This window comes from Rhinoderma darwinii, chromosome 2 (assembly GCF_050947455.1).
Source record: "Rhinoderma darwinii isolate aRhiDar2 chromosome 2, aRhiDar2.hap1, whole genome shotgun sequence".
Lineage (NCBI taxonomy): Eukaryota > Metazoa > Chordata > Amphibia > Anura > Rhinodermatidae > Rhinoderma > Rhinoderma darwinii.
Window position 1 is genome coordinate 431,938,857 of NC_134688.1, and position 72,089 is coordinate 432,010,945.

The following is a 72,089-nucleotide window of genomic DNA, read 5'->3' on the forward strand; positions in this document are numbered from 1 at the left end:
AACGTCATCCTGGGAAGCCGGACTGGAGAAAGAAGCAGGGAGTTCTCGGTAAGTATGAACTTCTATTTTTTTTACAGGTTGCTGTATATTGGGATCGGTAGTCACTGTCCAGGGTGCTGAAACAGTTACTGCCGATCGCTTAACTCTTTCAGCACCCCGGACAGTGACTATTTACTGACGTCGCCTAGCAACGCTCCCGTAATTACGGGTGCACACACGTAGTCACCTGTAATTACGGGAGCCACATTGACTTCCTCAGTCTGGCTGTAGACCTAGAAATACATAGGTCCAGCCAGAATGAAGAAATGTCATGTTAAAAAAGCAATACGCATCCGCAGCACACATAACATGTACATGACATCTGCGGACTTCATTGCGGAATTTAGAATCTCCATTGAAGTCAATGGAGAACTTCCGCAATGAGTCCGCAACCAGTCCGCCACTGGTCCGCAACATCCATTGTATGCTGCGGAAACCAAATTCCGCACCGCAGCCTATGCTCTGCAGCGGAATTTTCCGCCTTGTCTAAACTAAGCCTACTAAAAAGAAGTGGAAGGCAATGGAGAAACGGGTCCGCTGCGGATTAACGCTGTGGAGTGTCCGCAGCGGAATTCCAGAGCAATTCCGCCACGTGGAGCTTTGCCCTAAATAAAAAAACTGCATCAAAATAACCAGAAAACGTGTTTTTTTTTTACAATAAGCAAAAGTTATTTAATTGAATACACTTCATTGTGTTTTCGTTCTGTAGCATTTGTTTAATCCCATACTGCAGTACTGTATATAAAAACTTCTGAAATCTGCAGCTGGTTCCTCATCACTCTTTTGGTCACATATTTATTTATGTATTTCATATTGCTTATATAGCCCCAAAAATATTCTGCAGCGTTGTACAGAGGATGTTTTTAGAGTGTGGGAGGAAACTCATGCAAACACAGGAAGAATAACTCTATGCAGATGTTGTCTGTGGTTGGATTCAAGCTCACGACCTCAGTGCTGCAAGGACACAGTGCCACCATGCTGCCCCACATGTTACCCATGTCCACTTTATCCATTTATTCCTCCATTGTTTTTTGCGCGTCGTTTTTACGGAATTCACTGTGCAGTTAAAACAACTTGTTAGCTTTATTCTGTGGGTCAATACGATTATGCGATACCAAATATATATAGTTTTTTCTATAAGTGTAAAAAATTTATTTTGTGTCGCCAAATTCCGAGAGCCATAACTTTTTTATTTTTCCATCGATTAAGTGGTATGAGGGCTTATTGTTTGCGGGATAAGCTGTCGTTTTTAATAATACCATTTTGGTGGTTTTTTTTTACGGCGTTCGCCGTGCGGGTTAAATAATGATATATTGTAATAGTTCAGACTTTTACGGATGCAGCGATACCAATTATGTTTGTTTTATTATTTTTTTACTATGCTCTAGGGGGAAAATAGGAAAAGGTTTTTTTTTTTTACTTTTAATTAAAATTGTATTTATTTAATTTTTTTTATTTAACAAATTTTTACTTTTTTTTTAGTCCCCCTAGGGGACTTCAACCAGCGATCGTTATATATATTGCAGTATATTGTGATTCTGACAGGCTTCTATTAAGTCCTGCCGGAGGCAGGGCTTGATAGGAGCACAAAGATGGTGGACCTGGGGACCTTCATTAAACCCCCAGGCAGCCATAGCAACCATCGCCCCTCCCCCCCACGATTGCGCTGCTGGGGGCGCGATGAGCTGTTAGTGGGGGGCGCCCCCTCTTTCTAACGATTTAAATGCTGCGGTCGGTATTGACCACAACATTTAACGAGTTAAACGAGCGGGATCGCGCTCGAGCGCGATGCCGCTCATTACTCTGAAGTGCCGACACCAGCATCGTATGGAGTGGGTTCACTCCGTGAGCCCGTTCCATACTTCCCCTACCCGACTTTGGCGTATGGATACGTCAAATATCGGGAAGGGGTTAAGTACATAACATGAGAAAATAAAAACTTGTACAATAACATGGTCTTAATAAATGACAGACTGGTACAGAGGGAGAGATGACATTGCCCATGAGGGCTTACAATCTACAAGGGAAGGACGGAGAAGACAGTAGGTGATGGTAGAAGTTCTTCATCCGATAGAGTAGTGGCAGCAGGGTTATTGTAGGTTGTAAGCTTTTCTAAATAGATGGGTTTTCAAGTTTTTGAAGGTTTGGATGGTGGTAAAGAGTCTGATGTGTTGGAGTAGCGAATTTATAGGAGTTTCCTCTATATTATAAATATACAGCAACAGCAGTAAGTTTCCAATATAAGCTTAAACCATTATGGGACTTTATTTTTTAGGTCATGTCCCCATTCTGTTCCTGACTGGGATCATCGACACTGCGGAAGTGCTGTGTTATATACACATATATACCCATACAGAACCGTGTACAATATAATCAGCGCTTCCATAAACTGTGTGTGTGTATGAATAGATGTGGTACATCCATACATCTGTGGACCCCAAGATTATAAACCACATTGGGACATTATGTAAATGACATTACCAGTTTACAGTACAGTACCATAACATGTTGTGCTCAAATGTGACCAAAAAAATCTCTAGAAACCCTTTTGTAAATTTCCTACACGTCCGTCTCATGTAATTCTGTATGTATGGATGCTGTCAGGATGGCAGTGTACTTTTTGTATTAAGCCGCAGAGTTAAGCATGTTTTTTTACCTCCTGTCTAAGTTCCTCAGGCGTTTTTATTTTCTGCTGAAGTTGCCTAACTGGATTACTGTGTCTCACCCCCTCCCTCTTCTCTCACACTTTTTTTTTGCAAAGATATATTTTTCATTGAAAGCGAGTGCATGCCAGTTATATTCTCCGGATGATTGGCCGTGGTTTTGTAAAGGATGTGACATCAATGCAGCTTTTTGTGTGTGAACTGCCTGGATTTCCATAAAGTTTGGGACTGATTGATAGAGGGATGATTTTCTTATTGCGGAGTGTCTGCTCTCAGGTTACACAGGTATTACTGAGCTCTGCACACAGCTATGATCTGCATCTTCCCACAGGACTCCACTAATGTCATACTGTACATCACTCATGTAACCAGGCGCTTATATTCTCAGGGGAACCTGGACTCGCAAGGTGGGTGTCACAAAGATCTTATTCTAAACTGAGGATGGAGTCTGAAGGTGGTGGACGCTCTCGGGATGACAGAGGTCACTCACCGGTAACGTACGTCTCAAACCCTCTGATGAGTGGTAAGTATATTTTACATCAGGTGTATAATTGATGGGAATATAATAAACCGGCAGTTCATATAGTCATATTGTCCCATTAACTTTTATCAATTACAACTGCGTGGACCGTTTTCTACTGTAAAGCTGCTTCGTAGTAATGCAGAAACTATTGTCCAAAAAAAAATAGCGATCGGGGTGTTTTTATTTTTAATTTGTTTCTACAGCACGCTGCGTGTGTGGTTTTCCATGTGGATGTTTGTATTGTTGTTTTGTTAAGAATATATACTATGACTGACATGAAAAAAAGTAAAATAACTTCTTGATCTGTTCAATAATTCTACAGTGTATCGACTCGGCCCTATTATGGATCCATAATATGGTATCTATAGAAAACTATGGGACCATACTGAGTCTCCATATGTCTCTGATTTCTCAAATCGCATGTCACGTTATTTCGATAATTCTCCCCTAGAAGCATTACTTTCAGGGGGGAATAATTTGTATATTGCGGTACGTGGAGTCCCTACAGAACTATAGGGACTCTGTGCGCCACAGGCGTTGTCGTGTGTATAATGCCTAAGAGAATAGAATCATGATACTCTACATGCCCCACATATAATACTATGGTACTGAGCTTTACATCTTTAATTCCGCAGAACACTCCTATAAATTCTTACTACTCCTGATGGCAGGAGCCTGGCATGGGCATTTTTCTGCATAGTGCTCAGACAAGCTAAAATTGCTCATGTCGTTAAAACATACTAGTAAGGCCACGTTCAGACGTGGCAGAATTTTCCCGCTGCAAATGTTGCTGCAGATTCGCGGCAATTACGGAACTAATCTGCAGCAACATTTGCATATTCGACTTGAAATTCAGACATTGGTATCACAGCGAACTTGCCGCAGATTTCAGTTTTTGCATTGCAAAGGCTGAAATCCGCAGTAAAATTACACTGCTTCTCCGCAACAAAATTTGCGGGCTGCGGAGTGAAAATTCTGCACCGCAGCCTAAATTCCACATAGTTATTTTGCGCAATGTCTGAATTAAGTTACCTAAAAATGTATAGGAACCAATGTAAAAAATGACTGCTGCAGATTTCCATTGCGGACTGTCCGCAGCGTAATTCAACAGCAATTCCGCCATTTCTGAATCTGCCCTTAAGATGCTCTTGGTGATTCAGCCTGCCTGGGTACAGTGGTGTGCGCTGTCAATACCCCGGGCAAAACGATGTTCTTCAGTTTGTAGTTTGAAGCTCCTTTAAAAGAAAACACAAGGCACAACTGGTACACCGGAGCAAATGTATTACATTGAAACGTATGACATTTTGATGTGTCGGGGGGTGGGGGGGGGGGGGGGGTTTGCTACTTATTTGTTAACCTAAAGTGCTTAATGTCAGAAGATTTTAAAATAAAAAATGAAAAACGAAACCAATTAAAAAATATAATATTTTTTTTTTTAAGATGTCAATGAATATATGAATGACGTGCAGCAGTTTTAATAAATATGGAGGCTTGTGGCAGACCCCCAAAAGGGATTGTCAAAACCAGACAACCACTATAATAACAGTAATATTAACAACTATAATAATAATCTAATAAAAATCATATCATAAGCCTTTTTAAATATATATATATATATATATATATATATATATATATATATATTTAAAAAATACAATTTCGAAGTAACTTTTTTTGTGCCAATTGGTCTGTTTCCCCCTAAATCCTGTGACAGCAGGCAGAAAGGAGCATTGAAGCTCAGTGCATTCATGAGGGTATTGGAGCCAGATTCTCACTGAGCGGTTTGTACACAAGCCAAAACACCTCTGGGACAGAAAACATTCAACGCTAGCTCATCCGACAGGAAAACTACTGGTTATCGGGAGCCCTGAGTGACAGAAAATAGCTGTTGTTTTAGTCAGAGCTGGAAACTTTGGACTCAATTCTTGAGTCATCTGCGTTTTTCATTAACTTGAAAACTGGAATTAAAACCAAGTCTTTTCAGGTCAGGGAAATGTAAAATAGGGAATAGGACATTAACAGTAAATCATAAGTACCACAAAAACATATTGTAGCAATCTACAATATGCACACAAAGAAAAAGAGATAATCAAATAAATTTCATATGTAGAACATATTTAAGGTTTAAACAGGACACACATTTTAGTTATAAACGGTAGCACCGCAAAATCATCTCTACTTTTACGGTTCCTTAACCCTTTCAGGACGCAGCCTGTTTTGGCCTTGTGGACCCAGCCGATTTTTTTAAATTTGACATATGTTACTTTATGTGGTAATAACTTTGGAATGCTTTTACCTATCCAAGCAATTCTGAGACTGTTTTCTTGTGACATATTGTACTTTATGATAGTGGAAAAATTTGGTCGCTAAATTCAGTATTTATTTGTGAAAAACACCAAGATTTAGAGAAAATTTTCAAAAATTAGCTTTTTCTAAATTTAAATGTATCTGCTTGTAAAACAGATAGTAATACCACACTAAATAGTTACTAGTTAACATTTCCCATATGTCTTCTTTATGTTGTATTGTATTTTTGAACATCCTTTTATTTTTCTAGGCCGTTACAAGGATTATAAGTTTATCAGCAATTTCTCAAATTTTCAAGAAAATGTACAAAACCTAAGTTTTTTTTATGGACCAGTTTAGTTTTGAAATGACTTTGAGGGCCTTATATATTAGAAACCCCCATTAAAAAAAACCATTTTAAAAACTGCACCCCTCAAAACAGCATTCAGAAATTTTCTTAACCCTTTAGGTGTTTCACAGGAATTAAAGTAATGTAGAGGTGAAATTTACAAATTTCATTTTTTTTTGCAGAAATTAATTTGTAATAAAATAATTTTTGTACCACAGAAGGTTTTACTCGAGAAATGCAGCTCAATATTTATTGCCCAGATTCTGCACTTTTTATAAATATCCCACACGTAGCCCTAGTGTGATAATTGACTGAAACACCGGCCTCAGACGCAAAGGAGCACCTAGTGGATTTTTTTGTCCTGTTATAAAATGTAAATGTAAAATGTCATAATATGCTGTTATTAAAAATATTACAACATACTGTACATGCTTTTATATGGGCAGTAGCACACCACGGTCTGTGTCTGCATAATGATATAGCCCATAGATGCATCCTGTTCTGCAGCATCTATGAGCTAACCATGCAAAAAATCTGGTGCTGGGCCACTTGGTTCCATCTCCCACAGCACATGACCCAGCAAATGCTCTTCATCAGATCCTATCTCCAGTGTATAAAGACTGCAAGGTCATATCACATGCGGGTGCAGGGCTGTGTGCAAAGACATTAGGAAGAAAACCACTTTAAACTGGAGCTCTTGTTTCGATTCACTATAAAATAAAAATTCTATGTATGAATTACCATTTCCTTACATGTTTATATGGTTATAATTGCTCCTTTAATAGCAGGATCATTTTGATAATAAGCTACAGAGCTGCAGCAAAGTTTAAATACCTCGCCAGCAAAATGTCAGCCTTTTGTTACGGGCCTTAATTTTCTAAATACACTGCAGACATAGGTGACTCTGCTGATGTGTTGTACTTTATCTGCAGAGTTACTAGAGAACAGCCTGCCATAAGACACTGGCATTTCGCTGATGGATCCTGAAGGACCAGGGACATACAGCTCCGTCATAGGAAAGTTGCCGCCAATAAAACCCCAGAAAAGCAAATTTTTTAATTCGATCATCTCTACTTTTTGTTTGTATATAGTTTGAAGTTGGGTGAACAATATGTTTGTTTTTTCATGAGACTTTTATTTAACAATATATCATGTAAAATGTAAAATGTGTAACATACTGAAATAACATTCAAATAAAACCATACATGTGTCAAGTAGGAAAACAAACACCAAAGCAACTCTGCAGCCACAGACCTTGGCTAGTAGGGTCTTTCCATACACTTAGGCCCCATGCACACGACTGTAAAATCGCCCGTAATTACGGACCGTAATCACGGTCCGTAATTACGGGCCCATTCATTTCTATGTCCGACGGACACCTTCCCGTATGTCTACGGGAGGGTGTCCGTGCTGTAGAAACCTTCTGAAAAAGTATGACATGTCTTATTTTTTTATTTTACGGACCGTCCTCCTATACTTTATAATGGAAGCATGGCCCATAAAAATGGCCGGCTGTCCGCGGCCGGCCGTGGCTGTAATTACGGGCACGGTCGTGTGCATGTAGCCTTAGGGCTTATTTACATGACTGTAGTATCCGTCACACGGACGCATATATTTTAGTGGGGCCGTTCATACGACTGCTCTTTTAACAGATCGTGTGAATGGTCCGTACAAAAATAAGACGATTCCTATTTTCTTCCATTTTCATAGCCCCCTTAATAGACTAAAGTCTATGAGGGATCCATGAAAACGGATCCCGCACGGGTGTAACTCGGACGTGAAAAACTGCCTTTTTTGATGTCCAAGTTTGCACTCGGTCGTGTGAATCTAGAATCAGATCAATGTAGATAAGTAATTTAGCGTCATGTCATAGGCATGTGTTGGCGTGATCAAAAGTTTATTAATCTAATTTTATTTTAAGAACATTTTATAAAAAATAACATGACAGTTGGCAAGAAACGTTCTCCTTCTCTGCTCCCAACGCAGTGCCAATCCAGCATTTGGCACAAACTTTGTTGCCTTGGATACATAGCCTAATAGCTACAAAAATGCAAATAGAGTTGCCATACAGTGGCATAACTATAGGCGTCGCAGTTGCGACCTGGCCCCGAAGCCAGGGGGGCCCGCACCTCCCCGCACCACATCTATATAAAGTTACTATAGTAACTGGGGCCCATGTAATAAACTACATGGGACCAATTACTATAGTAACTGACAGTAAACTTACCCTCCTCGTTTCGGAGCGCAGCGGAGGTCCTGACGTCTCTTTGCATCATGACGTTGCAATGTTGTCCATCTCGCATGACAACGCAACGCTGGGGGGGGGTTAGTGTTAGCCTTTTTACTGGCTAACATTAAAGCCCCGCCTTAGTAATGGCTGCTGTCAATTGGCCATTACTAAGGCGGTAGTAATAAAGTTTAAAAAAATACAAAGACATAGAAAAATATTTTATTGAAATAAAAAGAAACACATAACCCTCATTAACCATTTTATTGACAATATAAAAAATGCCGCCATCAAAGTAACCCTCGAATCCGAAGTAGTCCAACATCCGAACCTGTAAAAAAACACAAACACAAAAAAAAATGAGTAACACATAAAAAAAGCAAAACAATTATTATTCTTACCTTTCCTGGGTCCAGCGCTGGAGCCGCAATGTCAGCGAGCTGGGCCCTATATCTAATCCTATCTGATACTCACACATATACATACACCCACACACATTTTTTTTGGGGGGACATATGTATTGCGGCTATGTCCCACAGTTCCTTCACCGGAGCGACGGGAGAATGACCAGACATCGGCTCCAGCCATGCCAGTACTCAGCAGCAGTCCTGGCACGGCTGGAGGCGATGTCTGGTCATTCTCCCGTCGCTCCGGTGAAGGAACTGCGGAAGTAAGTGAATAATGCTGTGAATAAAGCTGGGCATGAATGAAGAGAATTGTATGACGCTGATTGGTCAGCGTCATACACTTTTCTTTACAAGGCCCACTTGGTGAAACGGAAAAAAAAACGCCCAGTTGGGTATTTTAGAAAAAATGTGCATAAATTTAAAGATGATCAGAACTTTGTCACTAATAAACGTTTTTTTTTTTTAAAACAAACCAAACAGTAGTTACCTACAACAAAGCGAAAAAGAGAAGTATAACTGGTGACAGAGCCTCTTTAAGCAGGATTTTGTGAATAGAAGTTTAGGTGAAGAACTTCTTCAAGTGCGATGCTTATCCTTGGACACAGTATTACATGCTAGTTATATCTGTCAGTGTTAACATCCAATCGCTAACACCGTGACTGCTGTTAGACGTGCTAATAGTATATGTGCTTTAGGTCTCATTGACATGAGCCTATTGCTGCCTGTTTGAAAGTTCTGAAAATGAAGTCAATGTGATGGTATGTTCACACGGGCTATTTTCGACCTGTAAACGGCCGAAAAACTGCCGAAAAATCGGAAGCAGAACGCCTCCAAACATCTGCCCATTGATTGCAATGGGAAAAACGGCATTCTATTCTGATGGGCCGTTTTTTTACGCAGCCGTTTTGAAAAACGGGCGCGTAAAAAAACAGCCACCAAAAAGAAGTGCAGGACACTTCTTGGGACGTTTTTGGAGCCGTTTTTCATTGACTCTATTGAAAACAGCTCCAAAAACGGCCGTAAAAAACGCCACAAAAATCGCGAGTGGCTTAAAAAACATGTGAAAATCAGGAGCTGTTTTCCCTTGAAAACAGCTCCGTATTTTCAGACGTTTTTGACTCAGCGTGTATCAGTTAGCATGGCTGTATACTTGTATATCCATGTACTACGACAGGTGCCAGAATATTTAATGTTTAAACATTACGGAGCTGAACTTTTTTCTCACTCGAGCTGATTATTCCATGCCAGAACAAGTCTGAACTCGTTACTCTATAATAAGCTTGAAGTAGTGCAAATTCAAGGACATAAAAAAATCCATATCAAGTTCTCTGCTTAAAATCACAATTAGGGCCTGTTCACATCCTCGTCGGGCTTCCAATCATGGGTTCTGTTCGACCTTTCCGTTGGAGGAACTAATGAACACAAACCATGGCTTCAGTTTGCATTACCATTGATTTCAGTGGTAATGCTGCCGTTGCAATTGGTTTCCGTTTGTTTCATTTCCGTTTGTTTCATTTCCGTAAGATTTCTGTATTTTTAGCAGAAACAATAGCATAGTCTCCTAGTTGAATTCAATGATAATGCAAACGGAAGCGATGGTTTTCGTTTGGCTTTCCGTTCATTGGTTCCCTCGACAGAAAGGTCGAACAGAACCCATGAACGGAAGCCCAGTGCTGATGTGAACACAGCCTAACAATATTTTTTCACCTCAAGCAGCTATACCCACCCATGTGTGCAGGGTCTGGATTATAGGGAGGGCACCTGCCCGAGGTCTCCACCAAGCACCCTCTATCTATCTTGCATTTTCTAGTTTCAACCCTGGTAGTGCCTGTTTTAATGGGTAGTGTATACACTGCTCGTGTCTGGGCCCTCCATCCTTCATCAAAACAAGGAATGCCTTATGACTATATGGTGATCTTATCAAAGTGGTAGACATATCCGTGAAGCTCTCTCTTTGAAGTTTAAAGGGATTCATTGACTTGACTAACTCCCATAGAATTTAGTGGAGGAGGCCAGCCGTAACTGAGGCAACCTCTTCTATATGTAGCTGCAATAAGGGGTCTAGCGGTCCCGTTCTAGAAGGGGGATAAGAGCCCCCATCAAAGTTTTTGACCAGATGCCTCCACCAACCTTAATCCAGCCCTGCTCATGTTGCAACCCTTCATGGCACATCCACTGTACTGACTACCACTGATCATTCTCCAATCCCCCATCCACAGAAATTGTAATGCTGCTGAGATTGCTTTTACCATATACATCATAGCAGTGTTTCACTTTGGTGAAAAAAACTGATTCTAGAAGGTACCGTACCCCACTCCAAGAATCGATTTATAAAATTGTGGTTGAAAGAATAGTGGATTAGCATACATATCCCCCATAGCCATATTGTAGGTTAGACGCTCTTCAAATAATATAAATCCTTTTGACATCTTGATAGAATGGATTTTCATCTTTTATGCAATAAACCAAATCTGAAAATGCAAATAGATATAACCTTTCAATCAACTATCCAGCCACCATGTTTTGTGCCAGTCAGCTGAGAAGGGATAGTTCTGAAGTAGCACATGAATATGCACCTCCAGTCCTTCACCGCTATGTGAGTGACAATGGCCGAAAGGCACAAGAGCTGCAGGTCCAGAGTTATTTGGACTCATACACATATGGGTTAGGTCTAATGCACACGACTGTAGGGATTTTGCAGTCCGCAAAAACCCTTCCATAGTGCATCCGTGTGTCATCAGTATTCACAGATCCGCCCAAAAAAATGCAGGGACAGTTATGCACAATGGGCGAGTCCGTGCCGCAAATACAGACTGTAAAATGAAATGTCCTGAGTTTTTATGGCCCGGACTCGTGGCCCCCACATGGATCAGGAAGCATTGCGGTCTTGTACATTAGGACAAATAAATTAATGGGTCCATGCAAAATTGCGGATAGCACGTGGACAAAAAAAACAAGGCCTTACTGCAGAGCAAACAGCACAGCTTTAAAATGTATAAACCAAAAAAGCGAAGAAAGGATGCAAATAGCAATTTAGGAGTATCAAAAAGTATGACAAAATCTTTATTTGACAAAAATACAAGAACACATATATAATTAAAAAGGTCCACGGACTCACTAAAACAGGCAAATCACAAGCTCAGATACATATACAAATAACCAGTAGTACGACATAGAAATATTTTTTATATAACACATAATGGAATGGTTACAATACATTATACAGGCCCATAACATGAATTATATATAAACAATCATACTGACCCATAATAAAATGCAAATGTAGAGCAATAGGTTGCACCCCGATGCGCGTTTCGGCACACTTGCTTTTGTCTGATTTATTAGGAAGTACGATTTTAACTGATGTTTCTTTGTACTTTTTGTGCCAGGGTGGCTTTTCACTTCCTGTCTGTCTCTGATAGGACTACTTTTGGACCAATTTACTTAGAACAAAAGTAATAGAAAAAAAAATGAAGAAACACAACATTTTACCTGCTTTTAGAATAGGCAGATGTTCATAAAACACTTGTACTGGTGATGTTTTTATATTATTTCAACTCTTAAAATAGAACCAAGTGTTCTATACACAAAGGATGAACATTTCTTAAAATCAGAACCAATGTCTGTAAGCAGTAAGGGTATGTTCACACGATGTGTTTTCAGATGTAATTCGGGCCATTTACGCCTCGAATTACGCCTGAAAAAACGGCTCCATTACGCCTCCAAACATCTGCCCATTGCATGCAATGGGATTTACGGTGTTCTGTTCCCACGAGGCGTAATTTTACGCGTCGTTTTCAAAATACGGTGCGTAAAAAGACGCCACGTAAAAAGAAGTGCAGGTCATTTCTTGGGACGTTTTTGGAGGCGTTTTTCATTGACTCCATTGAAAAACAGCTCCAAAAACGGCCATAATATACGGCACGAAAAACGCGAGTTGCTACAAAAGCGTCTGAAAATCAGAAGCTGTTTTCGCTTGAAAACAGCTCCGTATTTTCAGACATTTTTGAGTCAGCGTGTGAACATACCCTTACTGTAAGTATTATACTACTAGTCATGGGGTGGTACACTACACTACAATATAATAAGATTATAAGAATATTCAACAACTACTACTAAAGTGATCTGCATATATGTCTCCAAACCATTAGAAAACCTAAAGGAAAGGTATCAACTTATTGTTTTAATAATGAAAATATACACTGAAACTTTTTTCTAATCTGATTTTTGTTTCTGATTGTATAAACTGTATACGGTATACTATTTTCATTTTTTTTTATATGATTATGTGGGCAGACATTTTTCTCTGAGTAGTGAGCTGCAACTCCAGGGATTTAGTTTACAGCAGGCACCTAGACAGAAAAATCAAAAAGGGTCAACGTCTCATTGTGGGCATGCACTGTATCATGGGCATGCACTGTATCATGTGCATGCAAGAGGTCAATATGTACGGAGGGGGAGGTGAGATGTTCCAAGTACTTATTGTCAATGCTGTGATTCTGTGTTATTTGCCTCCAGATGTATAATAAATGTGTTATCTTACATTGTAATTCTGCCCTCTGATCATAATGAGATGACCGCGTACCCTGTCCGCCATGTATACAGCACAAACTGAAGTCATCTTTACAAGACCGGAAGTGTCAGCCTATTTTTAACTGTGTCAGCGGCCACTGTCAAAAATGCAAACCCCATTCACATGCATTGTATTGTATTTTGTGTACTCAACAGTGTTGTGGTTAAGACTATCTGTCCCTGATCTAACACTTATAAATAAGGTTGTAATATAATAAATTACTTTATATAGCATGAAGAAAAACCCAGTTCAGGTTTGATATCTCAATTTCATATTAATAAGCTTAAAGGTTGAACATAATAAGTCAAAATAAATTTACAGGACTTTCCTCCTCACATTTAATCCATTCTCAAATCCTGTTGCCTTCAGCTAAAACGACAACTTTTGTATCCATCCCGACCTCATCACCCGGACTGGCAAAACACTAATCGAGGTCCTAAAAATTTCTCGCCTGGACTACTGTAACTCACTATTAAGTGCCATTCCAGTAAACAGACCTGCTCCACTTTTATCTATCATGAACGCAGTGTGATCTCTGTCTAGTGGTTATAATGACGCCGCTGCTCTCTGTTGATGATTACACTGGTTACCGCTTTCTTGCAGAATTGAATTCAAAACCCCTCTCCTAGTCTACAAAGCTCTCCACAATGCAGCACATTCATACATGTCCATACATGTCCACTCTCATCGCTCTTTACCAACCTACTCGTGCTAATCGCACATGAACAACGACTCTCATCCTCCCATATTACATCCTTTCACTCCCATCTGCAGGACCTCTTCTGTGCTGCACTCATTCTGTGAAATTCAGTGCCCCCCGCACCATCAGAATTGCTCCTAACATTCGCAGTTTTAAGCATGCCTTGAAAATGAATTTCTTTAAGGAGGCCTATGTTGTATAATTATAATCCATGGTCTATATAAAACCTGACCATGTCACAAATATCTCCCCTCCACTCTGCTATAATTAGGGAACGTTATAGGCCCGGCTAAAAATATGTGTTTTCCGGGCATGGTTAAACCTGCAGATATTGAGAATTAATCTGATTGTTTAGGGTAGCGTATTGCAGAGAACTGGTGCAGCACGAGAGAAGTCCTCAAGACGGGGGTGGTAGATTCAGGTTATGGAGGATGCTAGTCTTACATCTTTGGCAGAACGTAGAGCACAGGTAGAGAGGTAGACAGAGATGAGGGAGGAGATGTAAGAAGGAGCAGCACTGTGGAGAGCTTTGTGAATGAGAATTATACATTTGAATTGCATTCTAAAGTGAATGAGCAACCAGTGCAGTAATTAGCCCAGGTTGAGGCGTTGGTGTAGCGGTTGGACAGAAAGATGAGCCTAATGTAAAGGATCTGCCAGACGCAACTTCTGTGTCGACGCCCATAGGTAATCAGTCTGCACCTGCTTCTATGTTTGTGAGACTGACTCCATCTTCCACCACCCAGGATGGCAGGCTTAGGAGTGGGAGAGCCTATCACAGCCTGGCCAGACGGAGCTAGCTCCCGCCCTCTGTCTATTTATACCTGCCTTTCCTGTTCCTCCTTTGCTTGTGATTCTTCTCTGTTTGTTTCCTGGCCCTGCTGCAGCTTCTTGAACTACTTATCCTCTGCTTGTGATTGACCTTGGCTTTTCTGACCACTCTTCTGCTCTGCGTTTTTGTACCTCGCTCATCTCCTGTTTTTGACTCGGCTCATTCACCTCGCTTGTTGCTCACGGTGTTCCCGTGGGCAACTTCCCCATTTCCCTGGCTTCTTTGTGCCCTTGTCTGTTTGTCTGTCGTGCACCTATTGAGTGTAGGGACCGTCGCCCAGTTGTACCCCATCGCCTAGGGCGGGTCGTTGCAAGTAGGCAGGGACTGAGTTGCGGGTAGATTAGGGCTCACTTGTCTGTTTCCCTACCCCGACATTACATAATCACAAGCCCATATACCTAGTCTACCCTGGTCCCTGACACTACTATGGACCCCCTTGAGACCCTGGCTCAGCAAATGCAGGGCCTCTCCCTACAGGTCCAGGCCCTGGCTCAGAGGGACAACCAGCCTGATGCTACCCTGGTAGTGCCCCTCACCTCACCTCTTGAACCCCACCTCAAGTTGCCTGACCGGTTCTCAGGGGACCGGAAGACTTTTTTCTCCTTTCGGGAGAGTTGTAGGCTCTATTTTCGCTTAAAGCCCCACTCCTCTGGTTCTGAGAGCCAGCGGGTGGGTATAATTATGTCCCGGCTCCAGGACGGGCCCCAAGAATGGGCCTTCTCCTTGGCTCCTGACGCCCCTGAACTTTCCTCCGTTGATCTTTTCTTTTCTGCTCTCGGGCTCATTTATGACGAGACTGACAAGACTGCCTTTGCCGAGAGTCAGCTGGTGACCTTACGTCAGGGTAAGAGACCTGTTGAGGAGTATTGTTCTGACTTTAGGAAGTGGTGCGTAGCTTCTCGGTGGAATGACCCTGCCTTAAGGTGCCAGTTTAGATTGGGTCTGTCGAACGCCCTGAAAGACCTGCTAGTTAGCTATCCCTCTTCTGACTCCCTAGATCAGGTTATGGCTTTAGCGGTACGACTTGACCGACGTCTCAGGGAACGACGACTTGAACGTGTTTGTGTTTTCTCTTCTGACTCCCGAGGTTCCGTTGCTTCGTTCTTCCACGGAAGACTCGGAGGTAACTATGCAACTCGGGGCCTCCGTGTCCCCGCAACAGCGTAGAGAGTTCCGCAGGAAGAATGGTCTCTGCTTCTACTGTAGAGATGACAAGCATCAAGTGAACAACTGTCCTAGGCGTAAGAATAAGCAGCCGGAAGAACTTCCGCGCCTAAGTGACCATCGGGGAGGTCACTTGGGCGCACAGGTATTTCCCGTAAATATCAAACGTAATAAAATCTTGCTTCCCTTTCAGGTCTCTTTTGGTGGTAGGTCTGCTACCGGCAGTGCCTTCGTGGATTCAGGGTCTTCTGCTAATATTATGTCTGTGGAATTTGCTATGTCTCTAGCTATGCCATTGATTGATTTGCCTAAACCTGTCCCGGTAGTGGGTATCGACTCCACTCCTCTTGCTAATGGTTATTTTACACAGTATACCTCTGTTTTTGAATTCCTTGTGGAATCCATGCATTTGGAGCAGTGCTCTGTACTGGTGATGCAGGGATTATCGTCCGATTTGGTTTTAGGCCTTCCCTGGTTGCAGTTGCATAATCCCACTTTTGACTGGAATACTGGGGATCTTACCAAATGGGGTAATGAATGCATGACGTCATGTTTTCCTGTTAATTCTATTTCTCTCCCTGAGGAGGTGAACACTCTACCTGAATTTGTTCAGGACTTCGCTGATGTTTTCTCTAAAGAGGCCTTCGAAGTGTTACCACCTCATAGAGAATATGATTGCGCAATTGAATTGGTACCAGGAGCTAAGCTCCCTAAGGGTAGGATATTTAATCTCTCTTGTCCCGAACGTGAAGCCATGAGAGAGTATATCCAGGAATGCCTGGCCAAGGGTTACATTCGCCCCTCTACTTCTCCGGTAGGTGCTGGCTTCTTCTTCGTAGGGAAGAAGGATGGTGGTCTTAGGCCATGCATTGACTACCGAAACTTGAATAAGGTCACTTTTAAGGAACCAGTATCCCCTTCCTTTGATTCCTGATCACTTCAATCAGGTTCAGGGGGCCCAATGGTTCTCTAAGTTTGATCTACGGGGGGCTTATAACCTTATCCGCATCAAAGAGGGGGATGAGTGGAAGACTGCGTTTAACACGCCCGAAGGTCATTTTGAATACCTCGTCATGCCCTTTGGGTTGTGTAATGCTCCCGCGGTCTTCCAGAATTTCATAAATGAGGTTTTAAGAGACTACCAGGGGGTATTTCTTGTAGTGTACCTTGATGACATACTTGTGTTTTCCAAGGACTGGTCCTCCCACATTGAGCATGTCAGGAAGGTGCTCCAGGCCCTTCAGGAAAACAAACTGTTTGCTAAGACCGAAAAATGTGTGTTTGGGGTGCAGGAGATACAGTTTTTAGGTCAAATCCTCACTCCTCATGAATTCTGCATGGACCCCGCCAAGGTCCAGGCTGTGGCGGAATGGGTCCAACCCGCCTCCCTGAAGGCGTTACAGTGCTTCCTGGGGTTAGCTAATTATTACAGGAGATTTATTGCTCACTTCTCGGTCATCGCTAAGCCTCTTACGGATCTCACTCGCAAAGGTGCTGATCTCCTCCACTGGCCTCCTGAGGCTGTCCAGGCTTTTGAGGTCCTTAAGAAGTGCTTTATCTCGGCCCCAGTGCTGGTTCAGCCCAACCAAATGGAGCCATTTATCGTGGAGGTTGACGCGTCCGAGGTGGGAGTGGGGGCTGTCTTGTCCCAGGGTACCAGGTCCCTCACCCATCTCCGCCCCTGTGCCTACTTCTCCAGGAAGTTTTCGCCCACTCAGAGTAACTATGATATTGGCAACCGCGAACTCTTAGCCATTAAATGGGCATTTGAAGAGTGGCACCACTTCCTGGAGGGGGCTAGGCACCAGGTAACGGTCCTTACCGACCACAAGAATCTGGTTTTCCTAGAATCTGCCCGGAGGCTAAACCCGAGACAAGCTCGATGGGCGTTATTTTTTACCAGATTCAACTTTTTGGTCACCTATAGGGCTGGGTCTAAAAATATTAAGGCTGATGCATTGTCGCGTAGCTTCATGGCCAGCCCTCCTTTAGAGGAAGATCCTGCTTGTGTTTTGCCTCCAGGTATAATCATTTCCTCTATTTATTCTGATTTAGTCTCTGAAATTGCGGCTGATCAAGGTTCAGCTCCCGGGAACCTTCCTGAGAACAAGCTGTTTGTTCCCCTGCAATTCCGGCTAAGGGTACTTAGGGAAAATCATGACTCCGCACTATCTGGCCATCCAGGCATCCTGGGTACCAAGCACCTCATTGCCAGAAACTATTGGTGGCCTGGGTTGCTCAAAGACGTTAAGGCCTACGTCGCCACTTGTGAAGTTTGTGCTAGGTCCAAGACTCCCAGGTCCCGACCAGCGGGCTTACTATGTTCTTTGCCCGTTCCCCAGAGACCTTGGACCCATATCTCCATGGATTTCATCACCGATTTGCCTCCATCTCAAGGCAAGTCGGTGGTGTGGGTTGTAGCAGACCGCTTCAGTAAGATGTGCCACTTTGTGCCCCTCAAGAAACTACCCAATGCTAAGACGTTAGCTACCTTGTTTGTCAAACACATCATGCGTCTCCATGGGGTCCCTGTCAATATTGTTTCTGACAGAGGGGTACAATTTGTTTCATTGTTTTGGAGAGCCTTCTGTAAAAAGTTGGAGATTGATCTGTCCTTCTCCTCTGCCTTCCATCCTGAAACTAATGGCCAAACTGAGAGGACTAATCAGTCTCTAGAACAATATTTAAGGTGTTTTATCTCTGACTGTCAATATGATTGGGTCTCATTCATTCCCCTCGCCGAATTTTCCCTTAATAACCGGGTCAGTAACTCGTCAGGGGTCTCCCCCTTTTTCTGTTGTTTTGGGTTTAATCCACGGTTCTCCTCCGTTTCACCTGGTAGTTCCAACAATCCCGAGGTAGATGTCGTTCATCGGGAACTGTGCACAGTCTGGGCCCAGGTTCAGAAGAACCTAGAGGAGTCCCAGTGCATACAAAAAACTCAGGCAGATAGAAGACGTTCTGCTAACCCCTTTTTGTGGTCGGGGATCTGGTGTGGCTATCGTCAAAGAATTTGCGCCTTAAAGTCCCGTCCAAGAAGTTTGCTCCCCGGTTTATAGGGCCATACAAGGTCATTGAAGTCCTTAACCCTGTCTCCTTCCGACTGGAGTTGCCCCCGTCTTTTCGAGTACACGACGTGTTTCATGCCTCCCTCCTTAAACGCTGCTCCCCGTCCTTGGCTCCCTCGAGGAAACCTCCGGTCCCTGTTCTCACCCCTGAGGGGGTAGAATTCGAGGTGGCCAAGATTGTGGACAGCAGGATGGTCCAAGGCTCCCACCAGTACCTGGTCCATTGGAGGGGATACGGGCTTAAGGAGAGGACTTGGGTACCTGCCCGGGATGTTCACGCTGGGGTATTGCTCAGGAGGTTCCACCTTCGTTTCCCCAATAATCCAGGTCCACCTAGAAAGGGTCCGGTGGCCCGTCATAAAAGGGGGGGTACTGTAAAGGATCTGCCAGACACAACTTCTGTGTCGACGCCCATAGGTAATCAGTCTGCACCTGCTTCTATATCTGTGAGACTGACTCCATCTTCCACCACCCAGGATGGCAGGCTTAGGAGTGGGAGAGCCTATCACAGCCTGGCCAGACGGAGCTAGCTCCCGCCCTCTGTCTATTTATTCCTGCCTTTCCTGTTGCTCCTTTGCTTGTGATTCTTCTCTGTTTGTTTCCTGGCCCTGCTGCAGCTTCTTGAACTACTTATCCTCTGCTTGTGATTGACCTTGGCTTTTCTGACCACTCTTCTGCTCTGCGTTTTTGTACCTCGCTCATCTCCTTGTTTGACTCGGCTCGTTCACCTCGCTTGTTGCTCACGGTGTTCCCGTGGGCAACTTCCCCATTTCCCTGGCTTCTTTGTGCCCTTGTCTGTTTGTCTGTCGTGCACCTATTGAGTGTAGGGACCGTCGCCCAGTTGTACCCCGTCGCCTAGGGCAGGTCGTTGCAAGTAGGCAGGGACTGAGTTGCGGGTAGATTAGGGCTCACTTGTCTGTTTCCCTACCCCGACATTACACCTAACTGCTGTATTCAGGAACAATTGGAGAGGGAAGCACTTGTTGAAGGGTAGACCAAATAGTGATTTGTGACCGTAATCAGGACGAGAAAGAATCGGAGCACCAATAAGAGTTTTGACCGTTTTCTCAGTGAGGAAAGATCGAATTCAGGAGATATTTTTGTGCAGGAGACATGAGCGTGCAAGTGATTGACATTGGGAATAAAGGACAGAATTGAGTCAAACATAATCCCAAGACATTGGGTACTTTATATCCCTGTTGTTTACATCCAGATGCTAAAACACTGGTGCAGACCTCATAATTCTTGTTGCTACAATTGAATTCATCCTAAACAATCCTCTGTGAGCAAAATACATCGGCAGCACAAATCTCTCTGCTGTCCGACAATTTATCAATCTGTATAATATTTGGTAAATCTATCAGTCCAGAGTCTACAATGTTTAGCTCACAGATTATGGCCTAGACTGAGTATCCACTTCTCAGCTGAGAGCAGGATTTGGTATCTACAGGTTTTCTGGATGTAAACAAGAATGTTCTGATTCACCGATAGCATAGATATCTTGAAAATTACGATACATTGAATCAAAAAGTATATTTGAAAGTTCCAGAACTTTCCATTATACAATTAAAGAGTTTTCCCTTCTCAGATATCAATTTCTGATTGGTGGAGGACTCCACCGATGAGAATGACCTGCCCACAGGGTTAGTTTACTGCTGTGTCCCCATCATGTATTTTACCCTGAACAGTGGAGATCCTGGCCACCAGCTGTGCAGCGGAATGCAGCACGAACCCATTTACTTGAGTGGAGCTGTATATGCCATCACTTTCTGAGACTGGAAACGCCCTTTAAGCTCTATTTACATAAAACGTGAAAAAACCTTATAATATTTATTCATAAGGTAATAAAGATATTTTGTGATGTGTAATACAGCATTTTTTTTCCTTCTGTGCAGACTTTGTGTCAGATTGGTCTCTATTGCATGAAGCATCAATACATGGACGACAAGTAACTTTGAACAAATTAATTAATCAGGTAATAAAAACAATATGTGATCAGTATGGGACCAAACAATGGGGCCCCCACCAATCACGAGAGCAAAGAGTCTCTCCACGTTATACCACCTTTGTCTGCGTGCAGTGTCTGGTATTGCAGCTCAGCTCCATTCTCTTCCATTCGGGTGAGATTCTGCTTTGCCCATGCTGCCCCAGTGTTTATATTCTACGCAATGATGCCATGTGTGGTAAAAGTCAAAGGATCTGTGGTTCTTTATTCTTTAGAGGTATACCATCAATTATTATACATTTTAAGGATACCCAATATATTTCTGCATTTTCCAACATTTTATCAGACTGAAGACTTTTGTGAGCTTGAAACCAGGGTGCACAACCAGCGGCATGGGGGCTGCATTTTCTTTGCGGCCCCCAACTAAACATGCTGTTGTGGTTCTTACTGGGAACTGGATCTTTAAGCCGCAATTGGTTTGTCAATGACTAAACTAAGGTGCAAAGTCTAAGGAATCTCCCCATTCTTCACCCTAGAACAACCTCAAGGAGGTATTGCCTTTCTCAGATGAGTTCCCAGGTCGCGGTACCCAGAGTAGTCATCAATCGGCAGCAAGTGTGCTGTAGGATTCTGGGAGCATTACAGCATCAGGTTTGAAGGGAAGCCAGGGGTTGTAACCGAGAAAACGGTCAGGATGCCACACACCGGAGCAGAAGATGAAAATATAATAATCTAGAATCCAGGAGCCAAAACCGGGAGGTTGAACAACAAGTACCAGATGACAAATCAGAGGGAACAGAATAAAGTCGAAATCCAGAGCAAGCTAGAGGTCAGGGTTAGAGTTAGAGTCAAGGTCAAAATGCAAGTAACATGCTTAAACAGAATGTACCTTATTCACAGGCAGTATCCGGGCTGATATTCTTTTAAAGCAGCTGCAGGTGGCGTCATCAGAGTGTGTCGGTCATTACGGAAACCAGACATGGCAACGGCTGTGTGCTGCGAGCCAGTGGTTGTGAGCAGGAGATTAGTGTTGGATCGGGGTGAGGTCAGTTACACATGATTGTCAAAGTCCTGATAGTTTAGAAAGATATGGCTGTCAAAGGATCCAGGCAAAACTTTTATTGTGTTTTGCGTGGCCCGAGGGGCTGGCACATGACTAAGGTTCTCTTTGGTGCTCTTTGATACACTGTGTTATGCATAGTGCAGGTCCTGAAAGGGCGGTTCATGACACAAGGATTCCGTTTTCACAGAGTTTTGCTTTAAAGGGTTATTCGTATCTGAGACATGTATGGCATATGCACCGGATATAATATAAATGTTTGGTAGGTGGAGGGTTCATCTCTGGAATTCCCATGTAGAATTGGGGAATGTGGTTTCCCAGTCCCCTTCTTCAGGACTCTAGAAAGGGGGTGGAGAGGTGGCCATGCATGCATGCGTCTCTGTCCATTGTAGTTTATGGGTGTTGTGAAATGCTCGGGGGTTTCCGTAACTCTCATAAACTACAATGGAGAGAGTTGCATACATTTATGACATATACTGTCCATATGCCATAAATGTCTCACATGAGAAAACCCCTTTAAGTTTTATGGCCTATGGAAGTGGTGCAATCTGACATTGTGGACCTCGGACCAGAAAAGGTTGTGCATCCCTGCTTTAGACAGACCACAGGTATTATGCATTTGTGATAAATACCAGGAAAAAAAATAATCAAGGAAAATATGAAATAATAGAAATGTTCAGTACATTGCTAAACTTCCAAAAGTGTAGTAAAATCAGAAAGAGGGAAATTGTATTTTGAGGATGAGGCTTCCAGGATTCCAATTTTTGCTTCCTATAAATTTCTATTATACAGGGTGGGCCATTTATATGGATACACCTAAATAAAATGGGAATGGTTGGTGATATTAACTTCCTGTTTGTGGCACATTAGTATATGGGAGGGGGGAAACTTTTCAAGCTAGGTGTTGACCATGGCGGCCATTTTGAAGTCTGCCATTTTGTATCCAACTTTATTTTTTTTCAATGGGAAGAGGGTCATGTGACACATCAAACTTATCGAGAATTTCACAAGAAAAACAATGATGTGCTTGGTTTTAACGTTACTTTATTCTTTCATGAGTTATTTACAAGCTTCTCTTTGTTTACAGCCATTGACATGTCGCAGAGGTTAACACGTGAGGAGCGGATAGAAATTGTGTTGATGTCTGGTGAACGCAGTACCCGGGTCATTGCAGCAGATTTCAATGCAAGACACCCTACGAGACCACCCATCTCCCATGCTACAGTTTGCAAAGTTTCCAAGTTTCGTGAAACTGGTTCAGTGTTAAATTTGCACAAATGTGGACGCATGAAAACTGTCACTAATGAAGAAACATCAGTGGCTGTCGTAGCTTCATTCAGCAAGAGCCCACAGCGTAGCACTCGCCGCATGTCACTGGAGAGTGGCATCAGTCGAACATCCCTTCGGCGGATATTAGCTACTCACAAATGGCACCCTTACAAACTCCAGCTGCTGCAGCATCTCAACGGGGATGACCCAGATCGGCGCACTGAATTTGCAGAATGGGCAAAACAAAAATTGGAACAGGAACCTAAGTTTACACAGAACATTTTGTTCAGTGATGAGGCAAACTTTTATGTGAATGGTGAAGTTAACAAACAAAACCACCGCTATTGGTCTGACACTAACCCACATTGGATAGATCCCTCCAAGACTTTTGGAACACAAAAATTGATGGTATGGTGTGGTATATGGGGTACAAAGATAGTGGGGCCATTCTTCATCAATGGAAACCTCAAGGCCACGGGATATCTGAAATTGCTACATGATGATGTGTTTCCCTCTTTATGCACTGAAGCTGGCACGTTCCCTGAGTTTTTCCAGCAAGATGGTGCACCACCACATTATGGGTGTCAGGTCCGAGCATTCCTAGATGAACAGTTTCCTGGAAAATGGATTGGTCGTCGTGGGCCAGTTGAATGGCCCCCTAGGTCTCCCGATCTGACCCCCTTAGACTTTTATCTTTGGGGTCATCTGAAGGCAATTGTCTATGCTGTGAAGATACGAGATGTGCAGCAACTGAAACTACGGATACTGGAAGCCTGTGCTAGCATTTCTTCTGCGGTGTTGCTATCAGTATGTGAAGAGTGGGAGAAGAGGGTTGCATTGACAATCCAACACAATGGGCAGCACTTTGAACACATTTTATAAGTGCCCCAAAACTTGTAAATAACTCATGAAAGAATAAAGTAACGTTAAAACCAAGCACATCATTGTTTTTCTTGTGAAATTCTCGATAAGTTTGATGTGTCACATGACCCTCTTCCCATTGAAAAAACTAAAGTTGGATACAAAATGGCTGACTTCAAAATGGCCGACCCATGGTCAACACCCAGCTTGAAAAGTTTCCCCCTCCCATATACTAATGTGTCACAAACAGGAAGTTAATATCACCAACCATTCCCATTTTATTTAGGTGTATCCATATAAATGGCCCACCCTGTATATTAAGTGACCGGAAAACTGGGGTTTTTCAAGAATATGAACATTTTCTATAACTCTCCTATATTGTACATAATTCTGCTCCGGTCCATAGCCGCCAGCCTTCATCGGTCTGGTGTTTTGATTCTGGCACAATGATGTTTTATCTATGATGATGAAGCATCACCACGGCGGTCTGTGTTTGGCCGCCATCAACATCATTATAAACAAGACGTTATCGTGCCAGTGGGATTGCAGCAACTGGAGCAGAATTGCAGAACTTTAAAATATTATAACATTTATAATTTTTAAATATAGGGAACTTCAGTGGGTATTTCTTTTCCCGGAGAATATTGTTTAATAGAAAAACTGGTCCCTTTACCTATTAGCTACAAAATGGTAGCATGTTCATTTTATATGGTATCTCTATGTAAGTTAGAATTTTTGGTTTTCTAGTAGTTTAATTTTACTTGCCTTTTACATAAGTTTTATATTATATTTATATTTGAGTATTAGAATGTATGCAACCATTTGTTGTAACCTGGTTTTCTAAATTTCTGTGAATCACATACCAGATGCTGCTCAAAATTACAGTGTGAGTATATGGAGGCACCACATGCCAGCACACATGCCTACGGGTATTGCCATATGCCTCCATGCCCATGGAATTGCTGTGTGCATAAATGACACAATACAGTTTTTGTAACCTCCTAATCACGTGTACAATTTCTTGTTTTCCATTTTTTTAACTACGTTTTACACACATACAACTTTTGTCTAAAAACAGAATTTTATTTTAAAAAAAACTGGAGAACTTGTCCGAGCTGGGGCAGGGCTGGCTTCTGTCCTATACCAGTCTGTAGTATTGGAGACACGTATCATGGGCCAAGCAACATTTGAAAATTATTTAGCAGACATTGCTCAAATTGCTGAGTTTTACTAGGTAACAACTCCATGTGTAACGAAAACAATGATAAATCTCCCTCTATGTGTCTTTGCACGTCCACCTATACGCCTTTTCACTTATGCCACAGCGCCGCCTTTTCACAGTGCTCTGACATAAGTCCGGCACGGGTGTCCTGTGTCGGCTACAGCGGGTGTCGGGCAGTCTAAAGACAGCCGGACACCTGCACTAACGGGCGGGATCAACTTCAACATTGATCTCACCCGTTTAACCCCTTAGATGCGGCGCTCAATAGCGAGCACCACATCCAAGTGGTTTTGAAGGGAGGGTGCTCTCTCTCTCACCACATTGGCACCCTGCAATTGCAATCGCAGGGTGCCAATGGCTTCTATGGCAGCCGGGGGCCTAACAAAGACCCCCAGGTCTGCCTGTACTGGATGCCTACTAAGCCATGCCTGAGGCATGACCTGGCAGGTGCCTGTCAGTTTTACACTGACAGGCAATAATACGCTGCAATACAGTAGTATTGCAGTGTATTATTAATGCGATTAGAAGATCGCATAGTGAAGTCCCCTAGGGGGACTAAAAATAAAGTTAGCAAAATGTTTAATAAAGTTAATAATAAATAAATAAAAATAAATAAATACAAATCCCAAATAAAAATAAATGAAAAACCCACTTTTTCCCTTATAAAATACAAAAAACTAATAATTTTGAAAAAAAAGTGTTTTACTGTGTAAAAGTCGTAAAACATTCAATATCGATATAAATTTGGTATCGCCACAATTGGAATGACCCACTGAATAAAGCTATTATGTTATTTATACCGCACAGTAAATGGCGTAAATCTAAGACGCAAAAAAGAGTGGCGAAATTAGTTGGTTTTTTTTCCATTGCCCCTCCAAAAAAGTTAATAAAAGTAAATAAATTCTATGTACCCCAAAATGGTGCTATTAAAAATACAACTTGTCCCGCAAAAAACAAGACCTTATACAGCTATGTCGACGCAAAAATAAAAAAAAGTTATAGCTCTTGGAATGCGACGATGGAAAAACGTAAAAAATAGCTTGTCATTAAGGTTTAAAATAGGCTGGTCATTAAGCGGTTAAGAATTACTCCGGAGGCCTCCATATTGGCCCAAATAACTTTTTGTTTTATGGTATTTTTATCTGCAACATTTTTAACAAGCACTTTTGGTACCAGTAGATGGTACAGTGCCAGATTACTATTGTATTTTTATGTTCTTATAATTGTGTGCTGTATATACACTGTATTTAAATATAGTAACACTTCACATTGTGTATTTTGTTCTCTAAAGGGACACAGCGTAAATCTGATCACAGCAGATCATGTGACTCCACTTCACGAGGCTTGCCTAGGAGGTCATCCGGGCTGTGCTAAGATTTTGCTGAAACACGGAGCTAAGGTATACAAAAATTGTACAAAAAAATTGGCCTTTTCTAACTTGAAAGGTGTGACTATGACATGTACTATATAATAAGATGTTACTTTTTAAATGCGATTTCCAACCTCAAACTACCAATCACTAACAACTTCCTATCTATATGGCTCTTGTTGCAGGAGTACCATACTATAATTGGAAATGATGTGCTATTCTATCACTGCAGTCAGGAAAAAACATTCTTAAAGATGTAAAGCAGAGGTCTAAGCCCCTGATAAAGTGTGTAAATGGTAGACGCCAGTTAGGTAGTCCCAGTAATAGTCCTAGTTGGGTTGAACTGGGACACTTTGGGCTTCTCAGTAGAATATGTTTTATTAGCAGGTGGCTCATTACTTTGTGAATACCTAAGTATCATAATTGGGTATTGTTGCCCTCAATAAATTATCAGTTGCAAGGCATAGAGAGGAGTGCGATCTTAAAGGAGTTGTCCGGTTCCAACAAATTACTGTTATTTTCCGAATAATTAAAAGTTTTACAATATTCCAATATATTTTCTGTATTAATTCCTAACGGTTTTCAAGATCTCTGCTTGTTGTTATTCAGTAGGAACATTCATTGTTTACTTCTAGTGGATAAACTTCTGTCCATGGTCATGTGATGGACACACAGGTGCTGGGAGACACAGCTCTGACACACATTATTTTAACTGTAACAAGCCATGCACCTGTGTGCACCATGTGGCAAGTCGGGGGATGGCCCTAAGGATGCAGTGGTTAGCTCCATTATGTTTTTTCCACTCCCAGCATCAGAAAGCGTCATATTAAGAATCTATTTTATTGCTCTAAGTAAGAGAAACAAACATAGCCGTCTTGCAGATATGATACTTAAATACATACAGTAAATATTGTTAAACAGCTAGCTTTTGAGACTACTTAGGGTCTGTTCACAAAGAGTTTTTTGACGCGGAAACCGCGTCAGAAAACACGGCAAAAAATGGCCGAAAATGCCTCCCATTGATTTCAATGGTAGGCGGAGGCGTTTTTTTCCCTCGAGCGGAAAAACCGTCTCGTGTGAAAAAGAAGCGACATGCCCTATCTTTGTGCTTTTTTGTCTCTGACCTCCCATTGACATCAATGGGAGGCAGAAAAAGCGCATTTCGCTGCGTTTTTGCCCATCGGCGCTCAATGGCCGTTGCGAAAACTGAATTTTAAGGCAGAATTTTCTACCTGCAAAAAACTCTGTGTGAACACACTCTTAGGTGTCTTCATCAGGCATGGTACTATGCCTGATGAAGAGACCTACGTAGTCTCGATAGTTTGCTGTTTAACATAATTTATTTTTGTTAGCCATTAAAAGGTATCATATCTGCAAGGCTGCTATGTTGTTTATCTTACTGAGAGCAAAAATAAAAAAATAAAACTTTTCTTGACTGGCTAACATAGTACAAAATCTTTATTTTTTATTTTAAGTTAGGAATCTGGTTATTACAAATTGCTATACCCGGGGAATATATACACTTTTTTTTATTTATTTAAATACTACAGAGAAGTAGGTAAATTGTCAAGAGTTTTGGGCACAATTTTATTTCTAACATTTATAAGTCTTATTATTGTTGGTCATCTATCTATTGCATCTCAAGGTTCACACTTTCTCGATCTTAAAATGGTTTTTTTTCTGATAATACACCTCTATAACATGTCATATCCGTGCAGGACAAGTCGTGGTACATGTGCAGCCATATCTCGATTGAAAACAATAGAAGTTATAGAAATCTCAGAATAAAATATCTATAAAAAAAAACTAACACCACATCACCAGTTCTGAAAATAAGCTTTTATTGAATTAAAGGGGTTGTCCGGGAATAAATTTTATTTCAATTTTACCTTAATTAGTCATATTTAATAACATTTCTAATATAGTGTCTGCTTACCTGTGCCAGCGTTACCGTGTACCGATCTGCCGTCACGTGACCGCACCCAGGGTAAATTTTTTATTTTCTGTGAGGTACCGTGTCTTTGCTCAGCCTGCACTTCCGGCTGAGAAAGGCACGGCGCGTCATCAACTACATTTACAGGCAGTGGGCCGGGCGGATGTTTCATGAGCTCTTCAGAGCTCCGCCTCCTCTGGTCCCGCCGCCTGTAGATGTAGTTGATGATGCGCCGTGTCTTTACACAGCAGGAAGTGCTGGCTGAGCAAAGACACGGAGCGTCATCAATCATAGTACAGGCCCCCCCCTCCTCCTTCTTCTTCACTCTTGGAGCTCCCGCACTGAAGTGCATGTGAGAAGGAGGAGGAGGAGCGGAATCTCTAATCCATTGCCGAAGCTGTGGCCGGGGATTACGCTCCAGGAGAAGTCCATGACTTTTCCTGGAGTGGTCCCCTACTCCTGAAACTGAATCCGCGGACACAGTGGCCGGAGATTCCTCTCCAGGAGAAGTCCCTGACTTAACTGTCCAAATATGGACAGTGAAGTCAGGGACTGTTCCTAAAGCGGAATCCCCAGCCCCAGCAGCCAATGATGTGGCCGGGGATTCCGCTCCAGGAGAAGTCCCTGCCTTCACACAAAGGATAATGATGATTATCACTGTGTAAGACAGTGTGCAGGAAAGGGAGCTGCCTGGAATTAGAGCAGGGAATGATCCTGTGACCATAGAGGGCGTGGCAGTATGCAAATAGCTGAGATGCTTTGGAGGAAGGGGGGATGCAACTGTCTCCTCAGATGCAGCAGGGGATCATGGGTATGGTGGGTTACAAGACAGGAAACAGACAGCAAGGGATGTAAACAGACAGCAAGGGATGTAAACAAACAGAAAGAGCAGCAGTGACAATGGAGATCAAACAGAAACTGGTTAGACGTTTAATAGGGGGTATCAGGGAAGGCAAACCAAGGCTGGGGGACACTTGTTAGAATTTTTTTTTTCCTGGACAACCCCTTTAAGTAATGTGTTGTAGATGCAACTACCCTTCATTTGTTAAAATGAGACATGCTGCCTCTGTATACAATATGCAACAGGTTTTTTTTGTTGTTCCATTAAAAATAGTTATTTTTTTTTTATTAGTACTTTTTCTTTAAGAGAATTTTGATGCAATTTTGATCATCTACGAATCCACTATTTCGAATTCTAAGAAATGTTTAATGTGGTTAATTAAACTGTTTCTTATTTTATTGTAGTCTGTGCTTATTTCTCTCGCAGGTCAATATTCCCAACATTGACTGGAGAACGCCAATTTATAACGCCTGTGTCAGCGGCAGTGTGTCTTGTGTGAATTTGCTTTTACAACATGGAGCCAGCCCACATGCAGCATCTGATGTGGCCTCACCAATTCATGAGGCATGTAAGAGAGGTAAATAGTCACATAGGTGTCCACAAGTATTTATTCTATATATCTATATTGTAAAAGGCAAAATAAATATTGTGTATGCCTTCAACATTATGCCCACTTCATGTGGTATATATAATATGAATACAGAGGCGTCTCACGCACACAGTGGTCAGCATAGGGTGGATTATTCTGCTATGCACTTGTGTACATGTCCATTGTTCTTCCCTTGATAACATTAACACCCCATAAACCCCAAGAATAACTCAGATGATTTAACCTGTGGTGAATATTATAAGACAATTTCCATTTTGGTGGAATATGCAGTCAGATCCTTCTCCTGACATGTGTGGTCTTTTATCATTGGCGCTCCAAGAAAAAAAACCTTTTGCACATTCAGTAGAGCATAAAAGACAAAATGCTTGTCTTTTTTTACATATTTTTTTGGTTTTGTTTTCTGTTGAACCATGGGCTGATAGTGGTCCGCAAGCAGTATAACTCTATAATACTAAATGATATGTCCTCCAGGGCATTCCCACAATGCTACGTGCGCAAAGTGTAATGAGAACATCCATGATGGTCAATTTCATTGTCTCCTCACTAATTACTATATACACGGCTCCTAGAGTACTGTATGTAGTTTTATATTAATCTTAGTCTAGGGACCCATCTGTACGAGGTCGCTTTGTTGTGACAGGTGGCAAACACAATTTGATCAAAATGTGCGCTAAAAACATCACATTTATTAGTATAGTAAATATAGCAGTAATGCAATTTAAAAAAATAAAAATATTAAATCTATTAATACATCTTGTGCCTGCAGGGTGCATCTGTATCTTTGTGCTTCTTTGCATTGCAGTCAAAGCAGATTACCATCTGCCCATTTATTTTACTTTGTTAGGAGGTACTGAGTAATGGTCCTCCCACACAACCCGACGTGGGCAGTTTAAACTAGCGCTGATCAACGAGACAGCTCGCTGATAGGCGCTCGTTTGCTCCTTTCACAGGGAGCTATGTTTGGGGATGGGTGATCATTTCTACCAGTGGCTTAACTACAGCTGTAGCAGCCATAGCGCCTGCTACAGGGCCCGCGGCATGGCTTGTGGCACCGCTAGCAGCCGCTATGACTGCTACAGCAGTAGGGATGCTACATTCAATATTATCTGTGTCCCTAGGATACAGATACTGTTGAACACTATGGCAGAGCAGGGAGGTATCTCCCTGCTCTGCCATTTACTAGGCAACAGGCCACGTTCAGCCTGCAGCCTATCATGCGCAGGGACAAGATCCTTGTGCAGGCCGGCGTGGTGACATCACTGGATGATGCCGGGCTACGCAAGGATCCCGTCGGTGTTGATTCGCTCCATTCGTTACGGGAATGGGGCCTGAGGGAGTATACATTTTTTTCGGTTTATTTGTTTTGGGGGCGCTATATGGCGCTACCTGCAGGAGGGGTGGGAAGGCTGTATGGTGCTATCGACAGAAGGGGGAGGGGAGGGGGGATTGTATGGCGCTATCTACAGGAGGCGGGCTGTATGGCGCTATCTACAGTGGGGCTGTATGGCACTATATACAGGGGGCTGTATGGCGCTATCTATAGGGGGGGCTGTATGGCAGTATCTACAGGGGGAGATGGGGGTGCTATTTACAAGTGGGGTGTGGCACTGTCTACAGGGGGGCTGTATGGCGCTATCTACAAGGGGGGCTGTATGGCGCTATCTACAGGGGGCCTCTATGGCGCTATTTACAGGGGTTTTGTATGGCGCAATCTACAGGGGGACTGTATGGCGCTATCTGCAGGGGAGGTTGGGGTGGCTATCTACAAGTGGGGTGTATCACTGTCTACAGGGGGCTGTATGGCACCATCTACAGGGGTATGTATGGCGCTATCCACAGGGGGGGCTGCATGGCACTATATGCAGGCGGAGGTGGGGGGGCACTATCTACATGTGGGGTGTAGCACTGTCTACAGGGGGGCTGTATGGTGCTATTTATAGGGGGGCTGTATGGCGCTATCTAAAGGGGCTGTATGGCGCTATCTACAAGGGGAAGTTAGGGGTGCTATCTACAGGGGGCTGTATAGCACTATCTACAGGGGGGCTGTATGGCATTATCTACAGGGGGGCTATCTACAAGTGGGTTGTGGCACTGTTTATGGGGAGGCTGTATAGAACTGTCTACAGGGGGGCTGTATAGCACTGTCTACAGGGGGGCTGTATAGCACTGTCTACAGGGGGGCTGTATGGCACAAACTACAGGGAGGCACTATCTAAAAAGGGGGGCTGTGTGTGGCACCTGGGGAAGGGGTGGGGCCAGTCAAAAGTTTGCTATGGGGCCCAGTCTTTCCTAGTTACGCCCTTGGTTACTACAACTTCTCGTCCCCATACATTTCTATCATATCAGCAGCATGTCTACCTATTTAAATTGCCGAAAACGCTAATATTTTCTGCTGCACAAACAATGCGATCAGCTGATAAACGAGCGTTTGCTCGTTCATCGCCTGATTGTTGCCCTGTTCACACAGGGCAATTATGGGGAACGAGCGTTCACCCGATAATTGGCCCATGTAAAAGAGCCTTAACTTTGTCCTTTGCATCATGTTAAACTTTGCAAACACAAAGTGATTATTTGTTAGAGAAATCTAAAATGTTATTATTTTCAGAGAAAATGACCATTTGGATGGGTCTGCATGGCAACGTGGTGTGCAAATGACAAACAGCTGTACATAGTCCTATAATCTTTAGGGACAACTATGGGTTTTAACGATTTGTCTCTGGAAACCTGTTCTTAGCATGTACAAACTACAGAAAAATACCCTTCTTTTTTTTTTTTTTTTTTTTTATAAAATACATTTCTTACTAAACGGTGAACTTTTCCATCACTTTTTAGGTAAATATGTACGGTATGTATGTATGTATACGAGCACTAAAGGGAAAATCTATTTTATAATCAAATTCAGAAACCATTTCATGACTGGGGATATAGTTTTGCCAGTTCTCAGGGATATATTACATATTATTACCGGTTCCGCAGCAAAGTGTCCTTGGAAATGATTATGGAATGTTGGCAACGATGCGAATATGAAGATAAGATCATTTGTGTACAGTGTTCAGAAAACCTTAGAGACAAAAGTGCAGAAATTTACTGAGTAAGTAAAAGACTACTGTCTGGATCTAGATATCTGCAAACATACTGTATACATGATCTGATTATAGATATACCCAAGATAGGTTGTAAATATTAGAGCACTGGAGGATCCACCGGGGGGACCCACACTAAGCTGTTTCCATATATACTCAATCACATTTCCATGGTGTGCTCGTGAGGAGGAATGGCAACTCTGACCTCCATATTACATATCAGTCCCAACAATCTAACATTTAGCATTTCTAATTTTTGTAGATCGGTAAAAATCTTTTTAGTGCGAAAACCACTTTATTTTATGTATAGCAGAACAGTTGGAAAAACCTAATGTGGTTATATAAGAATTTCTAGACGGTTTTCAAGATCTCTGCTTGTTGTTATTTAGTAGGAACATTGTTTACGTTCAGTGGATACAATTCTGTCTATGGTCATGTGATGGTCACACAGGTGCACGGCTCGTTAGAAGACACAGCTCTGATACACATACTGTAACTGTAACGATCACAGCACCTGTGTGTCCAGCACATGACCATGGAGAGGATTGTATCCACTGGAAGTAAACAATGAATGTAATTAATATAGATAGTATATTGGAGAACGGTATCGATTTTAATTCCACAAAAAATAACATTAATTTTCTGAAACTGGAAAACTCCTTTAACTTAAATAAGGGAAAGTTATAATACCAGACATGGACTAGAGTGGTGTTGCGTAAGCAAAAATAAATCGAACCCTTTTTCTAATCTCATACAACCCTTTTATTGTGTTCCTTAATAAAGCAGAGATTGATATGTAGAGTGGACCTGTGAAGGTTATCAACAGATTTTATTTACATTACTGGATTAGTTTTGTTCCTTTTAACCCTCTAATCTAAAGTTATCAGTACATTACCTTTACATTGGTCCCCTATGCAGAATTAGTTTTAGACAGAGGCAAATTGATATTAGGGCCGGTACAACATTCTTCATAGTGCAGGACATGCAAAAAAAAATAGTGATCAGGAACAGGGCCATGGCCTTTAATGTCCGGTGCCTAAATCACATATAATCTGTCCCTGCCATTCAATATCTAATAGAACAACATCAACAAAAATTGCATCTTCAATAAAATCGGAACTAGTTTCCATTTTAATACAATTTGAACGATTCTTCTCTTGCGCTGGATCACACCCACTTTCTTGCTGTGTCTCTACCAACGTGTGCCGACACGAGGATCCTGGCGCAACAGGCATTGGACATTTTTTGCCTTAAGGTGAGCTGGAGGTTCCCTCCTACATTTTCTCTAACAAAAATTAATGTCTTCATATATCGAATATATACAGGAATGGAAAGGTCCTCGTCCTATACAACTTACATTGAACTGTATGTAAATGTGGCTTCAGTGTAAGACTTCCATGGCTCGGAAGAAAGATCTTTAACAACAGTAATGCCAACCCGTACACTACTAAAAAAAACAAAGTCATTTTAAAGAAATTACCAATTTATAGAATATTATAATTTTCTGCTGCTGTTTTGGGATGAGCTGAGTGATAAGTATTATGACCACCTTTATAACTAAAAGTTCTACAAAAAGTTGAGATAATAAAAATCACATAGATACTAAATTTTCAATTTTTTTTTTTGTTGGGTTCACATTATTATCTTCATGTCTGAGGCCAGCAGAGTGATAAGAAGGTGTAAGTATTCCCAGCTGTGTAGCTGGGATTTAGCCTTGAGCATATTCTTTGCTGTTGTGACCTTGATGATGCTGAGCCTCCTCTTTTCTAAGAACTCCTAACCTTGACATTGTGTAAATTTCTCAGGTTGTTACATTGCGTGAAGAACCTGCAGCGCTTGTAAAGTTACTACTGTTTCCTCTAAACTGTTATATTTCTGTACCGCCATGACCAGAGACATAAAACTAGAAAAACCAAAGGAAGATAATTGCTGACAGAGCTGCTATCAGTTGCCAAGGGATTTAGATAGTATTAAAGCAATGTCTCTGAAGTCTTTGTATTCAGACGGTATTAGTTTACTACAACTCTTTCACATGTTTCTTATTTAATGTGCCAAGATAATAAAGTAAAACCAATAACATTATCTGTACTTGGAGCAACGAACACGGGCCAGGACCCTGGGTGAGGAGCCGTATGGGGGAGAAGGTTTTGATGGCTAAGGGGTGTCAGTATTGCCAGTGGGCTTTCATTAGAAGGAGAATAGAACAGGTGTTAGGCGAAAAAATGAGAGCAAGGGGATTGGTTGCAGTTATGTAAAGGTGCGGGTTTCGGTGTATAAATAAGCAGCCAGGTAGAGGGGTCAGCAGATTGAATTTTGCAACATGTTATTAAATGGTACATCTCATTGTCATTGTATTCTATCTTCCTTGTGTCTTCTTGCTGTGCGAGGCAGCACCAAACATCTGAAATTGACTTTCTTAAGCTCGCCATGCACATAAGACTTTGATCGTACAGAATGTGGTCGATCAACCATCCGAGGGATTGTTTTATGAACAATCCCACCAGCAACATAATAGAGTCTGTTTTTTAAGTGCCTGTATACACTTGTAGTTTCAGCCGACTAAGGACGTAATTTTCCAACCTGGTCGATCACAAAAGTCAGCCGCCGGCTTTTTACATTAACTTTGCAAACGATGGTTGGCCAAAATGGTCATAATCGGCTGTTTCGGCCGACTTTAATCTCATGTGTATGGCCAGCTTTGAACAGCCAAGGGTTCACTTCCGCTTTTCACATTGCAGTGAGCATGAGTAACTTTGACCATTTAAACACTCTTTGGATAGACCTCAGCCAAATAATTTCTGCTGAATGCCTTTTAAGGGTCCGTCGAGATTCCATGAGGCTCCCGCCGCTTTGATAGCAAGAATAGCACTTTCTTGCCGTCAAATATAATAGAACAGAGCCTAAGATCCTAGCAGTGCGTAATAATTAAATGTGCAAGTTTCTAGAATCACCATCATTTTCATTTTAGGCCATACAGAATGTGTGGAGTCTCTTTCAAATGCTGGAGTCAGTATAGAACAATACATAAATCACTTGGGTTCTCCGCTATATGTTGCTTGTGAAAATGGGAAGGTGGAGACAGCTAAAAGACTACTCGAGCTGGGTAAGAAATCTATTCTCTTCTACTCATGAAAATCACTATATCTCTTAATGTTAAGTATTAGCCTGGGTTCCCACGTAGTGTAAACGCTGCGGAATTTCCGCGACGGAATTGTGTGCTGAGATTCCGCAGCGTTTACAGTAGCGGCAAAGTGGCTGAGATTTAGAAAATCACATGCCCACACTGCGGAAAAAAAACTTAAACAGTTAAGAACTTGACCTGCGGTGCGAAATTTCATTCCGCAGCATGTCAATTTATTCTGCATTTTTGTTGATTTTCCGTTGCAGACTTTCCCCCATTGAATTCAATGGGAATGCAAAACCTGCAACAGAAAGCCAAGCGTTGCGACTTTTGTAACGTAATCCCAGCAAAAATCGCAACGTCGGAAGAAAAAAAAAAAAATCATACTTACCCAGAAGCCCTCCTTCTTCCTGCAGTCCGGCCAACTGGGATGATGTTACATCCTATGTGACCGCTGCAGCCAATCACAGGCTGCAGCGTCACATGGCCTGAAATGTCATCCAGAGAGGTATGTGCGCTTAATTACGCAGCGGAATTTCCATCCAAAAAATCGCAGCACAATGTGTCCTGCGGGTTCCAGGTCGGATACGCTACGTGGTTTTTACGCAGCGTATCTGTCCCGTAGGAACCGGGCCTAAGGCTATGCAGTGCCACTTGAATTGTGCTCAGATCAGTGCTTGTAAGGTGCTAAATTAGGTGATTGCCAGTAGAATAAATTGTAAATCAAAATACCTATCACTAGCTTTTGTAAAATTATTCCTGATTTGTAGATGCAAGATAATAATACGGGTCTGACTTATATTTAGTGACTGGAGTATAAATTAATCTACGGTAATGTTTAGATTGTTGCGGATTATGAATGGCTTTTATGTATAGGAGTAACGTCCACAGCCACGGACTGTTGTTCTTACCTGCCCCCGGACGGCCGCGGCCATGGACAAGTGCCCTTTTTATAGTCCAGGGTGATCATGGGCTAATTACAGATCTTACTCATGTGTGTGCACTGGCCCTTTAAGGCCGGACGCGAGCGTACGCACATCCTACAGGAAACAGTGCAGCGATGCGAAAGTGAGTGCCGGCGTCTCTCAGGAGGGAGATGCCGTCTGGCACTAACACATCCATGGCCGCAGCCATCGGGGGCAGGTAAGAACGACGGTCCGCGGCTGTGGACGTTACAATAGGTATTCGAAATAGTGATGAATTTGTGCTGTAATAAAAAAATATGGGATGTAGCACCACATGCAACGCATGGCCCACTGTGCTATAGAAATTAAGAATATAAAAATAGAGGTCCAGGTTATGATGTAAGATATAGTTTATAGTCTAGAATAATACTCCACATGTGAGGATGTAATGTAAGAAAATACAGGTATAGAGTCTATTAGTACATCTGTTGTGTTTTGTTGTCTGATTTTTCTCTACAGGCCTGTACCGTCGAATGTAGCTTTTTCTGAAGATCATTAGCAAGTGACATAGACTGTTACTTGCTAAGTACTAAATTACATCAGCTGGAAATGGCTAGAAATATGATGCAGTTCCTTTTTGTAATTCATAAAAATCTGTCAACTGGACCGACCCTACATCTGTATCTAGATCAGTGCGCAATTGAGAACGCTTAAGGGGGGAAGCAAACGCTTGCACACAGGTTAGAAAACGCAGGGGAAGGGGAGAGAAAGCATCACAGGGAACTCTTATTATTTAAATTCTGAACTTTCACAAGCGGGCATGTAAAAAATAGCAGGTCTTGAAAAAAAAAAAAATCAGAAATCAGAAACAGCATAGTGCGACTTGAATTTCTCAAGTTATACTTATACATAAATACATATTAAAAAAATAAATTCAGGACAGAGGAATATATAAGCTCAGAATTATTGACTTATTAATCATTTTTAATTTAAATATTTCTGTGACTTTTGTCCCTAGGGGCGAGTGCAAATGTTGGTAAAGAGTTGGACTCCCCGTTACACATTGCTACAAGAAATGACAATGTGGAATTGGCAAACCTCCTCATTGACTATGGTGGAAACATGCAATCTAAGAATGCAGATGGGAAACGGCCTTCACAGATCATCCCACTACACAGCACTTTGCACCAGCTCTTTTTAAAAAGAGAAGGTAGAAATGAATCATTCACAAGCAGTATGTAGCTTTGTATCAGATAATATGATGTCATATAGTCTATAATGGAAAAATGCTTCAACAATTAATTTTATATTTGCTTTATTTAATTACACTCTGAATAAAGAAAAACTAAAAAGAACATTTTGCTTTTATGATAAACTGTTTGTAATATAGAAAAATATACTATGTGGGTGCAAACATTTAAAGGCTATTAAAACAGTAAAATATCTATTTTGATAGTACAAATCACTAAAGGTGGAGTTCCTTCTTAGCCCACACTGCCATTGCGAGTCTCTCTAGAAATATCCATCCTTCTCCACAGTCAGATGCTTCTCAAGAAAAAAACAAAAAACATTGGTCATTATTTCTTGTACCTGCGTTCCTTGTGGAAAGATCAGGAACCCGCTCTTGTAGGTTTGTGGTATGCTATGGTGAACCAGAAGTCAACCACATAGCTCAACTTCCATCAGTTCCAACAGATATCAGAATATGAGAATTGTGTAGATCTGGTGAACCTAGGGTTTCTCCTTGGTGGATTTACTTCCTCACCCCATTTTTTCTCTTCTCTTTTTTTCCTTTTTGTCTAGACTCTCCATTATTCTCATTTCCATTTTTTATTTTCCCACCCTAAACTGACTTTTTACCTGAGTAGAGTGCCTCACTTTTGTTCTTATATTTAAAAAAATTTTTTTTTTTGAAAGAACTTATAAAGAGTTTTTGTTTGCATGGACTGGGATTTATCATTGGTCCCTCCTCACATTCCACAAAACATATTATTATGCCCTGTGTAGACAACTGCTCTTTGATGGGTATAGTTAATCTAATGTTTGTTTGTGTTTCCCAGAATTAATATCTATTTGAAATGCCATAAATGTTGGATCGGAGGTCAACCATTGGCATCGTCACTGATCCTATGAATGAATGTGCATGGACCCCAATTTCCTTTTGAGAGTTGACTGTACATGGTCATTCTATATTGAGCTCCATGGGAGAACCAAGATCATAAAGAATGTCACTCCCATCATACCTCACAATACCTCAGTAAATTCTTTAAGAGATTTTTTTTTTACAATTAATTAAGGTACATGGTATATTAATTAAAAGATATGCCACAAATATGTTATCAGTGGGGGTCCTGACCACAGAAACTCACACCAGGTAAGGTGAGGTATATTGCAAATGAAATTCTTAACCGTTCAACTGAAAATACATAATGTGGAAATGTATGAATAAATTAAAACTGGACTACTAATCCTCCTTTGAGTAGGTTGTGTCTAAACTCTAGTGTGGCCCTTTATGGTTAGTATATAGATGCCCAGTGTCAGACTGGAGTACCCTGGGCCCACCAGAGGAAATAATTCTTGGGGCCCACCCTCAGCTATATAGAAATAATGCAAGACCACTCTTAATTGTGTAGTAAAATGTGTGTAGTAAAACAAAGACCAATATTACCACCATATAGTGACCATATAGTGGTAGATACCAGTTCTACACAGGCGCTCTGCAGACCATATAAGTGAATACAGTACAGTGAAATCCAGTGACTCACAGGTGGCATCTTCTCAGATTGGAGTCATTCACTTTTCCTTTTCTTCTTCATCCGGCCCAGAACGCTATAACGACTTCTTCTAGCAACTACTCATCTCTGCAGAATTTGCAACACAAACATCTTTGGCTCCCTGCTTTTCCAGCACCCTCCCCACCCTCTACTAAAACTCACCACTTATAGTGGTGCCCCACATCATAATTGTACCCCGCTTTTGTGCTCCACACAGTAATATTTTTGCCCATACAAAATAACAGTGCCCCTTGTAGGCCCCATACAGCAATAGTGCTCCTCTTAGTTCCCCACACAATAATAGTGGCCTCTATAGTCCCCACACAGTAATAGTGCCCCATTAGACTTCGCACAGTAATAGTGCTCCTCTTAGTGCCCACACAGTTATAGTGATACCTTTGCACTCCCTACACAGAAATGCCTCCCTATGTGCTTCCACACAGTAGCAATGTCCCCCTTTTTGCCCCTATACAGTAGTTAGTCCCGCTTTGTGTCCCCACACAATAGTAGTCCTCTTTTGTACCCCATATAGTAGTTTGTTCCCCTTGGTGCCCCCCCATATAGTAGTTAGATCCCCACACAGTAGCAATGTCCCAACATTTGCCCCATAAAGTAGTTAGGTCCGCTTTGTGGCTCCACACAATACATAGTTACATAGTTAGTACGGCTGAAAAAAGACACGTCCATCAAGTTCAACCAAGTAGTACTCTTTTGCACCCCATATAGTAGTTAGTTCCCCTTGGTGCCCCTATATAGTAGCTAGGTCCCTTTTGTGCCCCTAAAAAGTAATTAGGTCCCCTTTGGCCCCATATAGTAGTTAGGTGCCCATTGTGCCCCATATGGTAGTTAGAACTCTTTTGTGCCCTATATGGTAGTTAGGTTGCCCTTTGTGCCCCTATATAGTTAAGTCCATCTTTGTATCCTTATATAGTAGTTAGGTCCCCTTTGGGCCCCCATGTGGTAAGAAGGTTCCCTTTGGAATCCATATAGTAGTCAGGTCCCTTTTGTGCCCTATATAACGGTTAGACCCCCTTTGGGCCCCATGTAGTAGGTTGGTTCTCCTTTGTCCCCTATATAGTATTTAGGTACTCCTTTATGCCTTTATATAGTAGTTAAGTTCCATTTGTGCTACCATATAGTAGTTAAGTCCTCCTCTGTGCCCTTAAATAGTAATTAGGTCCCTTTGGGCCCCCATATTGTAATTAGGTTCAATTTTGGCCCCATACAGTAGTTTGATCCCCTTTGTCCCCTTTTGCACCCCAATATAGAAATTAGGTCCCGCTTTGTGTCCCCATTAAGTAGTTAGGTTTCCCTTTGTGCCCCCATATAGTAGTTAGGTCCTTCTTTGTGCTCCTATATAGTAGTTAGGTCCCGTTTGTTCCTTATATAGTAGCTAGGTACCTATTGCCAAATAATGAAAATAAAAATGAAAAAAGCTCACCTAACCCCGTTTCAACTACAAGCAGATGGGTCCTCTACCTGCTTCCTACTGTCCAGGACCCGGCAACACCCAGCCTTAAACAGTCTGTGGCCCACTAAAGTAAGTGTTGGGGTAGTGAGCCAATGGCTCTCTGCTCCGCATTAGTCAGCGGCCGGAGAAATGCAGTTTGCTGCCTGGGTCTGCCAAGGGATCCATCAGTCCTCCGGTGGGCCAGTCCGATGCTATAGATGCCTTTGTGTAATGTGCCTCTGCCTTTGTATAAAATCAGAGGTCTAAGGAGGTACAGTAGAGTTCACATGCATCTCTATGCAAGGCCAATTAAGGCTCCTTACAAAACTGAGCTATAATGAGGCTATGTGCATGATCCCCTAATGCCATTTGTGACTGAAATTCCACTTTTAGACACTGCGTTTGAGCCAAATGTGGGAGGTATACGTCGGGAGTATTTCCAGATGTATACCTCCTACGAGGTACACGTCATCCATAGGACCTCGCAGTATACCCTTTTTTTTTACTGTAGTCCACAACACTGTTCCATACAGGTACAAAAAAAAGTTTGCTAACGCATACCGGCCCGCATATGCCAAAAGGACACAATGTAAATCCACCCTAATATCTCTTGATGATATACTGCTGTGATTGGGCACTACTCTACATACCAGATGTGTTTGTTTCTTATTTGTGTGATCCTGTGAGTTTATGCTGTTAACATTTATGGAATTCTTTTCCCAGGGCCGCTGACTTTGAAGCAGATATGCCGCCTCTGTACTAGGAAGTGCTTTGGACACAAACAGCATCATAGAATTTGTCAGCTTTTCCTTCCAGATACTTTAAAACAATATCTTTTACACAGATAATAAGTTTGTACATGCGTTTTTTTTTTTTACTATTGTATATAAATTGTAATAAAAATTATGTCCTGATATGACTTGAACAATTTCTGTAGACCTACTGTATTTTAAATATATACTATGAAATCTACATAATGTGTCTTTTTGTTGTCAATATTTTTTTTTCTTTTACTCCTGTACACACAATTTGTACAGTACTTTGTACCTCAGGTTTCAACACGTCTCAGAGGAAACATCTACCTCTGACTCATAGCAACCAATCAGAGTTTACATTTAATCGTCTTATAATTTAAGGGGTTATCCAGAGAGATAAAATTGATGGTCTGTCCTCAGGATGGGCCATCATTATCTGATCGGTGGGTGTCCAACTCCGAGAACTGCTTCCCCTTCATTTCTACTTGCTCACTGTGAATCTTCGACACACATTTGGCGGCGATTCACAGGTATTGCAGCTTTTTCTCCCATTCACTTGTGACTTTGAAATAAATCCATTCGAATTAAGGCCTGATTCATACTGCGACCAAAGGTATCATATCCCTTGCATAATTTTGCGAGTTTTGCGCATAGTCTTGTTGAGGAAACGTATTTGTGACGTATTAGGAGCATAAATATTAGCAATAGTGATGGGACAATTGTTAAGAAGACCTACCAGGATCAAAAATCTCCCCCGCTCATCAATAATGGAAGACTGCATTAGAAGGGGCTGGACGGAGCCTGCAGGGCTGAAGGGAAGCCTCCATGACCTCCCTGGTAGGGAAAGGGTTAACTTGTGAGGTAGAGTTGGAGGGAGTTGGAGGGGGTCAGGGAGGAGTCAGGGGGCCGTTGCTGCTCTTCCCGCTGTTTTCGGCATTGAGCCGGAAGCAGCGGAGGGAGTAACACAGTAAGGACAAGCTCCCTGTTGCCCGCGCTCGTACAGCATGTCAGAGGCATTTTTGTTAGAGCAGCTGCGAGCTGCTGCTGTGCACCACGGTCCCGGATGGCTGGAGGAGACCGTGGCTGCATTAGCGAGGATCCCGGACGCCGTGTTGCCATGTCAGGCCCGGCGTTCGGGGTCTGTTGCAGGGGACAGGCTCCCCTCCCCCGGCCCCCTTCCTAGCATGGCGGCGGGGGGGGAGTCGGCAACAACTGCTCCTGTCCGGAGCAGGCAGAGAGCGTTGCAGGGTGTGACGGCGACGCAGGCCGGGTCGACCCGTCCCTCCCGGCGGTCTCGACCTCCAGAGCGCCTTAGTCCTGAGACAGTCCCGCGGACACAGCGTCGCAGAGGGAGCCCGATCTCGGACGCTGCAGGCCAGGCAGCTGGGGGGACCGCCCCTTCCCAGGCCCTGCGTCCTGGCAGGAATCCCAAGCCGCGACGGGGTCCGGCGGTGAGCAGGGAGTCGCAGGCCGGGCTCCCTGTCACCCCTCCACCATCGGATGGAAGATCTGGAAGACGAGGTACGGCCGCCCCGCCTGGTGATGTTCCGGCCAGGGGGCAGGCCTCTTCAGGATCAGCGAGACGGACGCCTAGATCTGCAGCGACGTTGAGGCAACAGGTCCAGTCGGAAGTCTGGGTTCCATCGGTCGGGCGGCAGGTTGCCGGCCCATCAGTCAGCGCTTCATCATCTCCGATCCGAAGATGTCGGTGGGATGGCCAGTCGTCTGCGAGAGAGGAGCTGGAGGAAGGTGAACTGGACGTGTATCGTCGAGGTCAGGATGGTCCGGCTGACGGGAACACAGCGCCTGTGCGGCCCGGTGAGTGTGTAACTCCATCATTGTCGTATCCAGCGATTTTTATGTCGGGTGTCAGCGGGGGGGCTGCTAGCGTCGCATCGGTGGCCGGTAGTGGAGCGGGCGGGCGCGATGGCGCGGGTCTGGCAGATTTAGTGGGTTGCTTGAGGGAGCTGGTCGGGCGCCTGGATAGGGCGGCGGCGCCGGTAGTTTCGGAAGTGTCCCCGGCGGTAGTGTGGGAGGGCCCCAGGGACGTGGGATTGGTACAGGCGCGGCCCGTGCTGGCGGTTAGGGAGGCGGTCGCGGTGTCGGTACAGACCGAGGCACAAAAGGATGGCGATCGGGTGCATATTGATGACCGTGCTCGGGGGGAGGTGTACGTTTGTTTCGAGGGTCCGTTGGGGGCGCATTTAAAGCAGGAGGTGCGCGAGCAGATCTGGAAGGACGAATATGTGGAGATTTTTTCTCTCTTGCCGCTCGCTAAATTTAATTTGGATAAGAGCAAGCGGGACGAGAGTAAAAAGGACGAGGAAGAACGGCGGCGGTATAGGCTTATCCCGCAAACGTTCGTTAATTGGTCGCAGGCGTTCGCCATATTTGCTAGTGTGATAGGGGAAAAGGCGCCGGAAAATTGTTCGGCGTTGTTTTGTTATTTTGATGCCATTGGGGAGGCTCATAGGGCGTATGGGGGTCAGGCGTGGCTGCGGTACGATGAGCAATTCCGTCAGCGAAAAGCGGTTCGGCCGGCGATTCGGTGGGACCAGAAGGATATTGCTCTCTGGTTACGGGTTACGGCTCCGGTTAGGCAGTCCTTTCCCGGGAGCGCCGGCCAGGGAGGCCAGTCTAGTCAGGTTGGACAAAGCGGCGGGGGAAAGGCGGGTTTTTGCTGGCAATTTAATGAAGGCCAGTGTAAGTTTGGGGCCACGTGCAAGTTCAAGCACGTGTGTTCCGAGTGTAATGGGGCTTCACTCGGGGCGGCAAAATGTATGCGGAAAAAGAGGTCAGGAAACCAGCCCTCCACGGCTGGTCAAGGGGGTGTCGCCGGTGAGGGTGGAAAAGATGGCCCCTTATCTAAATGAGTATCCGGATAGGGCGGCGGCTAAGTTGCTTTACGAAGGGTTTCGGGTTGGTTTTGTTATTCCTCCGCCTCCTTATGAGGTTCCGGTTACGCGGAGGAATTTAAAATCGGCTTACTTGCATGCAAAAGTCGTGTCGGAAAAGTTGTTAAAAGAAGTTTCGTTGGGCCGCATGTCGGGGCCGTTTGTTGAGTCGCCGGTAAAAGATTTAGTTGTGTCCCCGTTGGGTATTGTCCCTAAACGCGAGCCCGGAAAATTTCATTTGATTCAACATTTATCGTATCCCAAGGGTTCGTCGGTAAATGACGGGATTGATCACGAGTTGTGCTCCGTAGTTTATACCTCATTCGATAAGGCGGTGGGGTTAGTGCGGGCTGCGGGTCCAGGTGCGCTGCTAGCAAAAACCGACATCGAGGCGGCGTTCAGGTTGTTGCCAGTTCATCCAGAAAGCCAACGGCTGTTGGGTTGTTTTTGGAATGGGGCTTTTTACGTGGATCGGTGCCTTCCGATGGGGTGTTCCCTTTCTTGTGCATACTTCGAGGCGTTTAGTAGCTTCGTGGAGTGGGTAACGAGGGGAGTATCCGGGGTCGACTCGTTGATCCATTACTTAGATGATTTTTTGTGCGTTGGCCCGGGCGGTTCGCCGGTTTGCGGTAATTTGCTTCATGCACTGCAGAAGGTGGCGAGGGATTTTGGGATTCCTTTGGCGCCAGAAAAAACGGAGGGCCCGGTAGCGACGATTTGTTTTTTGGGAATCGAAATAGACTCGGTGGCAATGGAGTGTCGTCTCCCTGCGGATAAGTGGGTGCTTTGAGGCTGGAGGTTCGGCGGGCTTTTAGAATGAAGAAAATGACGCTGCGGGAGCTTCAGTCGCTACTGGGGAAGTTGAATTTCGCCTGCCGGATTATGCCGATGGGGAGGGTGTTTGGTAGGAGGTTGGCGGCGGCAACGGCGGGAGTGCGTGCGCCGCATCATTTTGTGCGGCTCAAGGAGGAGCACCGAGCTGATCTTCAGGTTTGGGATGACTTCTTGGGCCAGTACAATGGTCGCTCGCTATGGATGGCCCCAGCGCAGGATACGAGTGATTTGAATATTTTTACGGATGCGGCTGGGGCGGGCGGTTTTGGAGCTTACGGGGGAGGTCCGTGGTGCGCAGGTCAATGGCCGGCTAGCTGGGTGTCCAGTGGACTCACGCGGAATCTGGCCCTGCTCGAGCTGTTTCCCATCGTGGTGGCGGCTACCATTTGGGGGGACAGGCTCAGGGATAAGAAGGTCCGTTTTTACTGCGACAACATGTGGGTGGTGCTTGCCATTAATAACATCACGGCGTCCTCTCCTCCGGTAGTTCAATTGTTGCGACATTTAGTGTTGGTGTGTTTGTCGTTGAACGCGTGGGTGGTGGCGGTGCATGTCCCGGGTGTACGGAATTGTATCGCTGATGCTCTTTCTCGCTCGCAGTGGGACCGGTTTCGGCAATTGGCACCGGGAGCGGAACGTCTTGGTTTGGCTTGTCCGGAGCATCTTTGGGATCTGGTATCGGTCCCGTAGAACAACTGTTACAAAGGTCTTTGGCGCGCACGACGTGGAGTGCTTATGCTGCTTGTTGGAGGCAGTGGGAGGAGTGGGTAAGAGAGTTGGGTGACGTCAATACGGATAGAGACAGGTTGGTGGCACTTTTGTACTGGTTAGGGGACGCCTGGGAGGCGGGGTTTTCAGTGGCGAAGGTGAACCGGTTCATATCTGCGGTGGCGTTTGGGTTTAAGTTGCGGGGCTTTCAGGATGTATCGAAGGAATTTCTGGTATCGCAGGCTTTGAAGGGGTTGCGCCGAGGTAGGGTGGAGGCGGATAGTAGAAGGCCTGTGTCGTTTGCTTTGCTTAGCTCGTTGGGCGGTTCATTAGCATCGGTCTGTCGTTCTTCAGACGAAATGGATTTGTTTCGGTTGGCTTTTTCGTTAGCGTTCTTTGGGGCATTTAGAATAGGTGAGTTGGTGTCGCCAAGTACCAAACAGGCAGGGGGGCTGAGATCTGGGGAGGTGAGCCTATTCGCAGATCGGCTGGAGGTATGGTTGCGTCGGTCAAAAACTGACCAAGTAGGGAAGGGAAAACTGATAGTTTTGTTCGCTCTCCCGGGGTCGGTTATGTGCCCAGTAGAGTGCATGCGGGGTTTTACGCCAAACATGGGGTCTCCAGATTTGCCTTTGTTACGTCATGTGGACGGGTCGTTTTTGTCCAGGTTTCAGTTTGGAGCTGTATTTAAAAAATGTTTGACGGCGGTTGGTGTCGCGGCAGGCTCATATTCATCTCATTCCTTCAGGATTGGCGCAGCAACAGAAGCGGGGCGCTGGGGGTTGGATGATGAGGGGGTGAGGCGTATTGGTCGTTGGGAGTCCAACAGGTTTAAGTCCTATGTCCGCCCCCATATGTTATGAATTTTGTTGTTAACGCTTTAAAAATGTTATATGGTGGTGCCTAATTGTTTTTTCCGTTTCAGATTCGCCTCCGTGTTTGGTGTGGTTGATGGGTCATTCTTACGTGCACTGGGGGGCTTTGAGGGCGGACGTCCGCCCGGATGGTCGCCAGTTGCGCATTCCGCGACAGGATGCGGTTGTGCATTGGCTGGGTTTTTAGAGGTATGTCGTGGAGCAGGGTGTTGGCGGAATTCCAGACATATGCTCGGCTTGATAGGGTTCCGGAGGTCTTAGTGTTGCACGTGGGTGGGAATGACTTAGGAGTCCGCCCCTTTCGTGAGTTGGTGCGGGATATCAAACATGATATGTTGTGTTTGTGGGTATCTTATCCCAAGTTGGTGATAGTGTGGTCGGACATAGTCCCAAGAAAGCACTGGCGGTTAGCTAGATCTGTGGAGAGAGTCAATAAGGCTCGCATTAAAGTTAATCGGGCGGTGTCCCGTTTTGTGGCAAAAAACGGGGGCATTTGCGTGAGGCATAGGGATTTGGAGTCAGGAGTGGGGAATTTCTGGAGGAGTGACGGGGTTCATCTGACCGAGGTTGGCATTGATCTTTGGAGCTTGGCGATAGCAGAAGGCATAGAAAGGGCGGTGGTGGTGTGGAGGAACTCACAGGCTTAAGGTGGTCAAGGCCTGTTTCGCTGTGGCGGGGGGAGTCCTTGAGGCCAGTCAGTACAAAATGGTGGGGGGGTCGCATCGGGGGTATGCGTCCCCCAAAAAAGGTACATGGTTGAAGACTTCATCGGGTGTTATCCCTTTGAAGTGGTCTTCTGGTAGAAGGTATATCACTTGAAGGCTTCATCGGGTGTTATCCCTTTGAAGTGGACTTCTAGTGGTCGGTATATCACTTGAGGGCTTCATCGGGTGTTATCCCCTTGAAGTGGACTTCTAGTGGTTGGAGCCATCTGCAGAGGTGAACGGTGCTTCCGAGCTGGTTTACGGCTGGAGGTAATTAGTGGTTTGCAGATGGCTAACTCGGTGTGTTCTTAAAAAAGGAATATCTGAAAGGGCTTCAAGGACTTCCTCTGCTCGGGTTAATGTTAACGTTAAATTGTTATTTACGTTTCTGACCCATGTTGGGTCATGTGAATTATTAGGAGGAATTCTCTGGTGGATTCCTAACTAGTTATCCGAAGGTTTCGGATTTAAATTGTTTTTAGAAAACTGTAAAATTAATAAACGGCTGCTGTGGCCATTTCACATCCAACCTCGGTGTCACGTGTCTTTCCTAAAGGTGGGGGTGGGGGGATAGGATGGGTTAAAGGAAGGTTCGTTAACACACGACTCTACTTAGGCAGGTCAAGAAGGGGCTGGACGGAGCCTGCAGGGCTGAAGGGAAGCCTCCATGACCTCCCTGGTAGGGAAAGGGTTAACTTGTGAGGGAGAGTTGGAGGGAGTTGGAGGGGGTCAGGGAGGAGTCAGGGGGCCGTTGCTGCTCTTCCCGCTGTTTTCGGCATTGAGCCGGAAGCAGCGGAGGGAGTAACACAGTAAGGACAAGCTCCCACCCTCCCGCCCTTGGTTTGTTACGTGGTGGGTCTTTGCGTACGTCCATATAGGAGTGTTGTTTTTTATTTGTGTGCTTATCTAACATGTTTTTCCTTTTTTCCTGAGTAGGTTCTGGTGTCATGGCAGCTGGCGGGGGGAGTCCTTGAGGCCAGTCAGTACAAAATGGTGGGGGGGTCGCATCGGGGGTATGCGTCCCCCAAAAAAGGTACATGGTTGAAGACTTCATCGGGTGTTATCCCTTTGAAGTGGTCTTCTGGTAGAAGGTATATCACTTGAAGGCTTCATCGGGTGTTATCCCTTTGAAGTGGACTTCTAGTGGTCGGTATATCACTTGAGGGCTTCATCGGGTGTTATCCCCTTGAAGTGGACTTCTAGTGGTTGGAGCCATCTGCAGAGGTGAACGGTGCTTCCGAGCTGGTTTACGGCTGGAGGTAATTAGTGGTTTGCAGATGGCTAACTCGGTGTGTTCTTAAAAAAGGAATATCTGAAAGGGCTTCAAGGACTTCCTCTGCTCGGGTTAATGTTAACGTTAAATTGTTATTTACGTTTCTGACCCATGTTGGGTCATGTGAATTATTAGGAGGAATTCTCTGGTGGATTCCTAACTAGTTATCCGAAGGTTTCGGATTTAAATTGTTTTTAGAAAACTGTAAAATTAATAAACGGCTGCTGTGGCCATTTCACATCCAACCTCGGTGTCACGTGTCTTTCCTAAAGGTGGGGGTGGGGGGATAGGATGGGTTAAAGGAAGGTTCGTTAACACACGACTCTACTTAGGCAGGTCATGAAAGGATACTGTGTCCTTAAAGGCTATCATCACTCCCGCCCTTTTCTTATCAGCATTAGAAAGGTAAATTAGTGGAAATTTTTGATGACTAAATTTGGGACAATGGGCTTTGGCAAAATGTGTCTCTTGTAAACAGACTATATCAGAGTTGGAAGCCAAAGCATCCTTCCACACCGAAGCTCTCTTAAAGGGTGAATTAAGCCCCCTTGCGTTCAGAGATACAAATTTAACCGCCATAAATAATACATGTAAAGTGCTTCATATGAATTAAAACCCATATTCGAGCTAGGATAGGATCAGAACATAACGCGTCTAGTATATATGACAATAATCGTAGATCAGCAATTTTAAGGAAGGAGGACAGGAAAGGAAAGTAAAAACTTGGAAACTGTAGCTAGAAAAACATCACGTAGTGAGAAAGTAACTCCGCCAGATGTCTGGCTGAGAGTCACCAAAGACAAGTGGGGAAAGAGTCTACTTGGACACCATCACGACCTCCATTTAGCAGCCAATACCCCGGAAATTTTAAGGTCGAGATTTCGCAATCCACTCCGGTGAGAGTCTCGAGGGGGACCTTCTAGCAGGAACTGTATCGGGCAAAATAGGTGTAAGTCCCCATTTATGAAGCAGGGCCAATCCTTCCTCTACATCCGCCATGGTATGCAGGACTCCATTCCTATACACCAGTAACTTGGTAGGAAATCTCCATCTGTATCCCACTTCGTTTTTCCTTAGCGCCAGTGTAAGAGGCAGAAATTTCCTCCTAGTTTGCAGGGTTGTTTGGGAGAGATCCGCATAGATGTGTATCTTTTCATAAGGTACAGGTAGAGCCGGTAATCTTCGTGAAGCAGACATGAGGGACTCCTTGGTATTATAAAAGTGAATCCTTGCTATCACATCTCGTGGCAAATCAGCAGCAATAGATTTAGGTTTAGGGAGCCTATGAGCTCTATCTATGATAAGATCTGCAGGTTTGGAAGTAGGCAATACATCTTTAATAAGTTGCTGTAAGTAAGCGGTGAGGTTGGAAGGTTGGACGGACTCTGGAATTCCTCTAAATTTGACATTATTCCGTCTGTTGCGATCCTCCAAATCCGCCAACTTGTATTTTAAAGCTTGCATTTCTTCCTCCAAAGACACATGAGCATCCACTATATCGTTATGTGCATTAGTGAGTTCACTCATTTTTGTCTCCACGTGGTCAACTCGGTCCCCCAAGTCGTCAATAGCGTTAGAGAGTTTAGTGGAGAATCCTAATAAATCGCTGTGAAAGGAGCCTCTGAGGGCTAGTACCATATTTTTTATAAAAGCTTCTGAAGCTGCTTGATCCGATGAGGGTATATCTTCTATGGCCACAGAATGTGAAAATATATCCTCCACACAGGGAGCTTGTGCAGTTGCAAGTCCTGCAGGGCTGGGGGGAGGAGACTCCTCTGATACACGAGGTGAGGACGCCATCTTAGATATGGGGCTATTTGTTAATGCAGCAAAGCGTCCCTTCCCCATGGATGTCACTTTAGGCGATTCTGCTTCCCCGTCCCCCCAGGGCACAGACTCACCCTCGGCTGTCGTCTTGGAGGGGTTGACATCCCAGTCTCCTTCAGGTAAGGGAGGAGAGGCTGGCGGGACGTTGGTCGCGGAGGATGCCTCGCCGCCATGCTTGTTCTCCTTCGCGGAGAAGAAGTCTGTGAGACGCTTGGGTCCCGTTTTCGAGGACTTCGTCCGGGTCATCATGTTCCCGTGCTGTTCGGAGGTAAGAGGGTAGACAATCCGGTGGTATGTAACGTCGCTAAGGTCGTAGCTTAGAGATCTCAGAGCGGAGCTCAAGGAGATGCGACCGCTCTGTTCGGCATCCAAGCCACGCCCCCCAAAGGTATCATATCCCAGTGTATAAACATACAGTGGGATACGTCGCCCGAACTCCCCAGTCACAGCGCTACTTGAAGCGATGTGCCCATGGAAGTCCCTGACGTCACTGTCCATATATGGATAGTGACAAAAAAAAGCTTTGATATACCGTAATCTTTGGCCAGAGCATTGCCAACCCTCTGGTCGGGGATTCTGCTCCTGGAGGAGCCCCTGACATCACTGTCCGTATATGGACTCTGATGCTAGGGGCTTATTTTAATGCCAGAATCCCTGGCCATAGCATAGGCAAAGCTCTGGCCAGAGATTATGCTCCTGGAGAGTGCTCTGACGTCACTGTCCATATGTGGACAATGACGTCAGGGGCTTTGAGATGACGGAATCTCCGGCCAGAGTGTCAGCAACACTCGGGCCAGGGATTCTGCTCCTGGAAGGGGCCCCTGACATCACTGTCCATGTATGGATAGTGGCGTCAGGGGCTTCTCCAGTGCCAAGGTCCTGGCCAGAGCGCTACCAATGCACTGGCCAGGGACTCCGTATTTGAAAGCCCCTGAAATCACTGTCCATATATAGTGATGTCAGAAGCTTCCCCAGGCCTGTAATCCCCGGGCCGAACACTACTTAATGCTCTTCCTGGGGATTCCGGCCACTGGGGAAGCTCCCCGAGGTATACGTTTAACTTTGACGAATGCCATACAATTTTTTTAGCGGGATCCCTCGGGATGGAATAGCGTAGTCTGCTACATTATTCCATCCTCCAAAGAAAAGGCGTACCAACCTATACCAATCTGGATGAGGCTAAAACGGCAGTCTTTTGGTTTCTGTCAGGCTAATGAAGCCCTATGGACACATTTATCGTGTATGTCAGGAGCTTTCCCAACGTACACGATGAAAGTAGGGCACAAACGCGATGTGAATTGGGCCTAAGTAAAGAACACATTGTTTTACCACATTTTTTTTATCGTTTTGTCATACCACTGAAACACAGCAGATGGCGATAAAGCTACACCGTAATTTTGTTTAACAAAAAATTTCCTACGAAAAAATTCTTTGTCTTGGTAATAGCACAGCCATTATATGTTATTGTTGTTGCTTTTTTCTCTGCAAGCAATGAAATGACTTTGCATGTCAATAGTAACACGGGTGCTATAATTGCCTGCATTTAGGTCAAAGAACTGACACATTGATGGTAATGTGACACATTGATGGTAATGTTTCAAGAATACTTTGTATCGATTTAAGAAAACTTAGTGTTATTTTTTTTATAAATTAAACATCTTGCCAAATCAATTTTTTAATCCAGAGGTGTCATGATAATTGTGTATTGATCGTATCACTCTTACTTTCATCTTTTTATAGAAATCAGCTAGAAATTGTTCTTAAGACAGGGATATGCAACCAGTATCTCTTTATTGATGTTTGCATTTAAAACAGCAGTTCATTTGTAATGAGAATGAGACTTAAAGCCCAGGGGCAGAATTCACACTAAGATGTATTGACAGTTAGCAAGAAAGTCACATCATTGAAGACCTCATAGTTGATGAGCAATGTACTAAGAAAGATAAGATAATTGTATGTTTGACTTGTCTCCGGAGGTAAGAATGATTAAAAGGGAACAAGTCATGTTAGTATACAGAACCTTGTGATGTAAAAACAGCAGCATCACAGTCCCCTGTCACTATAGAAGAATGACCTTAGTTTATCGATGGCAATTGTTGAGAATTTGTCTATTTTCAGTCATTATTTAGCTATTTCTTGCATGATTTACAACCAAAAGTATTTTGCTTGCACAAATTGACATTAATACTGGTTTTGTTCTTAAATGAGTTGTCTAGTTTGAATTAATCCTATCTATATCACTGGCCCCCTGACTATGAGCTGATCGTAGAGGCCTTATGCCTCTACCCCATCCCCATAATCAGCTGTTATTGCTGGGGGACATGGATGGTCATTACATGGCACCCATTGAAATCACTTCACTCTCGCTAATGCAGGTGGATTCTGATTGAGGGTCCTACCTTTATTATAAGCGCATCCCATAATAAAACAAATGGAAAGGAATAGTCTTAAAAAGACAATAAAATGACATTAACATTGTAATAAACAACAAAAATGTAGATTGTATGGCTCACATGTAACAAAACTATAACAACCCATTGGAATTCGGCTTTCTTTGAGGTAGTATGTATAACAAGCAATCCTAAATATCAAGACATTTCTACAGCTTTAGGCTATGTTCACACGGAGCATTTTGCCGAGTTTTTTGACGCGGAAACCGCGTCGCAAAACTCGGCAAGAACGGCCCTAAAACGCCTCCCATTGATTTCAATGGGAGGCGTCGGCGTCTTTTTGCCGCGAGCAGTAAAACTGCCTCCCGGGAAAAAGAAGCGACATGCCCTATCTTCGGACGTTTACGCCTCTGACCTCCCATTGACTTCAATGGGAGGCAGAGAAAGCGTATTTCATGGTGTTTTATGCCCGCGGCGCTCAATGGCCGTGGGCGAAAAACGGCGCGAAAATCGCTGCGAAAATCGGCGTGCAGGGAGAGGAGAATCTGCCTCAAAGTTCCAAACGGAATTTTGAGGCAGATATTCCTCCTGCAAAATACTCCGTGTGAACATAGCCTAAGGATGGGGATTATTTTCAAGGACAAAATTTATGTTTAAAGGGGCTATCCCATTAAAAGTTTACTTTTGTGAGATGATTAGACTGCCAGACCAACACTGATCTTGAAAATAAGACAATACTCTGAGGTTTCCAAGAGAGACTAAATGATTGATGCCATTCCCTGTATAAGCATGCATATCGAGATCGCTGTCAATCATGGAGTAGGACCACCCACTGGATTAATAAACCAAGAGTGAGCAGGGAGTTAAATCAATAAATGACAATTCATACTTAATCTTTTCCTAGATTCTTTCATAGATTGTTAGCTCTTGCGAGCAGGATCCTCACTCCTCTGGTTTGAATTGTAAATTAACTTTGTCACTATGTAATGTCTGATATTGTTTGTTTCATGTTCCCTCTAAATTGTAAAGTGCTGCCTAATATGTTGGCACTATATAAATAAAGATTATCATATATTATTTTCCTACAAAACGATATATCAATCTACTTAGCTACTTCTGTTTTATAACATGTTGCCTGCTAAATAGACAGAATGTTCAATGTGAAACTTCCTCTCATTGAACTTATCACATTTAACTTTGAAAAAAGGATGACATACAGCTTATCAAAATGATGCTAATATCATCCAGGATTATGTAAGGAAAGTTTTTGAAGGTTCTGAGAATTGGAGATATGTGGTCATGGGGGAGGGACATATCTATGATTTAAATCTAGGGGGAGGGCAGAAAACCAATGCAAATTTTTCTATGCTTGTTCACACTTGGTGACTTTCAGGTGACACCTTCTCTGATTAGCGCTGTTGACTTCTTTTCTTCTCCATCCAGCCCAGACTGCTATGAAGACTTCAGAATTTGCTGCCCAGGCATCTTTGTCCCCTCACTTCTGCAGCCCATCTCCATCCTATATAGCAACACAAACCCCCATTCTTGCTGCACCCTTTAATACTTTTATACAGGTGCTACCCCCAATACTGTGCCTGCTGCTGCCCAAGGCGCACTCATTACAGTACATACAGTGCTGCTCAAGCATGGGTTCCCCCGTTTCATCATTCCCTGTCTCCTACATTCTGGCGCCTCAGAGCCCGCTTTCTAAGGCCCCATGCACACGAACGTATTTCCTCCCATAAATACTGGCGTAAATACGGGTCCTTTGTAACACATATTCGACCTGTATTCCACCAGTATTTACGGACCCGTCCCCGTAAATACGGGCCCGTTGTCACCAGTATTCCATCCATATTTACGGACCCGTTTTCTCTGCACTAATCGGCAGCCTCTTCCCTCTATCAGTGCTGGATAGAGAGAAGGGGCAGCCCTTTCGGGCAGAGTTTCCACAGTGATTGAAAGTTAAAGAAGTTCATACGTACCCCGGCCGTTATCTTGGTGACGCGTCCCTCTTTTGACATCCAGGCCAACCTCCCTGGATGACGCGGCAGTCTTTGTGACCACTGCAGCCTGTGATTGGCCTGTGATTGGCTGCAGCAGTCACATGGGATGAAACATCATCCCGGGAGGCCGGACTGGAGGAAGAAGCAGGGAGTTCTGGGTAAGGTAACTTTTAAAACTATTAACTCCAGTGGTAGTCACTGTCCCGGGTGCTGAAAGAGTTACTGCCGATCAGTTAACTCTTTCAGCACCCTGGATAGTGACTATCCCCTGACGTCGCCTAGCAACGCTCCCGTAATTACGGGCGCACACACGTAGCCACCCGTCATTATGGGAGCCCCATAGACTTCTATGGGCCTGCCCGTGCCGTGATTATGGCCTGAAATAGTTCTAACTTACCCCTCGACGACCGCGGCCATGGACGTCCCGCTGCTGTGCTGCGTCGTCCCCCTGTGAGGCGCCGGAACTCACTTCCGGGTATCGAGCCTGTCTCCCGGAGGGTGCACGCGCTTGTGCCCGCTCTTAAAGGGCCAGCGCACGCACATGAAAATCATCATCATCAACTCATGAATTCCTGCACTATAAGTAGCTCACCGCCCTTCTTATCCTCGCCTGAGCGTTGTTGTTGTTTCCCAAAGTCTGTCTTGCAAATGGTCTCCTAAGTGTCTTCCAGCTTCCCGGTGTTCCCCGTACCTGTATCCTGTATCCTGTTTCCCGTGCTATCCAGTACCATTCTGGTCTACTGCCGTGCTGAGCTGTTGTCCTGTTTTGCTGCATCTCCACACCTGTTCTACTACTTCACGCCTGACGTCTACCTGCTGCCTGGTCCCAGCCGAGCTTGCCTTGCTACTGTCTACATTGCCTCAGGTACCCTTTCTGGACTATAGACTCTGTACCATACCTGTTTGGCCAGCTGCCATCCCGCTACGCGGTACGGCCCAGTGGGTCCTCACCCGCCTCGTGACACCGGGCACCTTCCCGTAAGCAAACGGGAAGGTACCTGTAATGCCGGGGTAGGGAGACAGACAGGAGAGCCCTAATCTACCCGCCACTCAGTCCCTGCCTACTTGCAACGGCCCGTCCTAGGTGACGGCGTACAACTGGGCGACGGTCCCTACTCTCACTATGTGCACGACAGACAGACAGACAGACAAGGGAACAAAGAAGCAAAGGGAAAAGTGGCAGATGCCCACGGCAACACCGTGAGCTACAAGAGTAGTGAACGAGCCGAGTCAAACCAGGAGTGTACGAGGTACCAAACGCAGAGCAAGAGAGTAGTCAGTAAAGCCAGGGTCAATATGAAGCAGAGGACAAATAGTACAAGCAGCAGCAGCAGAGCCAGGAAACAAGCAGAATCACAGGCAAAGGAGAAGCAGGAAATGAAGGTATAAATAGACAGAGGGCGGGAGCTAGCTCAGTCTGGCCAGGCTGTGATAGGCTCTCCCACTCCTCAGCCTCCCAGCCTGAGTGGTAGAAGAAGGTGTCACTCTATCAGTTTTAGGAGCAGGTGCAGACTGACTAACCACGGGCGTTGACACAGAAGCTGTGTCTGGCAGATCCTTTACAGTACCCGTGGCCAATAGAAGTCTATGGGCCCGTAATTACTGCCAAATGCCACTCTGTGTCAGGCAGTAGAGAAGTAAAGTAATGACCGCTGCGACCCCTAAAGTTATGCCACTGTGGCTGAGGATGGAGATAGAGTTGATATCATCAGCATAACTAAAAAATGGTTACAAGCTGGCCAAGAAATGGTATAAAAACTCCAAGCATGAACCATTAATCAAGTTGTAGTTCCATAGAAGAAGTATCACAACTATTGGGAAACTACAACTCTTGGCATAACCTGACAAATTATCAGCCCATGCTGGGAGATGTAGTACCACAAACAATGGTGCACACATCAGTCACATAAGTAGAAAATGCAGGAAGGAGGCAGGGTAAGCTGCAATCCCCAGAGCAGACCATAAAATTAAAGGCGTTTTCCCATCAGAGACATTTATGACATCCACAGGATATGTCATAAATGTCAGATAGATGCAGGTCCCACCTCTGGGATCCGCACCAATCATTACAATGGGGCACCCCTAAACCCTCTTCTACCTTTTTCTGCTCCCTCTGCCTCCCCGGCCACTTCCTGACTATATGGTCAGGAGTTACAAAAACAGCATAGCTCGCTGAGCTACACTGTTTCTGTAACTCCCATAGTAGTGAATAGCAGTTACGGAAGCAGCGTAGCATGCAAGCTATGCTGTTTCCGTAACTAACATTAATTTCTATGGGACTTACAGAAACAGCGTAGCTCTATGAGCTACGCTGTTTCCTAATTCACGGTCGAAAATTCACGTGATTCTGCCGCAATAAAGAGCGGCAGAACGGGGTTTAGGAGGCCCCGTTCTAGAGATAGATGCGGGTCCCAGAGGTGGGACCAGCATCTAGCTGACACATATGACATATCCCATGGATATCCTCAGAAAAAGCATGGTTGAAGAGCAGCACACGTCTCCCAAATTTCAATCAATATATTCTTTTATTGGTCAAACACTTGTCACAGGTCAAAACGTTGCCATTTGTTTACTGGATGTTTGAACAATAAAAGAATATATTGATTGAAATTTTTGAGACTTGTGCTGCTGTTCAACCATGCTTTCTCTGAGGATTACATTAGGTCAGACTGGGTTTGTCTGATTTTACAGTGTGTCACCGCTCCTGATATCAGGATTTGTGCTGCTTCAAATACTTTATTTTTTGGAATATCCCGTGGATATGTCATAAATGTCATGGGAAAACTCCTTTAATTTAGACCCCGGAAGAGACCCTAAAATAAATTGAAACCTCAGACCCCTAAATTATTCCAGACCTCAGACTAGTCCCCTATATACGTTCAAACCAGCACCAACACAAATTCAGTCCCCAGACCTGTGCCGAGGGTGAACTCCGAAGTGAGTCTGCGGTAAATCCGCATCAAAATCTGCATGTAACACGTGCAGATTTTGAGGCAGATTTGTAGTGACCAAATCCGCAGCAGAAAGATATGCCATACATGAATCCAGCCCAATAGTTTAATATATTCAACCATTAATTAGATGAATTGTAAACTCTCTGTTCTGCCATTTAGAATAATCTGCACATAGAAGCAAAATATGAGAAATCTAAAATACATATCCCGCGCTGTGAAGGTCGGAGTAAATGTCAGCTCAGTAAAGTGGACATGAGCCGAGATTACCTGACATTGTGCAATCAAATTGCTTGGTGACATAAAGAAGGAGCGATCTATGATGAGTTTAGCCGCTACTCAGCTAATAATGGTAAGAAATTGTTCAGTTATTTGTTGGCAATTGCCTCCTATTTTACCTATTTCAGGTCACCTTATTAGGCCGGATTCACACGACTTCTATGGGCCTGCCCATGCCGTAATTACGGCATGAAATAGGCCATGTTCCATATTTTTCAACGGCCCGGGTGTAACGTCTATGGCCGCGGACTGTCGTTCTAACTTACCCCTCGACGACCGCGGTCATGGACGTCCCGCTGCTGTCCTGCGTCGTCCCCCTGTGAGGCGCCGGCATTGACTTTCGGGTATCCAGCCTGTCTCCCGGAGGATGCGGGTGCGTGTTCGCTCTTAAAGGGCCAGCGCGCGCACATGAAAATCATCATCATCAACTCATGAATTCCTGGACTATAAGTAGGTCACCGCCCTACTTATCCCCACCTGAGCGTTGTTGTTGTTTCCCAAAGTCTGTCTTGCAAATGGTCTCCTTATTGTCTTCCATCTTCCCAGTGTTCCCCGTACCTGTATCCTGTTTCCCGTGCTATCCAGTACCATCCTGGTCTACTGCCGTGCTGAGCTGTTGTCGTGTTTTGCTGCATCTCCACGCCTGTTCTACTACTTCACGCCTGACATCTACCTGCTGTCTGGTCCCAGCCGAGCCTGCCTTGCTACTGTCTACATTGCCTCAGGTACCCTTTCTGGACTATAGACTGTACCATACCTGTTTGGCCAGCTGCCATCCCGCTACGCGGTATGGCCCAGTGGGTCCTCACCTGCCTCGTGACACCGGGCACCTTCCCGTAAGCAAACAGGAAGGTACCCGTGGACAATAGAAGTCTATGGGCCCGTAATTACTGCCAAATGCCACTCTGTGTCAGGCAGTAGAGAAGTAAAGTAATAACCGCTGCGACCCCTAAAGTTATGCCACTGTGGCTGAGGATGGAGATAGAGTTGAAATCAGCAGCATAACTAAAAAATGGTTACTAGCCGGCCAAGAAATGGTAGAAAAACTCCAAACATGAACCATTAATCAAGTTGTAGTTCCATAGAATAAGTATCACAACTATTGGGAAACTACAACTCTTGGCATAACCTGACAAATTATCAGCCCATGCTGGGAGATGTAGTAACACAAACAATGGTGCACACATCAGTCACATAAGTAGAAAATGCAGGATGGTGGCAGGGGAAGCCACAATCCCCAGAGCAGACCATAAAATTAAAGGCGTTTTCTCATCAGAGACATTTATGACATCCACAGGATATATCATAAATGTCACATAGATGCGGGTCCCACCTCTGGGACCCGCACCTATCATTACATTGGGGCCCCCTAAACCCTCTTCTACCTTTTCCTGCTCCCTCTGCCTCCCTGGCCACTTCCTGACTATATGGTCAGGAGTTACAAAAACAGCATAGCTCGCTGAGCTACGCTGTTTCTGTAACTCCCATAGTAGTGAATAGCAGTTACGGAAGCAGCGTAGCATGCGATCTATGCTGTTTCCGTAACTACCATTCAGTTCTATGGGACTTACAGAAACACGTAGCTCTATGAGCTATGCTGTTTCCTAATTCATGGTCGAAAATTCACGTGATTCTGCCGCAACAAAGAGCAGCAGAACGGGGTTTAGGAGGCCCCATTCTAGAGATAGGTGCGGGTCCCAGTGGTGGAACCAGCATCTAGCTGACACATATGACATATCCCATGGATATCCTCAGAAAAAGCATGGTTGAAGAGCAGCACACGTCTCCCAAATTTCAATCAATATATTCTTTTATTGGTCAAACACTTGTCACAGGTCAAAACGTTGCCATTTGTTTACTGGATGTTTGAACAATAAAAGAATATATTGATTGAAATTTGGGAGACTTGTGCTGCTGTTCAACCATGCTTTCTCTGAGGATTACATTAGGTCAGACTGGGTTTGTCTGATTTTACAGTGTGTCACCGCTCCTGATATCAGGATTTGTGCTGCTTCAAATACTTTATTTTTTGGAATATCCCGTGGATATGTCATAAATGTCATGGGAAAAAACCTTTAATTTAGACCCCGGAAGAGACCCTAAAATAAATTGAAACCTCAGACCCCTAAATTATTCCAGACCTCAGACTAGACCCCTAAATACATTCAAACCAGCACCAACACAAATTCAGTCCCCAGACCTGTGCCGAGGGTGAACTCCGAAGTGAGTCTGCGGTAAATCCGCATCAAAATCCGCATGAAACACGTGCAGATTTTGCGGCAGATTTGCAGTGACCAAATCCGCAGCAGAAAGATATGTCATACGTGAATCCAGCCCAATAGTTTAATATATTCAACCATTAATTGGATGAATTGTCAGCTCTCTGTTCTGCCATTTAGAATAATCTGCACATAGAAGCAAAATATGAGAAATCTAAAATACATATCCTGCGCTGTGAAGGTCGGAGTAAATGTCAGCTCAGTAAAGTGGACATGAGCCGAGATTACCTGACATTGTGCAATCAAATTGCTTGGTGACATAAAGAAGGAGCGATCTATGATGAGTTTAGCCGCTACTCAGCTAATAATGGTAAGAAATTGTTAAATTATTTGTAGTCAATTGCCTCCTATTTTACCCATTTCAGGTCACCTTATTAGGTCGGATTCACGCGCGCAAAAACGCTGCGTTTTGCGCACGCAAAAAGTCTGCAAATGCTCCGTGTGTCATCAACATATAATGCGTGGCTGCGTGATTTTCGCGCAGCCGACATCATTATGACACTCTGTTTTTATGTTCGTAAACAGAAAAGCACGTGGTGCTTTTCTGTTTTAATTCATAGTTTTGACTACTGTAGCGCGCATCACGCGCGTCACACGGACGTATTATACGTTCGTCTGAATAAGCCTTTAGTGCGAGCCCTGTAATTCGGGATGAAATTTACCTTGCAACTGTATTATTTTTTGATTCCTTGTGGAGTAGCCGAGAGCAAACACATAAGAAGGGAAATGTTATTTGCTTCAGGAAAATTAAGTCTTCACATCTGATAAACCTGTATCTTCACAGCAGAGAATTCCTCTGGCATTTTGCCTGTCTATATCAATATGCTATCACTGAATAAAGAACACTGGATGACGTCTCCGACTGAGAGTAGCAATTCATCTTCTTAGCAGCTTCACTTAAGACGAATATGATGTACTGTATAATTATACGGAGTATCTCCAGACTTGTTTAACTCACCAATGTCCTCTTGTCTTATGGAGAATCTATTTTAAAACAGATTCCAGAAGAACGTCATGTCAGTTCAGGACTGATGTCAACACCAGTCAATTTCCAACCTCCACTTTGTGCCCAGGAGATTGCTGCTCACTAGTAGTACTAATGAACATGGAAGGGGATTGGGGACGGGGATGGCCCAGTACACTGCAAAGGGGAAGAAGTTTATTGTGCTTTTCTTCCTGTCCTTAATACACCATGGAAATAACCTTCAAGTCTGTTGTAGGAAGGTAAGTAAATATTCCATACTGTAGTCATCATTATCTGAAGATTCCCAAGGCTAAGGGGAGAGTTTCTAAGTATATGTATAAATTCTCATCGATCGGCAAACAAATCTTAATTATAAAGTAGTAAAACCCCTTTGAATCCACGAAATCTATGTTTAAGGGCTTATGTACACTGGCACAGCGCCTGAACGGCTCCTTAGTACGGAGCCATACAGCCTACCCCTGTGGATGGTGACACATACACACACACACACACACACACACACACACACACACACACACACACACACACACCCCTATAGATGGAGCCACACACAGTCCCCTGTAGACAGTGCCACATAGTGTAGATAGTTCCACACAGTGCAGTGCCCCCTGTAGATGGTATCACACACACAGTCCTCTGCAGATGGTTTCACACACAACCCCCTGTAGATAGTGCCACATACAGCCCTGTAGATAGTGCCACAACCCTCTTTGTAGATATTGCCACACCCCTCTGTAGATAGTGGCACACACAGCCCCCCTTGTAGATAGTGCCACACAGCCCTCCATTGTAGGTAGTGTCATACAGCCCTCTCTTGTCGAAAATGCCTCACACAGCCCCACTAGCTAGTGCCACACAGCCCCCCTTGTAGATAGTGGCATATACAGCCCTCCTTTTAGAGAGTGCAACACAGCCCCCCAAACAAATTAAAAAGGCCTTGTACTCACCTAGTCCCATTCCCACGACGAACAGAGCTGCTCCACAGTCTCCTCAGCCACATTAGGCCTGCAGCCTATGAAACTCCTAGATGGGACCCTTGCGTAAGCTGGCTTGATCCAGTGACTTCATCGCGATTGCCTGCGCAGGGATCCTGTCCCAGCATCTTAAATGTTATGTACTGGGCCAACTCATGCTGCAGACCCCATAGTAGCCGATGCGGCTGCTATAGTGGTAGTTACGCCACTGTATAGGGCTCAAGCACATATATAGCAGCCATTATATGACTCCATACAAAACGGCCGTGTGCATGAGCCCGCAGTTCTAGCTTTGATGGCAAATTCCTCTCAAAGAAGTCTAAAGATTAGTAAAAAGGGACTGCTTTGTTTCTAGAAACAGCAACAATCTTATGAATGGGCTTTGTCTAATATTGAAGTTCAGCCCCATTCACGTGAAGAGCCCTCGGCTGCAATACCAGACACAGCCCATGAATTAGGGTGGTGCAGTTTCTCCTTTTCTGCCTACTAGGGCACGTTTAAATGTGGTGGATAATTTCTGCTGCAGCTTCTGCTGCAAATTAATGGCAAATTAGCAGCAGATTTGCTGTAGGCTTCACCCTATACATTGCAAAGGGTGACTTCCGCAGTAAAAATCTGTTGCTTCTCCGCACAAGAATGAGAATGCTGTTGGTATGAAAAACCGCAGCATGCTCTGCTTTCATTGGAGATTTTTTCCGCTACATGTGGCAAGCCAATACACTTGTATTATACTGTAAATTGCTGCATATTTACGATGTGCAATAGTGCCGCAAATCCACCACATCTGAAAGTAAACTAATAACTCCATTAAAAATATAGTTTTTTTCAGCCTCTGTCCATTTTGCCCTCTACAATCTCAATAAAATAAAAATATATTAAATTATTTCTGTAACCGAAGGCTATATTCACACAAAAGTTAATAATGGTTGTCACAAGGCCGTTTTCAGAACATTGAAGTTCTATGACTGTATTCACACGGCCGTTTGTTTCAGTTTTTAATGGCCATTTTTGAAAAATCAATCCATGTGATGACCGTAAAAACTGATTGGTTAAAAGGGGACTCAGTTGTATCCAGGTCCTTAGGACGCGGATACAATCGACACCGCTGGTGAGACAGGGGAACCATTGGTTCCATTCACTGCCATTCAGCATTTTCTTTGTGAGGCATGCAGCCAGATGGCGTCATCGCAAACGGATGACAATCAGTCATTTAAAACGGTCATATGACCGGGAAATGGATGAAAATTTGGAGACACACTGATACAAATCGGCCATAAAAAACAGGAGAGTAGATCCGTTTTAATATATTAAGAAAGGCCAATCTGTCCTGCCAAAAAAGAAATATATATGGTCAAGAAAGGGTTATCAGGCTTCAAACAATGTCCTGGAAATAGGAAATTCTGTGAAAAACCAGTTAAAGTGTTTTTGAAGAAATATGACTCATCTGGATATTTCCAACTTTCAATTCCTAAAGCATCACAAAGATATGCCGGGGAATTGTCCCTTGAATAATTCAGTTTGATTGAGTTTCTCTTTCATGAATGGAGAGTGTTTAATGAGAATGAATGGTAAATGTCTGCCAAACCAATATGACCAATCAGCGCTGATCCGAATCCTTTATTAGCCATTGCAGATGGTGTTTTTAATAGAAAAACAGAATGTTTATTCTTCCAGCCGGGCTCTTGAGCCGTCTTGTGCAGATGTTCATTGATTAGTTTTGTTGGACATGAAACTCAGGGAAGGAAAACCCATTTCAGATACAAATCAGGGATGTTCATGTCAGTTACATTTCCAGAATGTTTGTATTTTTTTTTTCCACATAATATCTAGAATTTCTACATCTGCTTCTTCATATTTCTAGTGTATAGTACTAATCTATACGAGTTTTTGTTAAAGTAGCTTGTTTGTAAACCAGTTATCAATGAGTGAAAAGTAGACCATTCACTCCACTCACAATTTGTACACACTGTGGCTGTTGTGACAGTAATACATATCAATAATGCTTTATATTTACTGTATTCAGAGATGTAATAAAAATCAATGTTTAAAGTGGATGTCCAGTAGTGAGCTTAAAAATGCTATGTGAGACCGTACCTATAAGCAGGGCCGGCCTTAGATAACATGGCGCCCTGTGCGAAATTTTCTTTCAGCGCCCCCCTCCATGATAAAAAAATGCCCCATAAAAAAGTATAATGCCTCCACACTGTATAGTGGCCCCACACAGTATAATGCCACCTTTAGTGCCCGCCACACAGTATAAAGTCGCCTAAATGCCCCCACACAGTATATGCCCCTTTAGTGTAACATACAGTATAATACCCCCACAGCTGCCCCATACAGTATAATAATAATATTTCATAATATAATATATTATAACTCCTTTAAGGACACAGTATAATGCCTCCTAAGTGCCACACGCATTATATTGCCCCCTGTAGTACCCCTACACAGTATAATGTTCCCTTAGTCGCACGCACACACACACACACACTATAATGCCCCCTTTAGTGCCCCCACACAGTATAATGTCTCCCTTTAGTGCCCACACGCATTATAATGTCCCCCAATTGTCCCCACACAGTATAATGCCCCCTTTAGTGCTCACCCACAGTGTAATGTCCCCCAAGTGCCCCCACACAGTATAATGCCCCTTTTAGTGCCCACTCACAGTATAATGTCCCCCAATTGCCACCACAGTATAATGCCCCCTTTAGTGCTCTTCCACAGTATAATGTCCCCAAGCGCCCCCACACAGTATAATACCCCCTTTAGTGCCCCCACACAGTATAATGCTCCTTTTATTGCCCCCACACAGTATAATTACCTTTTTAGTGCCCACACACATTATAATGCCCGACTTAGTACCCACACACATTATAATGTCCCTTAAGTTCCCCCCCCCCACACACACACACAGTATAATGCCCCTTTAGTGCCCACACACAGTATAATGTCCCCCAAGTGCCCACACACAGTATAATGTCCTCCTTTTGTGCCCACACACAGTATAATGTCTCCCAATTCCCTCCACACAGTAAAATGTCCCCTTTAGTGTCCCCTTTAGTGCCCCCACGCAGTATTATGACCCTTTTAGTGCCCACACACAATATGTGCACTTTAGTGCCCCCACACAGTATAATGTCCCATTTAGTGCCCACACACATTATAATGACCACCAAGTGCCCGCACACAGTATAATGCCCCCTTTAGGGTCCACACACATTATAGTGTCCACCAAGTGCCCCCAGATATTATAATGCCCCCTTTAGTGCACCCACACAGTATAATGCCCCCTTTAGTACCCACACACACAGTATAATGCCCTCCTTAGGGCAAACACACACAGTATAATGCCCTCTTTAGTGCACACACAGTATAATGTCCCCCAAGTTCCCCCATACATTATAATGCCCCTTTTAGTGCCCACACACAGTATAATGTCACCCAAGTGCCCTCACAAAGTATAATGCCCTCTTTAGTACCCACACACAGTATAATGTCCCCCAAGTGCCCCCACACAGTATAATGCCCCCTTTAGTGCCCACACACAGTATAATGTCCCCTTTAGTACCCCTATAAAATATAATACCCACTTATGCCACCCCATACACAATATAATGCTGGCCACCTTATGCCCCCATTATCACACAGTACAGTATATAATTATGCCCTGCCCACCCCTCATGGTATACAGCCCCCCTTATCTTATAGAATGGCCCCTTATGCCCCCCACTGTGCCAATGTTAATATATATAATGGCTGCCTTATGCCTTCCAGGCAGCCTAGGGCCCGACAAACGAGCAGTGGTTGATTGTACTCACTGCTCGTCTGGGTCCTTCTCCGTACTGGTCCCGGCATTGCACTGTGACACAATTGTCACATGACACGTCATATGTCTCAGGGCATCGCTGGGTGCTGGTGCCATAATGGAGAAGGAGCACCTGGGCGGTAAGGCAGGTACTGAGTCGCCCGGGTGCTTCCAAAATACAAGCAGGGGAAGGGAGCCAGCACAGCTCCCCCTTCCACCTACGGCACAGGTCGCACACCCCAAAGGCCGGACCTGCCTATAGGTCATGATTACTTTATTTTCCTAATTCTTGAGTCCTTGGCTGTTTTTTAGCTCAGTTTTATTATGGCCGAGCAGTAATCTGTGACTACAGTTTAGCTACAGGGAGTCTGACGTCATCTGAAATCCACCTCCTGTCTCATCATTGGTTCAGGTTGCTTCTCTCCCTTCCCACTGCAGCTCTTCTGATTGGCTGTTATGTATAAACACAAATTTATCACATGATCACCAGGAGTCACCGCACGGAGAGCTGATTCCCAATACATAGTAAGGGGAAGCCTGGAGAATTACTTTAAATATGGCATTACCAAAGTATTAAAAAGTTGTCAATTATTGCCCTTTATGTTTATTATGCAGTTGAACAAAGAGCTGAATGGTACAACATTGCCCTCAGAATGGTTGGCACTTTTTAGACTTTGCCAATTTTTCTCTTTCCTCTTCCTAGCATTGTGTTGGTCTTTTTTTTCCTTTAAAGTCAATGGATATGTCCAGTAAATCTGTTTTTGTCAAATTACCAAAGTGTCTTAAAAGTACCTCGTTTTATTTTAAGAATTGTCATTAAAAGAGTTAAGTATTAATAGTGCAATAAAATGTCTTGTATCTTTTCTTTAACCTCTTAATGACCAGGCTATTTTACTAATTGTCAGTGTATATATGACTTTACTTATATTTCTTTTCCCAATATCCAGTACATTTTTTCCTTTGTTATTGTGAGAGCCTGCTTATCTTGGCTGAGGCAGTATACTAGCTCACAGCATTGGCATTATGTGGGAAGTGATAGTCTGAATGTTCTGACGCCTGTATTAGAAGTCAGCATAGTCTAGAGAATGGAGTGCATAACTTAGTTATAGTCGGCACTGGTAGCACTAGTCATGCCACATGGTAGGGACTCTGCCCTCCAATCAATGAGAGCAGAGAAAGCACGGCATATTTTTTCAATGCAAGTAAAATTATTTATTGGTAGAAAAACTTAATGTTCAATGTTTTTACTTTGGCACAATAAAATATTGAATAGCTCACAAAGAGCAATTCTGCCAACGTTTCGGTCCTCCTGGATATTACAATATTATGATATATTTTTGCAAAGATTGGCAAAATTGCTCTTTGTGCGGTATTCAATATTATGCTGAAGAAAAAATATTGAACAATATGTATATCTACCAATAGTGAATGGAGTGGCCAGGCACATGCTGGTGTCACCAACATCTGCCTGTCCTGTCCAATCATCAGTATAAGTTCGGAAGAAGTGTCCGACACATTGCATGGCTATAAAAGTATTTATTTTCAAAAGGCATCAATGCATTTATTACCTTATGGGGGAACATGACTGTCGCTTAAGGCGGGATTCACACGACCGGGTCGTTCCCGAGCCCGAGTGTCGGCCGGTAAAATCGGCCATTTTGCCCGGCCGGTTTGCATAAAGTTATGCATCCGTGCCGGGCCGGGCAGATCCGGACAGTGACATCAGCGGCAGCTCCTGAAGGGGAATCCCCATGTGTTCGGGGATTCCGCTTCAGGAGTTTCCCCTGATGTCACTGCCCAGATATGGACAGAGACATCAAGCGCTCTGTCCAGGAGCGGAATCCCCGAAAACACGGGGATTCCGCTCCTTCAAGGAGCTAAAGTGCGGCTAGCACATAGCAGAGCGGGGAGATACCTCCCCGCTCTGCTATAGTGGCGTCGCTACAGTAGTAGCAGCCGCAGCAGCAGTAGCTGCTGCTACTAGCGGCGCCATCGAAGGTGTCGCCGAGCCAGGGTGCTTTTAACAAGCAGGGGAAGGGAGCCAGCGCAGCGCTCCCTCCACCTGCTGTACACCCCGGCCCTGCAACACAGTGTACAGCGATGCCATTCGTCAGAATGGCATCAACTCCTCCTCCTCACATGCACTCTGCGCTGTGAGGAGGAGGAGATAGAGCGCAAGCGCCGGGAAACCCGGCCATCACTCGGAACACATTCCGGTGATGGCCGTGTAATACCCGGCCCCATAGACTTCTATGGGAGCCGGGCGGCCGGGTGCCCGGGCAAAGATAGAGCATGTCCTATTTTTTGACGGCCGGATTTCCTGGCCGTCAAAAAATCGGTCGTGTGAATAGCCCCATTAGGGGTCTATCATTCCTAATGCAGCCGGGTGCCGGCCGATTTATGAACGGCCGGCACCCGGCCGGGAAACCCTGCCGTGTGAATGAGGCCTAAAGCACTGCCAAATTAAGAGGTATATATTTAAAAACATATAACGCATGATGACTGTCTCTTTAAAGGGGTTTTCCCACACAACATTTATAGCATATTCATGGGATGTATCCCATATCCCAACACTGGGACCCGCACATATCTCCAGACAAGGTGTCACTTTACCCCCATCCCTCTTGTTGAAGAATGAATGTAGAGCTTTTTTTTTAGGTTCATCTAATTTTAGATCCTTGCACTATCATTGACTATGTCAGACTTAAAAGAACAGCTAAATACATAATACATAAAATCTACTATTCCAGTTCTACACATTTCCTGCTCATTTAGGTTGATAAATATATGTATTTCACATCAATACTTCTCTGTGAATTTAATCCCCATCTTTATACAGAATGACATCTACTGATCCTGCTCAGGATGCAGTCCATGGAATCATTGAGTAAAATACTCAATAAGGGAAATTATTCCTTGACTTATGCTGAGAGAAATCTTGCACGGTAACGTTAGTTCGGTAGGATAGCGCCAAATATCGATTCAATTCCCCAGTGTAGGTTGAATATTCATAAACCAGTGTAGTTAGCACATAGTTAGTGGATTCAATTGTCCTCGTTCTGCCAATTATATTATAGTAAAACACTAAATTGTTTTCCACTCTGCTTTATCACTTGTGATGTCTGGCCCATTTGTCTACTGATATATGGTATAGCAGGTATAGTTTGGCACCCCATGTGAGCAGGCATTATTTTTTCAAATATTCATGTGAGAATATTGTTGTTGTAATATATGGGAAGAATGCGGCTGGTAGATATTTTGCTTAAAGTGAATGTCCACCACTGAATACTAGTGTATTTTTTTAATCTTAATAGGTCAGAAATGTATTTATTAATTTCAAATTTTTTATATATATATATATATATATACATATATATATATATATATACATATATATATATATATATATATATACATACTCACACCTGACGGCCGCATCCATGGATCTGTGAATGCTGGCCAGCGCTCACTTCCGCTCCGGTCTGCTGTGTCCCGTAGGGTGAGCACGCACGCTCGTGCCCGGCCTTAAAGAGTCTCTGTCACCAGATTTTGCAACCCCTATCTGCTATTGCAGCAGATAGGCGCTGCAATGTAGATTACAGTAACGTTTTTATTTTTAAAAAACAAGCATTTTTGGCCAAGTTATGACCATTTTTGTATTTATGCAAATGAGGCTTGCAAAAGTACAACTGGGCGTGTTTAAAAGTAAAAGTACAACTGGGCGTGTATTATGTGCGTACATCGGGGCGTTTTTACTTCTTTTACTAGCTGGGCATTCAGACGAGAAGTATCATCCACTTCTCTTCAGAACGCCCAGCTTCTGGCAGATCACGCTGTGACGTCACTTCCCCAGGTCCTGCATCATGTCAGACGAGCGAGGACACATCGGCACCAGAGGCTACAGTTGATTCTGCAGCAGCATCAGCGTTTGCAGGTAAGTAGCTACATCGACTTACCTGCAAACGCCGATGCTGCTGCAGAATCAACTGTAGCCTCTGGTGCCGATGTGTCCTCGCTCGTCCGACACGATGCAGGACCTGTGAGTGACGTCACAGCGTGATCTCTCGAGAACACGCTGTGTGTCTGTGCACTGCCAGAAGCTGGGCGTTCTGAAGAGAAGTGGATGATACTTCTCATCAGAACACCCAACTAGTAAAAGAAGTAAAAACGCCCCGATGTAACACACATAATACACGCCCAGTTGTACTTTTACTTTTAAACACGCCCAGTTGTACTTTTGCAAGCCTCATTTGCATAAATACAAAAATGGTCATAACTTGGCCAAAAATGCTAGTTTTTAAAAAATAAAAACGTTACTGTAATCTACATTGCAGCGCCTATCTGCTGCAATAGCAGATAGGGGTTGCAAAATCTGGTGACAGAGCCTCTTTAAAGGGCCAGTGCACACATGGGAATTATCATTAATTAGCTCACGATCACCCTGGACTATAAGAAGGGCCCTGCCCCTTTGCTCATTTCCTGAGCGTTGTTGAGTTTTCATGTTAGTCTTGCGAATGATCCATTAGTGTTATCCTGTTCCCCTTGTTCCCATGCCCTGTATCTGTACCCTGTATCCCGTACTATTTGTTCCTGTGCCTTAAACCTGTTGGAGTCGTGTTGTGCCACTGGTTCCGCCTGCTGTGTTACACCATCTCTGGTGTCTGCTGTCAAGTTCCCATCTGTGCCTAGCCGTTGCTACTGTCTGAACCACTACAGGTACCCTTGTGCTTGGACTATTTCTATATATACTTGGTACTCTGATGGCCAGCTGCTATCCTGCTATGGCGGTACGGCCCAGTGGGTCCACCTACCTACAGATCGTGATAGATACATTCCCTTGAATGTTTCCATTGTGCTGCACACTTATTTTCTTTGGACTACATGTCTTTCTAAAGTAGAATTACCCTCATTCTCGATGTCCCGTTTATAATCTGGTATGTTTGATAATCTGGCGCCTGGGAGGCCCCTCAGATGGCGGATTAAAGCACTTTTTCTTTGCACATATGGTGTTAAATATGCCCCTGTTAATGAGCTAATTCATGTTTGCCTGTGTTTTGATGCAGTTGATATATTCTGAGTTCTTTGTGTGCTGACAATACTTATCTGTAATGTCTCCGCCAAATCTTTCATCCTCTTCTGGAAATAGAGCAAACACAGTTGTAAAACAGAGAGTTTACTGAGGCAGCACTTCTAGATGAAGGGAGATTACTGTTGTGCTGCGTCACTTATCTCTTATAAAACTCTTTTACTCTAGATTAGTTCTCATTTGCAAA

The 72,089-nt window shown here is 43.9% G+C and overlaps 1 protein-coding gene across 4 annotated transcripts; it reads left to right on the top strand.

Annotated features, from left to right (window-relative positions):
- The first annotated feature begins 2,016 nt into the window (after positions 1-2,016).
- LOC142743546 (ankyrin repeat and SOCS box protein 9-like) lies at positions 2,017-42,213 on the top strand. 4 transcript variants are annotated; one of them, XM_075854425.1, is made up of 8 exons: positions 2,017-2,081; positions 3,091-3,225; positions 20,727-20,806; positions 26,480-26,587; positions 29,758-29,908; positions 35,993-36,127; positions 38,069-38,260; positions 41,998-42,213. In XM_075854425.1, exons 1-8 carry the CDS (start codon positions 2,030-2,032, stop codon positions 42,120-42,122), a joined length of 978 nt encoding a protein of 325 aa, XP_075710540.1. In that variant the 5' UTR covers positions 2,017-2,029; the 3' UTR covers positions 42,123-42,213. The 4 variants fall into 4 exon arrangements, with proteins under 4 accessions (XP_075710540.1, XP_075710539.1, XP_075710541.1 ...); XM_075854424.1 differs by lacking the exon at positions 2,017-2,081 and adding an exon at positions 2,633-2,987 and having other exon boundaries at positions 3,075-3,225; XM_075854426.1 differs by lacking the exon at positions 2,017-2,081 and adding an exon at positions 2,736-2,987 and having other exon boundaries at positions 3,075-3,225; positions 39,111-42,088.
- The last annotated feature ends 29,876 nt before the right edge of the window (positions 42,214-72,089 follow it).

Excerpts from the sequence above, each read along its gene's own strand:
- LOC142743546 (XM_075854424.1), top strand. The coding sequence starts at position 2,946 with ATGATTTTCTTATTGCGGAGTGTCTGCTCTCAGGTTACACAG. Across the intron at positions 3,226-20,726 it reads CTCAAACCCTCTGATGAGTG|ACTTTGTGTCAGATTGGTCT; the intron begins GTAAGTATATTT and ends CCTTCTGTGCAG. Across the intron at positions 29,909-35,992 it reads TCATGAGGCATGTAAGAGAG|GCCATACAGAATGTGTGGAG; the intron begins GTAAATAGTCAC and ends TTTTCATTTTAG.